Source organism: Lycium ferocissimum, chromosome 4 (genome assembly GCF_029784015.1).
Source record: "Lycium ferocissimum isolate CSIRO_LF1 chromosome 4, AGI_CSIRO_Lferr_CH_V1, whole genome shotgun sequence".
NCBI classification, from domain to species: domain Eukaryota; kingdom Viridiplantae; phylum Streptophyta; class Magnoliopsida; order Solanales; family Solanaceae; genus Lycium; species Lycium ferocissimum.
Genome location: NC_081345.1, coordinates 32,254,017 through 32,325,284, shown reverse-complemented (window position 1 = coordinate 32,325,284; position 71,268 = coordinate 32,254,017). Strand labels below are relative to the sequence as shown.

The following is a 71,268-nucleotide window of genomic DNA, read 5'->3' as shown; positions in this document are numbered from 1 at the left end:
GTTTGAATTTAATAATGGACTTATGTTAAAACTAGTTAATGGTACTTTTGGTTGGTCATTTAAATATTTCAGAACTTTGAAGGTTTATTTAGATCGTATTTGATGTGTTTTATTATTACTTAGGATGATTTTATGTGTTGTAGCTCTTTTAGAATTGATTTGGAGCATTTTAATGCTAGTTTTGAAAACTTGACTTTTTGTTATTGGTTTCGAGCGATTTTGTGATTATTACTTAGGTTTTGTGCAGGGTGTGGTTGCGAAAATGCATGATTTGCATGCCGAAAATTTTCCGAAAACCGACGGAAAATCGACTCGTCCGTCGGTTTTTCGGAAATTAATTTTGCAGATTTTCCGTAAAACCGACTCGTCCGTCGGTTTTCGGAATTAATGCTTATATTTTACAAAAAAAAACCGACTCGTCGTGTTTCGGTTTTATAATTAAAAATAAAAAAATTATATAAAAAAACCGACGCAAAGGCGTCGTTTTTTCATAAAATATATATTATTTATATATAAGATAAAAAAATCCGAATTTAATAAAACCGACCCCGTCCGTCGATTTTTTAATTTTTTTTTAAATTTTTAAAAATATTTGAATAAAACCCGACGGACAACGTAACCGATGCTCGTCCGTCGGTAAAAACCGACGTTGTCCGTCGTTTTTTCCGAAAGCGAGGCTATTAAACCGACGGACGTTAAAATGTCGGTTTCCGTCGGTTTGGTTAAAAAAACCGACGCTAGACGTCGGTTTTTGTCAACGATTTTTCCGTTTTTTTAGTAGTGAATGATCACAAAAAATCACTTTGTTTGTGTCTTTTTGTATGTTGTACTGAGGGATTTTGTTTGGGTTTTGTTTAAGAGCTGGAGAAATATAATAATTTGGACCCAACATTCCTCTAGCATAATCTAATGCCTCAGTAAAATCATTAAATCCTTTTAAAAGAGGTTTTCTTGTGTCTTTAATAGAGTCTAAAACTTCTATCCAAGTTTGAAAAACACCATTAGTTTTACCATGAACTACAACATAAAACTTAAATTTTTTGTCTAGATTTTTGTCTGTGAAATATTGACAAAGAGAATTTAAAGTAGATACAAAGTGTTTAGAATCCTTTTTATTATGTGAAATCCATTAATTATCTATTAAACATCTTTGTTGTCTGTCTATTACATATTCTGGTAATACTTTAAAAGTCCAATTTGATAACGGGAAAGTTACTAGATTGTTGACTCCGAATTGTATTCTTTCTAGAGTATTTCTTTCTAATGAAGATGTAGGTTTAAAATGAAGATTACCTAATACTATCTGTCTGTAAGTGTCTTGGGTTGAGGCTATGCCTTTCCCCTTGTCTGCTATCTGAGAACTGGATGGTCTCATTCTATTCAAATAGAGAATTAGTTAGTGGTAATCTTTAGTCTACTTAATTGGTCTGCTATATTATTATCTTTCCCTTTTATGTGTTCAAATTTTGATTATAAATTGAAAATTTTGATTATAAATTGAAATAGTATCTAAAAAATTTAGCCATCTCCTTCTACTACTATTTTTATCATTTATCTTTTGATAGAATTTAACTATAGCTTCGCAGTCTGTTCTAACTAATATTTCTGGTTTGTTCAAGATATATAGTCTAAAGCTATTTAATCCATCTATTACAGCTAAAATTTCTGCATCTATGCTACTCATATTCCCTTTTTCTCTGTACTTACCACTTTGATAGGCACATATCTTTTCTTCACTTTTATTACTATATTTATTTAGTCTTGTTTTTAATACTGCTCCCCATCCTTCAAAATTACCATCTGTTTCTATAATTAAATAGTCTGTTTCTAGTGGCATATTTAAGTCAGGAATATTTTTTATTTTTTCTTTAATTTTTTGTACTAATTTAATGTCTTCAGTATTAAAATGTTTTTGACCATTAGACCCCGTCTTTGAATACAATGGTCCTGCTATTTTTCCTAAGCCTTTTATAAAATTCCTAGCATAGTTTACTATTCCTAAGAATTTTTGTAATTCTTTAACATCGTCTAACTTATCTGGCATTTCCAAAGTTTTTTTAGCTATATGAGGTTGTAACTTTATTTTACCCTCTCCTAGTATTACTCCTAAAAAATTTATATAATTTTTACACAATTTCATCTTTTTCTTACTAATTATTATTCCATTTTCTACAAATAATCTAAATACTGTTTGTAGGTACCCTAAGTGTTCTTTAATATCTCTACTAAATACTAGTATATCGTCTACATATACTAACACAAACCTTTTATATTCTCCAAATATACTATCCATTTTTCTTTGAAAAATTGGTGGAGCTGTTTTTAGTCCAAATGGCATTACTAACCATTCGAAATGTCCTTCAGGACAGGTAATCTCAGTCCATTCTATACTTTCTTCATGCATTCGTACCTACCAGTATCATGATTTACAATCAAATTTACTAAATATTTTCTTTCCTTGTATTCTATTTATTAACTCTGTTTTATCTGGTAACTTATATCCATATGTTCTAGTATTATCATTAAGTCTTTTGTAATTTATTACCATTCTAGCCTTTCCTCTTACTATCTCACTATGATTCCTTACCATAAATGCTGCAGATCTATGTTTAGAAGTAGATCTCCGTATTACTCCTAAATCTAATAGTTCTTTTATTTGTACTTTAAAATCTTCTACATCTTGGTTATTTGCTTCAATTGAGGCTGTTTTAATTACATACTATGGGTTTATTATATCTAATTTACATACAATTTTGTTATTTTTCCAACGTTTTAAAGGCTTTTCTCCTATGATTTCTATTTCATCTAGTATCTTTATTATATTATCTAGATCTTTTTAATTTTTTATTACTCCTATTCTTTCTATTACTATTTTAAAATTATACAATTATGTTTCTATATCTATTAAAGTATAATCTTTTTCTAACAAATTTTCGTCTTATGGTATTTCTTCTCCCTCTAGAATTAAATTCTTTGTTTCTATTTGATTTTTACAACATGTGTTATTTTTTTGACAGTCTTTACAACAACTCTCTTCTTTTCTTTGCAGGTTCATTTGGTCTGTGGTAGGGATCTTCTTGTGTCGGATTCTAGTTTCAGTTTTAAGAGCTTGTACAGGCGTATGAGTAATATTTTTTAAGAAAATTACTCCATCTCTTGTAATCATGCAACTGTCATTATTATGTTAAGGTCTCTTACCCATATCTTATCCATTTTATATCTGGGTTTATAAAATTCTGAACATGTATTTATAAAGCCGATGTATGCCATATGAACATAATGTCTATATATGTTATGAGTTCCATCCATTTGCATGGCTGCAACTGGTTTTCTAAGATTTTTATTAAATTAGGTGGAACTATTCTTTTATTTATTATACACTTCGTGCATCCTGCATCCTGAATCTACTAATGCTAATGTCTCTATTTCATAATCATCTATTTTAATTCTTGCAATTATTTTTATTGTTCCTAATTTTTTATCTTCATTACATACTAGTGCTTCATGATCTTCTATACTCATTAGTTCTGCTTGAGAATCTTCCGGTGTCGTTCTTAATGGTCTTATTATTGGTTGTGTACTAGGTAAACTTATTTCTTCGTCTTCGCTATCTGCTTTTTGTTTTCCTTTTTCTAATTTACATAATCTAGTTTCTAATTCATTTATTCTTGCTTCTAATGTTATCATTCTTAGATTAATAGTAGGGTCCTCTATTTTCTTGTGGCTCTCTTCTTTATGTATTTTTGTTTTAAATTCTTTTTCTATGCACATTGTACATCCTTCTATATAACAATTTTTACATTTTGCTCGTTTATCTCTACTAGGATACCATTTACAAAAGAAACATGCATTACTATCTGGTTCCGTTACATATATATATATATATATATATATATATATATATTATATTAAAAGTGTGAAAGGCCTTAGAAATGTTGATTGAACTTTTTTCCTTCATTAAAAGACTCGCAATAGACAAAATAGTCATTTACTAATTTCTTACATATATATATATATATATATATATATATATATATATATATATATATATATATATATATATATTGGTCAAATAGAAGCAAATTTATTCAACCAAGTAGTCAATAAGTACAGCTAAGTACAGCTAGCTCTGTTTGACTCTTGAGCTAGTTCTCAGAAATTAAAGAAACCATTACACTAACCTACTGCTACTCTCCTGTATTACGAGAGTGACAGCTAACTTGGAAATCTATTTAATCTATCTAAAGTGTTCTGCCATTTGCTATGACTCTGTCCCACAATATGTATTTGCAGGGCAATCTCCTTGACTTTGTTCATAGCTTCCCTGTGCACATGTTGGAACCACCTGCTATTTATTTCCAGCCAGACATGGTAGATAGTAGCAGCAAAGAGAGACCCACCATGATCATAGTTTTAGGCTTAAAGGCTCTGATTTGTGATGACAACCAGTTCACTTCTTCACTCCAAGTACCAATTTGCCTTGTGATGCCCAGCCAAGAGAGTAGAGAATTCTACATACATCTTGAATAAGGACATTCAAAGAACAAATGAGCATGTGTTTCCTCTCGGTCTGATAGGCATAGTACACATTCCTTATCAGCTTGTATTCCCCATTTGCTGATCCTATCGACAGTTGCCAATCTATTGTGTAGGCTCAACTATGGAATAAAATGGTGTCTGGGCAACATACCTGTTTCCTGGACTAGGGATTTCCATTGCACTTTTGGGTATTGGGGTAGCATTGCTCTGTATATCTTCTTGATGCTAAACTTACCTGTTGTAGCAACTTTGTCCAGTTCCAGCTTCCAGCTCGCAGTACTGCTCCACCAGCATCTAGCTTCAAGTATTTTTCTAACGACCCAGCAAGCCTGCTTAGGTGTAGCTAGTGTTTCCATATCTCTGCCCTTTATATAAAAGGTGTGAATCCACTTTACCTACAATCTTTCCTTCTTCTTTGCTACTGCCCATAGAAGCTTGCATATTGCAGCTTTATTCCAAATGTAAAAATTGAGAAAGTTGAGCCCCCCAGTGGACTTAGGTTGGCACATAGTTTCCCAAGCTACTAGTGCTTTCCTAGAATATTCATTGCTACTTGTCCATAAAAAGTTTCTACACACACTAGTGACCATAGGTAGGATCTTTTTAGGTAGTAGGAACATTTGTGCCCAATAGGTTTGCATTTCAAAAAGGACACTCTTGATAAGCTGAACTCTTCCTCTATATGACAAAAATTTTAAGGTCCAGCATTTGACTCTAGCTATGATCTTTTCTACTAGTGGTAAGCATTGATTGATAGTAAGCTTCTTTGAGGACAGGAGGACTCCGAGGTACTTAAATGGGAGTGTACCTAGAGAGAAATGCATCTCATTTCGTAGTTGCTCCCTGAGTTCTGTAGATACCCCGGCAATATATAATGAGCTCTTGTTCATGTTGGCCTTCAGTCCAGAGACTTCTGAAAAATGAGTAAACCTTTGTAGCATTAGTTGCACCGAAGTGTTATCTGTTTTGCAACACATGAGCAAATCGTCAGCAAAGCAGATGTGGACCAGGTCCATTTTGGCACATCTTGGGTGATACTTAAAGCTAGGCACAAACTTTAATTGCTTCAAAGATCTATGCAGGCATTCCATGACAAGTACAAATAGGTAAGGGGACATAGGGTCCCCTTGTCTTAGCCCTCTCTTGGTTTGGAAACTGGGGGTGAGTCCTCCATTGAGCAGCAGAGAGTACCTTACAGTTGACACACATGCCATAATCATTTTCACCATCTTATTCGGCAGCCTATACTCTTGCAAGACCATTTGCAGGAAAGGCCATTCGACAGAGTCGTATGCCTTTCTGATATCCACCTTAACAAAGACATCTAGGAGAGACACTCTTCTGTGAATAGCATTTGAAGATTTCATGTGCAATGATGACATTATCCAAGATGTTCTTCCCTTCAATGAAAGCTGATTGGGATTTTCCCACGAGAGTGTCAACTATCAGTTTCAGTCTTGATGTGAGAACCTTAACAATGAGTTTATATAGTGTAGAACAACATACAATGGGCCAGAAGTCCTTCACATAAGTAGGATTAGGCACTTTTGGTACTAAGGTGACTGTAGTAGTGTTGATGACCTGCAGTAGTTTCCCATTATGGAAAAATTGTAGCACCTCTACTATGACGTCCTTACCAATGAGTGGCCAGAATTCTTTAAAAAATTCCACAGGGTACTCGTTAATTTCGGGTGATTTATCATTTGGCATTTCTTTCAGTGCCCCATAAACCTCCTCTGCTGTTACTGGAGTGATTAGTTGTTGTTGTTGAGTTAAAGTTAAGCACAGTCCATCTCTAGCAATATTGACATCAAGACAAGGAAGTTCTGAAGCTGCTTCTCCTTGCAATTTCTTAATGAATTCCACAAACTCCTTCTCAATCAGGTCTGGACTTGTGAGCTTCACCCCTTGTTTTGTGTAAATACTGGACACTCTATTCCGTGCTTGTCTTGCTTTTAAGTGGGCATGGAAGAATTTAGAGTTTGAGTCTCCTGCTGCTATTCATATTGCCTTGGATTTTTGCCTTGACACTCTTTCTTGTATAGCATCCCATCTCCTAAGCTGGGCAATAGTGTCCCTTTCCTTCTCTATCACCGCCGGATCGGAAAGGGTGTCCTCAAGAATCAACTCTTGTGTATCTCTGAGATTCTGATGTAGCGTGTTAAGTCTGTGTTCAATGCTAGAGTATTGCTTTGTCATATTCCTGGTGGCCAACTCTATTCTCTTCAGTTTTCTCCATATCACAAACATATGGCACCCTCTGATAGATTGCCTCCATACCTCCTGCACGACTAGTTTGTATTCTTCCTGCTCCAATAAAACATTGCTACAATAAGGCCTCTTGACTCTGCAAAAAGCAACCTCAGTATTCAATAAAATTGGGGAATGGTCAGAACATTCTGGATACTTGAAATCAGCTTCAAGCCCTCTATATATTTGAAACCAGTCTGGATTCCCAAACACCCAGTCGATATGGCTATATACCCTATCCTCAGCATCTCTCTTGTTACACCACAAATATTGGCAACCCCTTCTTGTGATAGGTCCTATACCCAAATCATCTGTTATATCCCGTATTTTGTACATTGGGACAATCCGGGTTAACTATGATAAGTTAGGGACAAGACCATTCCGGGATACGAAGTCGAGACTTTTGACCTTCGATTTTGTTTTAAGACATAAGTTGTTCATGAATTTGTTGGCATGGAACATTTAGAAAAATTTGGGGTTAAAAGTGAAATATTGAAAAGTTGGAAATTATTGAAAATTGCCCCATTTGGCCGTGTGGTTTGGAGATGGCCCCCACACATTTTGTGGCCAAATTTAATTGGTCCAACCCATGTGTGGGCCATGGACACTTGTATAATTCTTTGTAATGAGCATAAAAGATGACTACTAAGTCATCTTTCTTCATTCCACACTTAGAAAAAAAAATCAAGAACTTTGAAGAACAACACGAGGCCATTCGGCCATGCCCCCAAAAATTCAAGATCAAATTTAGCCATCACAAAATTATTTCATCCTAGCAAACCCACTAATTGAAGGGTCCTCATTAACGTGGGAGTGTTGTTTGGGTCAACAAACCGCTCGTTTTCATCCGTTGCTAACCCTAGCCAAGTTGGAAGTTGAGAAGAGAGGTAAGGTTTAATCTTGTTTTTATATGTTATGGAAGGTTTATGTATGTCGTAAGAGATGCAAAAATGGATGAAATTCATGAAATATGGCATGTTGGAGTTGAGGCCGTGAGCATGGTATATAGCCGTGTGCATGTGTGTTGTGTAAAAGTGATGAGTTAAATTTTATGTAGCATGTTTAATTGTTGTAGTGTGTTGAAATGGATGAGAATCACCAATATATGTGTGTGTGTAGTGGTGGCCGAATATGGGTCATGTTGTGTGACAAAGAATGAATTAATATTGCTTAGTGTTTTAGTTGTTGTCGTTATGAATTCTATGTTGGCGATAAGAGTTTTATGATTCAAGTTGATATTGTAAGTGTTGCGGGCTGATTTGGAGGATTGTGTGCATTTAATGTAATTTCTATATTTATGAGAATGACATTGTTAGAGTGTGGATTGTTGGTGCAAATCATGATTCGGAAGTTAGGAATGTGTTATGGATGTTGTTCTCGGGTTTGGGACAGTTTTCGGGTAAATTGGAGCATTTGTTGGATTGTTGGAAATATTGTGTGAATTGTTTAAAGAGTTCTTGAATATTGTTTGAATGGTTTCGGATTAGTAATCAAATATGTGAGCATTAGTGTTAGTTTGATTGTATGTTGGTTTGTATGTATGTAATTGTAATGAACAATTGGAATGTTGTTGGAATATGTGGAGAAGAATTATTAATGTTCGAATGCGCTCCGAATTGATTGTTGGTGTTGCTAGAATGATTGTTGGTGTTGTTATTTTTAAATTTGGCCGAGTTGAATTCTCGGGGTTGTGCATTTACAGGGAAAATGCTGCCCAAATTTCCGTAGAATTACGTGCTAGTTTGGAAATGAACTCCTAAATGCCTATAGTTAATGTTGGTATTTAATGATGTTATGTAGATCTTGGGGAGTCCGAGACATAGGCTTGATTTGGATTAGCTTTGAGAGCGATCGAGGTATGTAAAGCTCAACCCTTCCTTCTTTTTGGCATGCCTTAGTTATAAATAGGCTATGACACGAGCCTCGAGAAAATTCTATTCTCGCGATCCGAGCATGTCTATGATTCTTATTTGTTTCTTGGTATTCGTATGCTTGATGTGATGAAATATTGGCCCTTATGTCTTTGGAATATTTGATTTTCAAATGTTGTACAAAAGTTTTGTATTTTTAAAGAGCTCCGTAACTACGAATGTCCGTAACTTTCACAGAAAGGCTCGGATTGCCTCGATATGTTTGTTGGAGCTTTCATGGCATATGATGACTATGTTTTTCATAGGCGGGCCCGGCTTGGGTCGACACCCGTCCGTGGGCCCCGCGACTTTCCTTTATGTACTTCTGATGACTTTTGAAAGAATATGATATGACTATTATCCCGATTTCAAGTACGATCAGTTTACTTATCTTTTGAGTTTATGATAATGATTTTATGCATATGATTACTCACTACTCTGCTCGTGCAAATGGTTATTGCATCTTTCGCCGAGTCCCGGGCCGGTTATGTATCGTGCGCACTATATGATATTCTGGAGTATGATGTGTCCGGTTCGCCGAGCTCCTCTCGTCGGGCCGGGTACCGTGTATATTTGGTGTTATGATGTGTCCGGTTCGCCGAGTTCCTTGGGCGGGTACCGTGTATATGTGATATGTGATATGTCGGGTTTTCGAAGATATGAAATCTTCCTCGAGTATGATGTGTTATGGCGCCATTGACGGGTGGCGACCATATTTTTCGAGCCCCATGCATGATTTGTATTTTAAAAATAAACATTTCGGTATTTTGGAGATTGCACTATTTTCCGTACTCGTTTTCGATTATGACCCGCATTTGTTTTACGCATTCTCTCGCTTTGCATACTCGGTACATATTCCGTATCGACCCCTTTTCTTCGGGGTCGCGTTTCACGCCCGGGCAGTACGACGTACGCTTCGGGTGATCCGCCAGCCTAGGACACCTATTCTCGCTCGCTGAGTGCTCCCTTTATTCCGATCCCACATTTTGGTATATATTCGTCCGTTGCATATGTATTTGTTTGTTCAAGGGCACGGCGGGGCCCCGTCCCGTCATATGATTCTCGTTGTTATGTTTAGAGGTCCGTAGACGTATACGTGGGTTATTACTACTACGTACGCGCGTGTTCGTACGTTATATGTTCTGGGCGATCCCATTCGCCGTGGCAGCCTTGTCGGCTTGCATTTGTATATATTTTGGGCCGTTGCGCCATATGATAGCCTTGCCGGCTTCTGTGATATATATATGTTTGTGTTTGAGACGATTTGAGACAGTGTCTGATATTTGTGTATGTATAAACCATCCGTATGTGATTCTGCATGATAACTGTGTTTGGGTGCCCAGCTCGGACGCTAGTCACGGCCTACGGGGTTGGGATGTTACAGCCCGTATTTCGCACGTTCGGATGATTTGGAATAATTGCGAGAGATTAAAGGTAAGACTATTTCCAAAATTATTTTGGTGAACAAGTTGTTGGTGAATATTATTTATGAATATTACTAGTATGAAAATATGGAAAAAGGCCAAGGGTAAAAAAGAAAATTCGCAAAATGGTTCGTGGTAATATCGTGAAGCCTAGGGGCAAAATGGTAATTTCACAACGTTCAAGAAAATTCTTGAAACTTTCATATGCCGTGTGGCATAAGTATATGCCCACATTACTTTGGGGACTAAAGTGTACAAAATAAGACAATTGGTCTTCTTTGACCATGTTAGAAAAATCAAGAGAAAGAAAGAAAATTCTAGAAAGAAAAGAAAAATGGAAAAAAATGAGGGGGCATGTGCCCCTCACATGCTTATATATATATATATATATATATATATATATATATATATATATACGGGTGATGACTTATTCATCACTCTAATCGTTAAGCAAGGAAAAAAAAAAAAAAAAAAGGAGAAAAACAAGGGGGTTCGGCCATGAGGGGCAAATTTTAGCCCCATGAAATCTTGCTCCAAAAATTATTTTCTTCATGTATTCCTACCAATTCAAGGGTCCTCTACAACGTGGTGTAATTATTTCGGAAGATAGGGCGTTCGTTTCATCGTTTCCGCATCTTAGACATGTGAAGAAGTTGGAGAAGAAAGGTAAGTCTTAATCCCTTTTTATATGTTATGAAGGGTTTATTTACATTGTAGTATGTGGGGATGGATAAAATTCATGAAAATATGGAAGTTGGCATGGTGTGGCCGTGTGTATGCATGTATTGTGTAGGCAAGATTAATTAAGTTTTATGTAGTATTCTAGTTGTGGTTATTATGGATTCTATATTGGAAATGAAAGTTTGATGATTTTGGTTGAAGTTGTGAATGTGGGAGGTGGCCGAATATATATGTGCATGGTGTGAGGAGTATGAACCAAGTTCTATGTAGTAATCTAGTCGTGGTTAATATGTATTTTGTGATGCAAATGAGAGTATGATAATTCTAGTGAAGTTGTGATTGTTGGAAAGATGATGTGGAAGTAGTTGGCTTATGTAGTCTTCTTGCATGGACGAGAAATAGTGTGGTTAGTACATGAAATGTTAATATGAATTATGAATTTGAAAGAAGGAAAATGTGTTGGAATTGTCTTTGTAGAAATGAAGGTTGCTTATGTTAGAATGTGTTTGTAATTGAATATTGATGTTGTTGGCATTGTTGTGATAATGTGGCCGAGTTCCATTCTCGGATTTTTGTTGAAATTGGCCGAGTTGGATTCTCGGGGATGGTATATTTACAGGGGAAATGCTGCCAAAATTTTGGCAGGCAAAGTGATAATTTGGAAAAAAAGGGACTCTTAAGCATCCATGACTAATATTTGGTAATTGTGACCAAATGTAGATTTTGGAGAATTTGGGATTTGATCTTGGATTGGCGTATGAAGCGAAAAAGGTATGTAAGGCTTACCCTTTCTTTCTTTGGCATGTCCTAGATGTAATAAGCTTGAATACGTGCTTCGGGGACCACTCCAATTCTAGAAGTCCGAGGTTGAATTTAGTTACTATTCATTCAATAGAATTGAATTAACTAATTTACGCTTTATTGTAAAGAAATGTCCAAACGTCCGTAATTTTTTAAAAAACGAAAAAAGAATGCTTTGAAATTTTCGAGGATAGCCTAATGAGACATAATGACCATGTTTTCATATTCGTTACTCGACTTGACCCGAGGTGGGCCCACAACCCCCGAGACCTTTGTATATTGTTCTATTAGCCTTGTTTCTGTACGATAATTAATGGAAACTTTTGGCTAATATTCCGAGATTGTTATAAGTATTTGGTAACTCGTATATGGTATTTGGTTAAGCTATTCCGACATAAATGCTTCGGTATGAATGATCTGACTTGAATATTTGATATAAACATTCCGATGGAAATATTCTAATACAAGTGTTCTGATATAAGCATTTGAGAATAAATGTTCTGATATATATATGTTCAGACATAAGTATTCTGGTATAAGCATTCTGATATGATAATTCCGCTATCTGTATTTGGATATGAGTCGTCTGATCTGAGTATTCTAATACGAGTATGCTCTACAAGCCTTAATGTCCTTCATGTATGATCTCGGATCGCTTAAACGATCGAAGGGTTTCGTGTTTCAAACGCTCATAGCTTTTACGATACTAATTCGGAAAAAACCGAAACTCATTTCTAAGCCTCCGGAATGTCGGTAAGTGTACGTATTCGCCGAGTCCGGATCTATGTGCATATGGTTTCTCACGACTCGCTTCTCGCGCATAGCTCAATGTATCTTTCACCGAGTCCCGACAGGCATGTTATGTTCCGTCGTACTGCGGTATCGATTCTGATTCACCGAGTCCGGGCCGGACATGTTCTCGTGCCCATTTCATCGCATCAGCCACCGAGTCCCTCTTACTTGCGGGCCGGGTCGACACGTTATCCGTGTATGTTTATGATGATACGGGGATGGCGGCCAGGATGGCACTTGATGATTATTCACCGAGACCCGCAGTAGAGGGCCGGGACACGTTATGTATACATGGTACATGATTCTGACATGCATGATTTTACCTACCGAGTCTCTTAACAAAGGGCCGGGACACGTTATTTGCATATCTGACACATGATTATGCTATTTATGATCCTATTCACCGAGTCCCTTATCAGAGGGCCGGGACACGTTATACGCATGACATGGACCACGCTTTTTGACACGCATCGATGAGTCTATCCACCGAGTCCCCCGTAGAGTGGCCGGGACACGTCACATACATGTACGATGTATGACTCTCGGCATACGATACCCCCCGACGCCCACCGCGTCCCTTCGCAGTGGCCGGATCCGGTATCTCTGCGAACATCCCATGATTCCGATATGTATAATCCGGTCCGAAAAGTAAGCATCTGAATATTTTGTACGTTCTGTAATCTGTCTGATATATATAACATCATCTGAGTACTCTGTACGTCCGGAATTTCGTTCGACATATGACCTCGTTTGAACATTCTGTGCGTTCTGCACCCCGTCCGACGTGCGATATTATCGGTACGCTCTGTATTTTCTGCACCTCTTCGGACATGCGATCTGTGATTGCAAACTAAGCATTTTGGTGTACTGGTTGATCCATTTATTTTCTGTACACCCTAGCATATGAAACAAGATGTATGAATTCGCGTCAGAGGTAAAACGTCGCTATTCGAGTAACGTATGTGCACCGATAGTTACGTCGGCTTTCGGTTATAGTTTTGTTTCTCTGTATTGCATGCCTTACGTACTCGCACATTTCGCATCGACCACTCTCATTCGGGGTCGCATTTCATGCCGCAGTGTACTCCCGCATGAGCTGAAGATATTATAGAAGATGTTCCCGGCGGAGACGGCAAGCTCCATTTTCCGGAGTATTCGAGTCGAGTTTGTCCGTTATGATTTCCGATCGGGCTAGAGGCTGTGCGTACGCTCGTCGCGGTGTTGGTTGTCGGTCGTAGCGAGCCCATCAGCCCGATACGCTATATGTGTTGGTTCTGTTTGACTAGAGATTTTATGTAATTTGAAAGCAACGAGAGTAATTGTTTCTAGAAGTTGTGTTCTGTACTTTGTCTTTATTAGAAAAAAATTTATATGCATAATGAGAGTCTGTGGGTTCGCTCGGCTCCGTATGTGGGGTCGGGTGCCCATCACACCCTAATAAGGTTAGGGTGTGACAGTCATGACATCATCGATGCAATTACGAAATCTATAGTCTCAGAGAGGTGCATAGGGACCCCTTGAAGTTTATCTTCAGATGAAAGCAAAGTGTTGAAATCACCCATCAATAGCCAGGGTACTAATAAAGTAGAATGGACACCTCTCAACTGATCCCATAGTTCCCTTCTCTCCCCAACAGTGTTCAATCCATACACAAAAGAAATAGAACAATTAAAAGGAGAGTTTTTATCCTGGACTTGGCAATGCATGAGTTGGTTAGTGACCATTTGCACTGAAACATCCATTTGTGATGATCTCCATCCAACCCAGATCCTGCCATTAGGAGCAAAAGTATAGTTTGTTGCAAACTGCCAATCCAAACCAAATTTTTTCTGAATTTTTTCTGCTTTATTTATCTTTACTCTAGTCTCTAATACAACAATAATGGAGACTTTATTCTTTAGCAAAAATGCTTTCAATTCATTTTGTTTAAAGGGCTGGTTAAGCCCTCTGATGTTCCAGGAAACTATGATCATGCGACCTTTCAGTGGCTCGGATCATGTTGTCCTTTACCCGCTAACCCGTGTTCGCAGGGGATCCCTCGTCGCCTTTCTGTTGTCGATTTCCTCTGGAATTTCATTGTGTCAACACCACCTACTCCATCATGAACCACAAAAGCCTTCTTCCCTCTGTTCTCAGGCATTCTCTGTACCTCACCAGGTTGCGCTAGACGCCGCAGTTTCCCATGACATCTCTTTTGCAGCTTCTTTCCCAATCGGCCGAGCAACAAGCCGCACAAGGGAGGGTTCTCAGTCATCATAGCTTGATCCTCAGTCTCCTTAGGAATAACACTAGTAGTTGCTTCTATAATTGTACTGGATTGTTCAATCATATTTGTGGAGTTCTCCTTGCTAGTGCCCTCCTCTGCCTTAGCTTGCCATGCTGGTTGAATTTTCTTCCTTCTTCTCCTCTTAGCCTGTTTACCTGGCCTCTGTTCATCCTGTTGCTGGTCATTTTTACACCCACCAGTGTCATGCCCAAATTGGTTACAGTCTTGGCAGAAGCTTGGCTTCCATTCATAATCAATCTTCTGTTAGTGAATTTTACCATCAGGCTTTTCAATCAACAGTTCATCAGGCAGGGGTTGGGCAATGTCCATTTCGATAAGAATTCTAGCGTAAGATACCATTTCTTCTTTCGCAGTCAATTTATCAGCACAAATGGGTTTACCAAGGGAGCTAGCAATTCTCCCTAAGTTTTCCTCTGTCCAATACTGCAGTGGTAGGCCTGGGAACAGTACCCAAACTGGCAACACTCTCATAGACTCCTTTTGGAATTGAAAATCTGGTTCCCACTGTTTGAGTATCATAGGTCTGTTGACAAAGGTGTAAGGGCCACTTTGCAATACCAATTCCTTATCTTCTACTGAATCAAACTTAAAGATAAAGTATCCATCATCATAAAGGTAAACCTTAGGAGTCTCTACTGCCCTCCACACACCATAAACAAACTTCAACATTTACTTAAAGGTCGGCGTGCCACCAAGAACATAGCCTATTAGAGCTGTGCTCCGTTTTTCGCATTGATCCTTTACCAAAGGTAGGGTTTACTCGCACCAATTTCAACCCATCCTTCATAACAGGGTGGTAATATTGGAGTTTCATACCATTTTGTTGAAGTCTATTTCCTTTGACAATCTCTGCTAGTGTTGGGACATCCTACCGCGCCTCCGATGGGAAATCCAACTTCCGAGCAGCAGCCGAAGCAATCATTGCTTCATCTTGTTCAACTATAGAAGGGGTATTACCATCAGGTTCTGTGGCATTCTCCAACGAGGTATACTGGTCCTCAATCGCCGGTGTCTTGGTAGTATCCACCGAATTAAAAGGTTGGTCACTACTTCGGCAGTCGTTATCCATCTTCTTGGAGTTTGGTGGGTTTGAAGTGCTCGAACTTGGAATCCAACTGCCAAGCTGGATTAAGCCCAGTGGTTGAGGCAATCTAGATTTCGGTGTTACAACCCGAGATGCTGTCGTTGATTGTGGAAGATCTGCAGTGGATCGAGTTTGTTTCCGGCGAGCCATGGACTCGGGTGCACGTTAGTCAATGCTAACTAATCGTGCGCCGAGAGAATTTCCCTCCTAATAACTTTTTCACTGCCCCCTCTTACATATATTATTACTAAACACTAATAATATATAATAATTCCTTTCACTATAAAAACTCCAATATAAACCTTCCTTATTTTTAGCAAAAGAAAACTACCGTAATAATCAAAACCTCTATGGACTACCATATGAATTTGGTTCCTAATACAAACCTTCTTATTTTTAGCAAAAGACAAACTACATTAATAATAAAAACCCTTAGAAACCCTGCCTTATTTTTCCTTAATAATAAAAAAAATCCTGCCTTGTTTTTGCCAAAAGAATAATTTATACTATATTAAAAGCACGAAGTGCCTTAAAAATATTGATTGAACTTTTTGCACTTCATTAAAAGACTTTACAATAGACAAAATTATCATTTATTATTATACGAGTCCTTTTTGGATACCTAATTTAAATTTGATTCTAATTAAGCTATGATTCCGTGTCCATAAATAAATACCTTTGGCCTACGAATCTTGATTTGTCCTCTCTAAATTGTTTTTTGATATCGTTTGCTTCTTTCTCAACCTCAAGTCCTATATTAACAGTAAGTAGGAATATTCTCTCTCTGCAGTTAAATCCATGAGTATCATCACATTACACATGTAGTATACATGTATTATTGAGCTATTACTTCCTTTTTTCGATATTTGAAGTTGTTTATCCTCAAATAATGTGAGTTTATTTTATCTGAAGTTATTCGTTCTCTAACAACGTGAATGTATCTTACTTTGCAGTTTGTCATTAACTTTCCTCAAATAATGTGGGTTAGTTTCATCTAAAATATATTTTTATTCTGATAATATTGTACAAACTTTTACGATTTTTCTGTTCTTTTTTCTAATTCAAATGCGAGACCAGTTTTTATTGATTCGCAGTTGATAATTCTCTTGAATCTTCATCAAGCCGTTAAGGTATGTGCGTCGAACCTACTTTCAAAATTTATTTTATGTTTTCATATTTTAATCTTTCTAGAAAGAGTAGTATTTGTCCAGAATCATTATTGCAGAATTATTTTGTTAATAATGACAAGTTTGGAACTTTTTATATCAGTTACTTACGGCAAATCCTCTTGAATCCTCATCAAGCTGTTAAGGTATGTGAGTTCAACCTACTTCTAAAATTTATTTTTGTATTTTCATATTTTTATTAATCTTTCTGGAAGGAGTTGTGTTTGTCCAGTTTCATTATCGCATAATCTTTTTCATATTAATAGGTGAGATGAAATTGTTAAGTTTCAATTATTGAAAGAGATCGATTATGATCATTTTTTTTTATAATTAATTCTCTTAAATACTTGTCAAGCCATCAAGCTAAAGTACGTGAGTTTTTCTATTTTGACAGCATAAAATAATCAGAAGCTATGTTTCTCCCTTTGATGCGATTTGGTTATTCTCTACCACTTTTTTTTTTTTTTTTTTTTTTTTTTTGGAATTTCAATGGCTAAATCTTATCTTTGGCTAAAATTTTGTCAATAATTATTAAGTGGCGATGTATAAATGTCAATGTCAATACTAATTTTAACAAAATATTATAGGCTACTTGCTTATTAATTCATGCAAAAAGTCGGACCACTATAAAATATCTAAAATTAGCCAAAAAGTTCCGCGAACCAACTATCTATATGACATACTCTTTATTCATAAAATCTCAATCTTTTCAAATAGCTTCAGAAATAAAATCCGTGTAGAGAAAAGAAACGGATGCTTTGTTACATGAAATTCAATTTAGAAATCTAGAGCAGAAACAACAAACATGTAACTAATTAATATAATTATTTATCATTTATGGTTCGGATAATATCTAATCATCTTTAATTTAGATACTAGGTGACTACATACAAGTAGTTTATCATTTTAATGTATATTTGACAAAAATTGACGTGGATTATATGTGCAAGCTAGGACTCGCATAATATAAAAACACAAATGTTAAATCGCTAAATGTTGAACGACCAAAATATTTGTTAAATGTGACAACCGATCTTAAGAGGCCACAACTTGTAAAATATAATGAGTTTAACACTAGAAGTCTTAAGATTGAACCCATAGAATTTAATTTTTGAATCCGCCTCTGATCCAAACGGTATATGGTAATTTTACAAAGGGAGTTTATTCTTAATATACAATAACGAAACAATCTTCAAGTATCATTCTTTTTGCTAAATTTTATGTTATTTCGTTTAACCTCGAGAATTGCTAAAAATTCCGACACGTTTTGTGTGGTTTCCTTTAACTTTGAGTGGTTTCCTTTAAGTTCCTAAATATTAGGAGCTTTTTTATTAATTTAAATAAGGAAGGATTCAATAAGTTAAATTTTAATTGATTGATAATAATTAGATGACAATTATATGCTTTGAAAAATTTATTTTTCAAGGATAAAAAAGACGAACGACATTTCGCTAACATGTTTGGTGTAACAAATTAAAATGTCACAGTAGGAATAACAGCGTATGAAGAAGGATATGTTAATGCAAGGGTATCTAATTCTATTGTGAAATAATTTTAAGATAAAATTAAGTAATAACAATGCTTAAAAGTATTATGATTAATCTAAACAATCAAAGAATTTAGACCAAAAACATAAATATTTAAATATAAAAAATAAAGGTTCATTCCTTGAATGTTTAAAAGTAAAATAAATTTACGCAAAATTACGTGTTTAAAACAAAGAGAAGGAAAATCTGGATGTGTATTACGCACGGTTCAATAACAAAGTCAATGTAATAATATAATTTTATCATTTAAATGAATGTTATATATTTTAATGTCCATTGCTATTTATATAATTTTTTCTTTTTTCATAGAATTTTTAATTTATTGACACGTGCAACGCATGTACACTAAACTAGTGTGTGTGTATATATATATATATATATAAGCAGGACATAGGTCCGCTGACGTGGCACTCTCCTAGACCATAAACTTTATTTATCTTTATTCTCAATTTTTCGCTTTTATTTTGTATTTTAATTGAATTAATTAATTAGTAAAAAATAATTTTATATGTCTGTTCGGGAATAGTTGTGCACAGGTTTTCAAAGGTTGTGCCTTCTCCGTTTAATTTTACTTTTCTCTCTCCCGAATAGTTATGAATTAATCTCCATTAGTTCCTATTCACACGTTCCTTTCTCCTTCTCCATTTAATGTCATTATACTTGGCTACTTTCATATTCATTAATTTACATTGTCCATTACTTCAATTTCATATTTATCCATTTTAATTGTCTATTACTTCCAATATTGAAGATTTCATTTGGTCTATCACGCTGCCATTTCCCTTGGCATTTACTCATATCTCAATACAAAGTTTTTTGCTCTTTAGTTAACCTAATTATTAGTTTGTGTGTTGATTTTTAACAGTACTCTGGCTTTCCATCCATGGATATGGTTATGTGTTTTCTTTAAACATCCTCTGGTGTGTATATGGTGTCATTCAATTATTTTCTTTTTTTATATATAGTAATGAGAAGAGGAACTAATCAAGGAAGAGAAAATGATTTTTTATTATTTCATGATTTTGCAGAACTATGAGAATTTTGCAAAAAATATTAGATGAGTAAAAATGGAGATTTGACTGGTAGCGAGAGGAGAGTAGGTGTAGTAGAGAACCTTTTTCTAAAAGCTGAGATATGCGTTTTTTGCTGTAAAGGGATTGAATATTGTATTATTAGGCTCATGTCTATGATCATAAGTTATTTTTATTATTATCGTGTTATTTCATGAAAATGTTGTTTACTTTTTAGTTCATGCATTATATAGTCGTTACAGTAATCATTCTTATGGCAAGTCGTTAAGTGTAACTTTTCTGGTGGATATATACTTCTATAGCCTATATTGAGAAATTAATTATAATGTGACTACTGTGCATTTAATCGCTTCAATTGCCATGGTTAGATCAAGGTGCGTGCAATAGAGTGATAATGGTGGGTTTTATAAAGAAAATACCAAAGAAACTTTGTCAAAGTATTTTCCTATCATTTTTAGCGGACTCTTTTTTATTTCGATAAATATGTTTGGCTAATAATCTTAAAATCACTTGAAAAAAGTTTATTTTTTCGACGCAATAAAATCTCTATAAAGGTATTATTTTTAGACGACCCATTTTTTATTTTAAGCTTTGATCTGAACCTTATTATTTAGTAATAACACAAAACTTTTATTATTATGTGTAGAATTAGGAAAAAGAAAAGGTTTAACTTATTTGATATTACTATTTGCTAGATTTTTTTATCTGAAAAGGAAAAAAGATGTTAGTTATTACCGTCCAGTCTTGAGTTGCATACACAAAAGCAGATTTGCAATGTGGTGATTGACACATTATATATGGTTCCTTAATAGAATGACTCTAATTTGTTCCGTATTTTATATTTAGTATATTTTGATTTTTTTTCTTGGATATTAATCATGTTTATGAAAGATATGTGCATAAGGCGTGATGATGCTTATCCACGTAATTCGCAGAGTTGAATCATATATCTAAAGACATACACTACCATATATAGCATCTATCATTTCTTTTGAAGTTTTGGGGGTTTTCATCTCCCCCCCCCCCTCTTAAACCAACTCAAAAGTCATTTTTATTTGAACTACTAAAATGACAACTCAGAGATTGTACCACAACAGTACCTCGCACTTGGTTTAAGATTCACACAGTACAATCTAAACTCTTTATATTTAGATTGTATGCGTTGATCGCTATATTTCACCATACAAAGAGTTTCTATTTGATGCTTTAATAGATATTTGAATAATAAGGTAACGGTGTCACATGCATGGGATTCAATTACATGCGTAAGATTTACAAATTGATATTTCAACGTGTTTATATCGAGACAAAAGAGTAGTGACTCGAGAGTTAAAAGAAAGTTCAAGGAATGTGATACAATGTGGAATATACATTAGTTATAATTCTGAAAAAAAGACTTGACACTGTTTTATGACCTTAAGAAGTTTGTTGTGCATAATCTGAGTGAGATTGCTTGATATTTATGAATAATTTTAATTAGGAATAGTAGGTAAATGATTGTTACATGTTTGCTCCGTGAGGAATCCACCATCGTATGCCTACAAAAGTAATGCTTTAATCCCTTTTTTTTTTTTTTTTTAGTATTAATTTGCTCTCTTATCTTTTAACTAATACAAAAAGACCATTTCATCAATTTGTTGAAGGCGTATAGTTTATGCTGCGAAGTTAAATAGTCCATACTTTTAATGTATACAAATATGTGTCAAGGACAATTTTTTTAGAGAGCATATAGAACATAAAAATAATAAAAAAAAAACTAATAAAAGAATAATACAAGTACATCATTCATTAGAGGTACTTGAGTATGTGACCGTGATATTTTTTATTTTTGATATTTTTTATTTTTTATTTTAAGGCGGAATATTTTCAATATTTTTAATTTTTATGAGAATCTACATTTAATATTAATTTTAAGTTGGAAAATTCTCAAACATTTCCTATTTTTATAAAGAATCTGCCTTTTTTGTTTTAATATTTGAATATGGAAAAGGATTAGTCGCAAGTTCAAGCGGGAAAATTCGCTAATATATAATTAATTACGATGTGGCTTTGCTGATTGGAAGAAAGCCAATAAAATCAGGTGAATATTCCATGATCACTAAATAATTCTACAAAAAAACGAGTGTATTACTATTCCTAAAATCATTATTTCCCTGAAAATTGAAAGATATTCGAATAATCACCGTTTTCAAATTCAACTCAAATTCCATCCAAATGCACGTAAGACTTTGGCTGGTATCCTATTTGAACATCGCTATATAATTTATACTTAAAATTTAAAACTTTTTGTACATCTATTTGCTTCGGAACAATTTCATACATGCAGTTTATGAAATTTCATATGGCTGAAGTTCAGACAAAATTGATGTACTTCAGTCATATGTGCATGGTCTTCGACAAAAATGACTGAAATTTTAGATAAAAAATGACTGAATTCAGTTGCACATGGCTGAAGTTCAAGCAAAAATAATTAAACTTTAGCCTTATGTGCCTGAAATTCATCCATACACAACTTCAGAGTTTATTCTGAAGTTGGCCTCTGTCAAGCCTAATTTCAAACACCACGAAATTGCATGGTTTGTTCTTCATATCAACTGGTCTTTAATTTTTGTTATTCAAAATCGAACTTATTTCTAGCGGGGCATAAATTATTTAAGAGCACGGGACATAACTTATGAAATATTATAATGTGAAAATAAAAACTTAGCCCGCAAAAAAGTTATTTATTATGAGAGACATAATTAAAGACTAGCGAAAAATAGAGACAAAGGTGCAAATGACCCTAAACACTGCATAGAAGTTGTTCAAAAGTGGACAAAACATGCAATTTCTTAAGCGATATGACTTAAACGGTGGTCTTGAAATCGGATATGTGTGCACTTCGTCCCAAATGTACACTACAGCCCAGGCGAAAAGGGAAGTCCAGTCCAACCTAGCTCTGGCCTCGATAGAATATTGGCCCACAATACCATAGGCCCATATATACTCCTAGCACAAGAATCAAGAATGTCAAAGGAATATAAGATACTCGCCATTATATTTCCCGCCAATCCATATCCCCTATCTCCCCATTACAGTGTGTAGTCCTTTGTCCAAAAAAAAAAAAAAAGAAATGGATGAAAAGTTTGAGGAACAAGGCAAGCTTCCTGAGCTTAAACTTGGTAAAACCCCTAATCCATTAAATTTTCTATTATATTCTCAGAATTCTTTCTCTACCTCTTTAACTTTTTATATTTTTTTTTCTCATCATAATAGTAAATGGATATTGAGGATACATATTAGCGGCACAACTGATTTGGGATTTAGTTTTGTTCGATTAATTGATATTTGTTAATTGTGAATGGTTTCCTTTTAGATGCTAGGCAAGCTCAAGGGTTTCTCTCATTCTTCAAAACCCTACCCAAGGTAAGCTATTCATTAAAAAAACTTATTCTATTCAAATAGTATGCTCACCCACACTTATAGTGAAAAATATTAAGAGGGTTCGCTTAATTTTATTTTGTTGCAGGACCCTAGGGCAGTTCGTCTCTTCGATCGTCGGGTGAGCATTCTCTTCACATCTGTGCTTGTCCTCTTTTTTTTTTTACTCCCTCTGTCCATTTTACTTGTCCAGTATACTAAAAATACATGTTGTCTTTTACTTGTTCAGTTTTGAAAAATCAAGTGATAACTTACCATTTCATAGCTATTTTACCCTTATCATTAATTATCAGGTTGGAAACTTAAAGGAATTGTTGATGACTGCACAACTTTTAAAGTATGTTTGATTGATTTCAATTATTTAGATGATTTATAATAATTAGGGGTGATATAGTAAAAATGACATTTTAATTATTGCTCCATACGGGGTGTGCCAAGTCAAACATGGAGATGTAAAAATGGACGGAGGGAGTATTTTTTTTTTTTTTTGTAATAACTGTGGTATCCGCACCAACTTGCACGTCCAAGGTTTGGGTTATTTTGCGCACCAAGATTTAGGTAGATGATATGAAATGCCTAGCTCTTTTTTTGGCTCTGTGGGGATTCTAACCCTGGTCTCTCGTGGTCTTTGTTCCAACTTTATTGACCTCGGGAACGCAATCTTGGGGGCCTTTGCACTTGCCATTATTATTTGTCTTCGCAGCTACATTTATGGATAGTTATTTTCTTTTCTTTTAAGTGCTATTTGAGATTCTTGAATGAATGACTACATTCTTTTATGCTTGTCATACTACGTCTTTTGTTTCAGCTTGTAGTTCTGTCTGAAATAGGTAGGTCTCAGTTTTTTCTCTGAAGTCCATTAATTGATAGTTATTTCCTTTTTATTTTGTTTGTCATGCTGCCTTTAAGGTGGTGCAGCAGAGCCAGACGTTTTGTCTTTCCTGCACCTATATTTATTGTTGGCTGGTCGAATAGCCTGTTGAAACTTCTTTCTGTCTCTGTGTCTTATTTTTTGTCTGGTTATTGGGTGCTATTAGTTTGAAATCTGCTCCCTGAAGTCTGAAAGTTCATGTATTTGTGATCAATTGGTCCTTCATGGTTTGACCAGAAACCCTTTTTTGTTCTGGTACCAGCGTGCATTTCTTCTTTTGTATAGTATTAAATGTATCCTCTTTTCCTTTCGTTTTAGGACTATTATACTGCTCATGGAGATGATGCAACTTTCATTGCAAAGACATATTACCATACAACAACTGCTTTACGACAGTTGGGTAATGGAGTTGGTGCTCTTTCCAGTGTTAGTGTGAGTAGAAATATGTTTGAAACAATAGCTCGTGACATTCTTTTGGAGAGAATGGATCGTACTCTTGAACTGTATGAGGGCAGTGGTTCAAATTGGAGACTGGTCAAAAGTGGAACCCCAGGAAATTTTGGAAGTTTTGAGGATATTCTGTTTGCTAATAATGAAATGCAAGATTCTCCGGCGATTGTTGCTCTTGCGCCAAACTTCAATCAGAATGGATGTACAGTTGGGTTAGGCTATGTTGATATTACTAAGAGAGTCTTTGGTTTAGCAGAGTTTCTAGATGATAGCCACTTCACCAATTTGGAGTCTGCTTTGGTTGCTCTTGGTTGCAGAGAATGTCTTGTACCATCAGAGACTGGGAAATCCAGTGAATGCAGACCTCTATATGATGCAATATCGAGATGTGGCGTGATGGTAACTGAAAGAAAGAAAACTGAATTTAAAGGGAGGGATTTGGTACAGGATCTTGGTAGGCTCGTCAAGGGTTCAGTAGAACCGGTTCGTGATTTGATCTCTGGTTTTGAATGTGCAGCAGGTGCTTTGGGGTGCATACTTTCCTATGCAGAACTACTTGCGGATGAGAGCAATTATGGAAACTACACAGTCAAACAATACAACCTCAATAGCTACATGAGATTAGATTCTGCTGCTATGAGAGCACTGAATGTCATGGAGAGCAAATCAGATGCTAATAAAAATTTCAGCTTGTTCGGTCTCATGAATAGAACCTGTACTGCTGGAATGGGTAAAAGGTTATTGCACATGTGGCTGAAACAGCCTTTACTAGATGTAGATGAGATTAACTGTAGACTGGATTTAGTTCAAGCATTTGTGGAGGATGCCGCACTTCGCCAAGATTTGAGGCAGCATCTGAAAAGAATTTCAGATATTGAGCGGCTGACACGCAATCTTGAGAGGAAAAGAGCCAGTTTACTGCACGTTGTAAAACTCTATCAGGTTCTTTTTCTTTTCTCCTTTGCCCGTTCTCCCTCTCTTGTTAGCTTTGACTCCGTAGATTTCAATCAGCTATACATTACAACAACAACAACAAACCCAGTGAAACCCCACAAAGTGGGAAATCAGCTATACATTAAGAAGTACAAATGACTTTAATCCCCTCTTTTCTCAGCTAAATAATGCACGGGTCCTGGCTTAACTTTTTCTTTTCTTCATGTGCAGTCAGGCATCAGAATACCATTTATCAAAAGTGTTTTGGAACGTTATGATGGGCAATTTGCAACACTTATCAGGGAAAGGTATATTGATCCTCTTGAGAAATGGAGTGATGATAATCACCTGAATAAGTTCATTGCTCTTGTGGAAACTGCTGTTGACCTTGATCAACTTGAGAATGGAGAATACATGATTTCTTCTGCATATGACCCAAGTTTATCTGCTCTGAAGGATGAGCAAGAGACATTGGAGGGACAGATTCATAATTTGCACAAACAAACTGCCAATGATCTTGATCTACCTGTTGATAAGTCTCTTAAACTAGATAAAGGAACACAATTTGGACATGTCTTCAGAATTACCAAGAAAGAAGAACCAAAAGTCAGGAAGCAACTAAATTCTCACTACATTGTTCTTGAAACACGTAAGGATGGGGTAAAGTTCACCAATACAAAACTAAAAAAACTAGGAGATCGGTACCAGAAGGTCATAGAAGAGTATAAGAGCTGTCAGAAAGAACTGGTAGCTCGGGTAGTTCAAACAGTAGCGAGTTTCTCTGAGGTATGTATATTATTTGATATATTTTAGTTGAGCCTCCTCTTCTTTCCCAGCCCATTTGTTTGGGTTTACCAAGTGTTGGCTTTCCAGGTGTTTGAAGGTCTAGCTGGTTCACTTTCTGAGTTGGATGTGCTACTGAGTTTTGCGGATTTGGCTTCCAGTTGCCCAACTGCCTACGCAAGACCAAATATCAGCCCACCAGTAGGGACATTTTTTCTCCTGTGTAAGATGATACTGATGCCATGTTAAGTAAATGATATACAGCTAATTTGGTGATGTTGCCATATAGGATACGGGAGATATTATACTTGAAGGGTGTAGGCATCCTTGTGTGGAAGCTCAAGACTGGGTTAACTTCATCCCTAATGACTGTAGACTAGTATGTATACTATAGTGTTGAAATATTCTAGTCTCCAATATTTTATCTGGAGGGGCTTATAACCTACCTCTTTGGTCTTCCCAGATTAGGGGAGAGAGTTGGTTTCAGATTATCACGGGCCCTAACATGGGTGGAAAGTCGACGTACATTCGGCAGGTGTGAGTTCAGTATTTTGCTGAAAGTTATTTTACCTTATTTACAGTCTCACCAGGTATGTGAAGGACAAGCTGTCCATCAAATAAATGCAACTAAGAATTGCTTTTTGGCTATTCCTGCTTGTGAGGCTGATCCTATATATTCAGTTATTCACAGAATTCATAATCAGTTGCTTGAAGATCTGATTTTATTTGCATTCCAGTATTTTCCTGTAATCATGCATTATTCCTATATTAAAACTGTCTCTCTAAAAAAGAAAATCTGAATTGTTTTGCAAATTTGCACTAACAGGTTGGTGTGAATGTCCTGATGGCCCAAGTTGGCTCCTTTGTTCCGTGTGACAATGCTACCATTTCTATTCGTGATTGCATTTTTGCTCGTGTTGGCGCTGGAGATTGCCAGGTGAGACAACATGTCCTTGTTGAATATCTAGAATTTAAGTATCTAATTGCTCAATAAGGTGCCTGTCGATACATAACATGCTAGCCCTTCATATTTTTTGGGGTTCATCCAATTAGTTTGGCATTGAAGCATGATTGATTGATCCAGCCTATAAATAACTACATGCTGATGTCGTAAAAGTCCATCCCCTTTTACTTCTGTAAGTGTCTCATTTTCCAATACATAGTTAATCTACATGTCAAATTAGCTTGAATAAGTTTCATCTAACTGGGCTTATTCATCGTGTGCTAGAAATTAGTTTTCATCTAATCTGCCATTTGCCCCAAATAAATTGTTTGTTTATTTATTAGTTCTGTTGGTTTCCTTAATAATTAAAGGAACTAAGAGGCTTGTGTTTCTCCTTCCTCCTCATTGAATCAGCTGAGGGGAGTTTCTACTTTTATGCAAGAGATGCTTGAGACCGCATCTATCTTGAAAGGAGCTACTGATAGATCATTGATTATAATTGATGAGTTGGGCCGTGGGACATCGACTTATGATGGCTTTGGTAAGTTTCTGATTTGTGAATTTATATAAACATCTTTTTCTTAAAATTTCAATCCTCGGATTGCTCGACTTGGTTTGCTCTCTTGTATCGCATCATTACATAATATAGATGTGCAGGACCCGTCATGTAATCCATTTGAAGCTTCTGCTGATACTTGAGTTAATTTAATTGGTATGAGATTTTTTGTTTATGGGATTTTTTGTTCAAACATTCTTTTCCACACAGGAAAGAAAACACTTGCAGAGTAAAAACCGTTGTATGTGCCATCGCCTTATATGTTTTCTGGTAAATATTCTTGTCACGGAGTAATGGTTATTACTCATGATATTTTTCGATAAATATATAATTTGGTGATTGGATGAAGTTTAAAGCGCGTTATACTAAAATGTGATTTTGGGCTATCTAATGCATGTTAGCAAAGGCAATGCAGGCAAACATTTGAAATAGTAGGATTACATTGGAGAGACTACTTAAGGAAAATTTGACATTTACTGATTGCTGTTAACAGAGTATACATGAAAGTAACTGCCAATTGTCATAAGCTCTGCAAAGACTATGCTCTGCTCTTTATTGTCTTGCAAACATCTAAGATAAGTAGGAAACAAACTCCTACGGAGTCAAGTGCTCAGAGTTTCACCTTATTCTAGTATATATGTTTCTGTAAGGTGTGTTTTTTAAGGGCTCAAAGACTTGATAATGCAAAAAAAAAAAAAAAAAAAAAAAAAAAAATGAAAGCACGAGGTAGTGAGCAGAATGAAGACCTCACATGATCACCTTTATTTTTTGTCTTTGGGCTTCATGTCATTCTGTTTTTCTTCATATACAATTGATTTCGGTCTCTGGTTTTGCAAGCGAGTTTCACTCTGGAAGTGGGTTCATACCTTTGTTTCCCATGTGCCTCGGAATGAACCATTCCATGCTACCTTTCACATAAGTCTGCCTTTTTTATTAGATATAAGATTACCCTTCTATCATTGAAAATAAAATAGGATGATTTATTTCGGTTGGCATGCTTATTGTATTATGTCATGGTGTATGAATTAACTATTGTACTCTCTACTAGCAACTAGATCAATGAAATTAGTGATAAAGCATGATGATTATTTTGTTGCCTATTCTTCCATCACCTAGGCCTACACAGGCTTGTAAAAGCAAGATTTAACTCAGCGTCATGGCAAACTACTTGAGTGTAATGAAGGCAAAATGGGCTAGTCAAATGTTCAAGTGGCGAAAAAAGTGTTGACCCTAAGCCTTTCAATCATTTTACTATGGAGCAGTTAGTGCTCTTCCATTTTTTACACTGTAGGAGATTTAGGGTTTCAAATATTATACAATCAACTTGGAACCATACTAATCTAAACCCCTCCTAGTTTGCATCCTAAATATTTGCAGGCACTGGAAAGAATGATATGTCTTTTTTTCACCTTTGGGGTTCTCTTTTTGAGCGTGAACCTTGCTGAACTAGAGTTATTTCTTTGGCAACTTTGTTATGTCATCTGGTTGTTTTTCCACTGCTTCATAACCGTTTTCGTGTATTTTACTCACATTATCAGGTTTAGCTTGGGCTATTTGTGAGCACATTGTTGGAGAAATTAAAGCACCAACATTGTTTGCCACTCACTTTCATGAGCTGACTGCATTGGCCAGTGGGAATGCAAGCAATGGGCATAAGCAAATTGCTGGTGTAGCAAATTTTCATGTCAGTGCACACATTGACTCTTCTAGTCGCAAGCTAACTATGCTTTACAAGGTATGTTTATCTTCCTCTCTTTCTGGCTACTTCTGACTCGTTCTCGTTATCTGCCAGTAATTTTAAAGTGCTATGAGTAGTTTATTTCCTAATTTACTTGTAAAAACAGTTTCTTTCCTGTTAACTTGTAACAGCCAGGTTTGAGAAAGTTTGATCTTTATTTAGGATGATATTAATACTCCCTCCGGATAAAAAAAAAGTGTCCACTTATTAAATCAAGAAACAATTAACCTTATCTTTCCAGATTTGCCCCTATTAAGTGTGACGTGATCAAATCCCAATGCCTATTTAATTAGGGGTAGTTTAGTCAATTTACATATTTTTTCTTGGAGTGAGTAGTTTCTTAAGGGGTGTGCAAATGGCTAAGTGGACTCTTTTTTTTATCTGGAGGGAGTATATAATAAGAGAACTTTTATACCACTCACACAAGTGGAGTGGCAGCTTATATGGATATCAGAAAGATTGATCTTACATGCACTCATGTACTTGGACTGATACAACCAAGTACATTGCTATGATATGAACCTTTCTGTGCTTGGATACTTTCCAGATAAACAGAGCAAGAATGAAGAGAATACATATACTAGTTGACAGGATGCTTCAGCTTATAGAAATTCAGATTTAACTAGGATAGATATGGCAGTCAGGCAGTGTGGTTGACACTGATATCTGATGGTTTAGGGATGATTGTTTCTGTCAATACTGGCAGAATCAGGTGACTTTGTATTAGGGAGCAGTATAATGCTTTTATTTTGGCATCATCTACCTGTATGCTCGTAATTAGGTATCATGAATCAACACACACAAACTATATCAATAATATTAAGTGCAGATATTATTGATCAGAAAAATGATAAAAAGAACAGTTGTGACATTTTATTAACATGTGATCTGACAATGCTGCTTAAAAGCTCACTGAATTCAGCTTATGGTGATCAGTGCGCACTTCCCGTTAAGTGCTTAGTTAGTATATTTCAGTATCCTATATATGTCAGAATCTGTTTTATGAGTTTGGGCTTCACATGCAATCTGAAGTTTATTTTGGCGAGCGCACCAAACAATCAAAACATCACTTGAATAAGTTGATTTCACAAGTTTTAAAATTGTTGAACTTTGTAAACAGAGACTGAAAAACTAGTTTCTTCTGCTTTTTAGAACGTGAGCAGTTGCTCAGCATCTAACCATTGTACCTTTCCAGGTTCAACCAGGTGCTTGTGATCAAAGTTTTGGCATTCACGTTGCAGAGTTTGCCAATTTTCCACAAAGTGTTGTGGCCCTGGCCAGAGAAAAGGCATCTGAATTGGAGGATTTCTCTCCTAATGCCATGATTCCAAATGACTGTAAAGAGGTATTTTCCTTTGGTTACTTTCCTATGCTCATCATAAGTATCATTAAAAATTCTGCTTCCTTCCATTTTAAATTTAGGGTCATGTTTGGCAGTTGGCACCCCGTCTGGAGGCATTCTTAAATCTCGTTATTTTAAAATCATATGCAAGATTACTAAATGAGTCTAGCTATAGGCTGTAATGTAAAAGTGGACATTTTGTTATTTAAGTGTTGGGTAATCTTAATCATTCAAATATTATTTAATACTTATGAATGGTCAATGGTGTCATATGGTAAACTTTTTTGACACCTTGATCTGGTCCGTTGCTTATTGCTTTCTGGGTGTGTATTAGGGTGCACTTAGCAATTGCATGCTCTACTGCCTTCTTAGAAACCGATATAGTGGCGAAGTCACATGTAATTGAAGCAGCCATTGCTACTCTGTTTTCCCCTTGTCTTAACCCCGCTGCTTGTTGACTTCCCCGCCTATTCTTTGAGGGAGGGGACATGTAGAACTTTTTAGCTCAAATACCATCCTAGAGTACTACCCTCCAAACTTTTAGTTACCGTGGATATATAAATGATTTTGTTATTCTTCCAGGCAGCTTCAAAACGGAAGAGAGAATTTGACCCCAATGACGTGTCTAGAGGTACTGCCCGAGCTCGTCAATTCTTACAGGATTTCACTCAGCTGCCACTGGATAAGATGGATCTAAAGCAGGCCTTGCAACAGTTGAGCAAAATGAAGACCAACCTGGAGAAGGATGCAGTTGACAGCCAGTGGCTCCAGCAGTTCTTTAGTTCTTCAGATTAGAACTATCTTCTACTCTGTGAAGCTTGGGGTGGGAGAATGACACTGGTGGTTTTTTGTGGATATAACTTAGGCCAAATTTTGAAGTTTCATTCAAATCCTTACCCCGAACATGATCCTCTGTAATTATTTTTTGTATGCATCCTGTGCTTATATTAAAAGTTATGTTATGGTCATCTAGCGGACTGACACTGGTAGTAGTCTATTGAATTGTTCCTCTGCAACGACAAAACGACACAAAAGCTTCCTTTATGTACTACACTGTTAAAATAATGTGTGTATCGGTCTGTTGAATTAGCTTGGTTTAAAGAAATTATTATCAAATTATACCTTCAACAAATTTCATCCCTTTTTGGGTCCTTGTCCTTTATTTCCTAGAGGGTGGTGTCAATGTAATCTGCCAATGTTGTTAGCTTAACGTAATTCTTTTGGATTAGCCTCTTACCAAAGGGATGATGATGAAATTACGAGAAAATGAGAACTAAAAGCCAAATGCCTTGTGATTTCTTTTCCCCCATACTAGGTGCAAGTTAATTTGAGAAAATCCTACATCATAAGACACCTAGTACGACTTTAAGTTCTTTGAAACAGTTACCAGAGTCATATAAATGAGTTTTAATGTCGAAATGTCCGTAGTAGTAGCATGAATTATAGCAGCAGTTGGAGAAGTACTAGTCCTACAAACACGACAGCCCATTTGTATATTGAAATCCCATTCATATATTGCACTCTTTCTTCTCTCTAATACCTTTCTTATCCCTTTGCGGCTTTGCATGTATGCTAGCTTTTTTCTTTGCTCCTAAATCTACAAAAAAAATACATGTCAGCCCCAACTTCAGTAGTATGGAGCAAAGAGGAAGAAAGAGCCTTTGAGAATGCCATTGCCATTCACTCTATCGATGACTCCAAAGAGCAATGGGAAAATATTGCTTTCATGGTCCCAAGTAAAACCACTGAAGAGCTGAAGAGACATTACCAATTGTTAGTGGATGATGTAACCGCCATTGAATATGGGTATGTTCCAATTCCCAATTACACTGTAGGCCATGGCTATTCTAGAGTTTCTGGTTGGCAGTCGAATGGAAATGGGCTTGGAGGCACAGTCCAGTACCAAGAGAGACGAAAAGGGATACCATGGACTGAGGAAGAGCACAGGTAACCAGTAGAGTAGATTTAGGGGATTAAAAATCACTCAGCATTAATTTATACAACATTTGGTTGAGATTTACTTCTCACATAAAATCCAGCAGTATATTATACAATATTTGAGGTTATTATTTGTGTTTTCCTCAAAATATGCGGGGTAGTATCTGAAGTAAAAATATAGGTAATACATGAATAAAAATGTCAAAGTGGTAAGAAATATTTTAATTTATCCTTTGTATAGTTAATATATCAAACTATTTAAAGTAATCTCCACAGTATACAATCGTACACTAATCACGCATTATACGATCCTCGTATTTTTAATACCGGCATTATAATTTTTGGCCCAGCATAACTTGTCTCTAACCAAAAGACTCCTTAAGGTATATGCATAACCAATGAAGTATGTGTTTGTTATGAATGAGAGATATTTTTCAATTTTCTAATTTTTAGTTTTTATCGAGGTAACTAATTCATAAGTGTCTTCCGCACTGACGGTCTCTTCCCACTTCTCAACACACCGCTCACCCAGAGGCGGCTTCAGGATTTGAAGTTTGTGGGATTCTGAAGAACAGTATCTGTCATTCTTTGATTGTTCTCAATTCAAATTTCTTATATATTTAAAGTATTTCACATTATAAATACGAGCCGGATAAAAGTTGTTTCGCGAACCCACACTCAATGGTGTGGATCCCCCCTGCGCTCACCCCTCCTCGCACCTTGCCACTATATCTGAGTGCTAGTGCGTACAAGTTACTCATACTTAATTCCAAGCCAAAAAGTGAGTAACTTCAGTTGTTTTGGTGAACTAGCTGACTAGCTCTCATCAAACCACTTCTTGTTGGATTTTTCTTTTCCCCTCTAAATCGAGTCACGATTTTATTATTATTGGGTGCAAAAAGCAATTTGAAGGAGGGGATAACCCAGCTTTTCTTTGTACAAAAAAGAGAGAAACTGCTTAGCAGGTTTGCCAATTTAAGAATTGCATTTGCGTATCTCATCTAACAAAAAAGCAAAAAATTGTGACAAAAAAGAAGAGAGTTCAAGTTAGTCCAAAAACCAACAAGCTTGATTTTCTCTTCTTAACTTGGAAAAAGGGTAATTGCCATCTATCCATGCTGAGAAGGCCTTTAATATGTTTTGGCAGAGTCCTGTTGAGAAGAGTATCTATGTGCATTTCGTCAAAATTATGACTTAAGGAGGTCATTTTTGTAACTTGATTTGCCTCCCTAAAGCAGTGTCTGATGAAGATACCATGACTGTCCTTCAAATATCTAATTTCTTTAACAACATCTTCAATCCTCCATGGGGTAGACCATGTAGCATTGTTGAATTTACCTGCTGAAAGTGTAAGGGAAAGGAAAATTACTCTATTGACCTAACTTTTACACTGTAGGTTATTCTTGCTTGGTTTAAAAACGTACGGAAAAGGAGATTGGAGAAGCATTTCAAGGAACTTTGTGATATCGAGGACGCCATCCCAAGTGGCTAGCCATGCCCAAAAGTACTTTTAACCGTTTGAACTCCAACAATAGCGGTAGAAGAAGATCCAGCATCCATGACATTACTATTTAAATTAGTGGAGATCTATTGTGAAAATGTTTTTTGGACTTCACATAAAATTAAAAAGCATCTTGAAGTTAAAGGCTCATGGTTTTTACGTTAAAATTTAGCTTTTCTTTTTTAATCCAAACTCAGGCTTGACACGCCTACTACTTTTAGCTCATATGTTCTTAATCTAAAAGAATCGAGTCTTTGTATTGCTAGCCTCAAGAATGTTTGCGATCCAATCACATCTGTCACATGATGTGATTCACATCTAACTCTAGCAAAATAGACCAATATCAGATAAGACAGCTTATGATTAGTGAAGTGTTATTTAAATACTCCTAAGATATTTAAGAGAGAGAGAGAATATTTTGACAAATATTCTTATGACTGGCGCTATTAAATAATATCTCTTCAAGGAGTGTATGCAAAAACCTTGTAAGACAGATAATATAAGAACCTTATAAGACAGATAATATGTCAGAATCTTATAGCACAGATATACGTAATAAAAGTAATACTTCCTTAGTCTCATTCTAACTGTTGCTTTAGCTTAAAAAATTTGCCACAAAATAAGTGTCACTTTAAAAAAGCAAGACCAAAGTTGACAATTGTTTCCGATCCTTTAATGTTGCTCAATTCTAAAAAATAGCTAGTAAGTAGTGGTAATATAGTAACGTAAACCTTGAACTTATGGTTTTTCTTAATGGACATGAAAACAGCTAAAACGATAATTAAAATGGAACGGGTCCCTAACTGCTTGTCTATTCGATATAAACCCAACTATGCCTGCACTTCTCGAGAACACTCAAAGTTTTAGCTTTCTGCTTATCTACTGGAACGGTCAACTGAGCTCTTCTCATAATTAACCAAAATAAGTGCAATGTAGTTGCAGAAGGCACACATTTAGCATGCTGAAAGCCACAAGTACACATATATGCAATATGATATGTATGGCCAATTTGGGTCAAATACTATGCACTTGGTAAGCAAATTCCAAAGTCTTGATTATCAATTTGTCTGTATAGAAGCATATGGAGTAGTAAGTACTCGAGATGGTATCTTCAATTTAATGTCAGAAATTTTTTAAAATCCTCTTTTCTCCTTTCTTGTTTGCACAAAAATTTAAGCATATGGAAAGTAAACTCTGATACTTGGAACAGAACCTCTCTGAAAACAATTATAGAGAGGACATAAATTGGACTGGTAGTTGAATAAATGGATAAGCATTGAACACACACAAACAAACAAGAAAACAGAGAAAAAAGAAAGTCATTTTTCTACTGTTATTTAAGTATATGTTGCACCTGGAACCATTAGTATTTAAGTGCAGCTCAAATCTACTTTATTGCTCTAACTACCCACCAATACCATATATAGGCTGGTAATTAATTCGCAGACTAACCAAACAAATATATCTGTCTGAATTCTTACAAGTTTGATTGGTGGGTCAAATGTGTGTGTGTGTGTTTTAAAACTTTTTCTCCTTTTTATATTGAACTACATCCTACTATTAATGAGTAAATCAATAACTAAAGCTGGTCTGCTTGGACACCACTCACCTTAAAACAACGAGCAAATACAGGGGAGGAAAACAAAAGATCCTTTCTTGAACTCAAGAAATACCCTTTGTGAATGAAAAGATAGTGGACGAGAAAGAAGATAGGAAAAGCCAAAGGAGAAGAAAAGATTATGTGACAAAAAAATCTGGATTATATAATAACTCGATTAAATCTTACAACTACTAAGGAGTACATAGTAAAAGAAAATGTCTGATTGAAATAGAAATGTCCGCGACTTAAACACAAAATAAGGTCATTAATACACCTTGTTGAAAATTAGGTAGGAAATTAACAGATCATCTTGTTCTTGTGATGGATGTTTAAGAGCGTTGATTGAGCCAAGACCAAAAAAACATCCAAAAACATTGAAGAAAATACTCGTCATGTGAATTAATTCTACAACTTCTTATGTTTCACTTTGTCTGTAATAGTTTGAAGTTCGACTTACCACAAATTTTAATAAAGAAATGGTGATTTTTGAAATTTATGATCTTAAATATGTCATAACATTTGTGTGAATATTTTTTTTTTGAAATTTATGATCTTAAAACATGTCATACGTTTATGTGGCTATAAAAAAATTTATTAAAAAAATATATGAATGTATCATTCTTTTTATAATATATTAATAAAAAAATAATATCAAACAATGTAGAACGGAGGGAGTACTAAAACATATAGTAGTAACCAGAAAGAACTTAAGTTCTGCTCGATGATGGACATATTGGTACCAAAAAAAAAGAAAGCTTGCGTCAAAGCTAATAATGAAAATTTATTTTCTCATTCGGTTCCTTTATCCAAATAATAAAGAATGAACAAAGATGAAGACCAGAATGTTAATTCTTCCCTAATATTAGAGCTGATGATTACCGATAGAATTATTACTAGCTTTAAGAGAGTATTCATCATTTCTCCCTTACAAACAAATGTTAATAATATACTCTTATCTGCATTTAGTCTTAATTAATCTAATTAGTATTTTCACACCAATATGGATAAAAAAATTTACATAGATGAATAATTACTGGTAACTCCCTCCGTTTTCTTTTACTTGTACAATATATTAAAAATAAATTTCTATTTTATTTGTCCGTTTTAGCAGATTGAGAGAAATTAATTTTCTTTTCAATTTTACCCAAACATAAAGTAATCATTGACCAAACTAAAATACTAGTAGTCAATTTTAGATCTCGAAGGTAGTGTAATGCTAATTACACCTTCATCTCATTTTATATGAATGTGTTACTGCTTGGGAAGTGAAACAACTACAATTGAAACTTTTTTAAACATTTTGAATCATTAGCTATGTTGACTTGAACTCCTTCCGTTCACTTTTACTAGTCCTCTATTGATTTGACATTCATCTTAAGAAATTATTTATTGCGAGTTTATTTTACAAAAATTACCTATATTAACTATGCTTTAGAAACTTATGTTTGATTAGCAGTACGTTACGTAATTAATAATTAATGATAAAGGTAATATCAGAAGAAAATAATAAATCCATCTTGATTTGCTAAAATGAATAACTAAAAAGAAAAATCTATTTTTTGTACAGGGGTTAGTAAAAAGGAACAGTGGTAATAGTACTTTTTGTGCAGTTTATTTTTTTTTTAAAAAAAATTTAAAGAATCTATATCTAAATTTATGGTTAAAATTAAGTATTTTGACCATCGTACTCCAAAGCTCTCACATAAATATAAAATGAGATAAATACTTAGCCGCATCATATCTTTTACATAAAATCAATTTAAACTTATCATGATAAAATAATTTAATAAAGTAAAAAAAGGCATTAATTGACCAATAATTAAGTGATATAGCAGTGTAGGTATACCAACATTTATTAAAGTAGATAAAACATTTACCGATGAGTGCTATACTGCTATGTATGAAAGCTTTTTTCCCTCCATTAATGCATTGTTTGTTATTCAAACCTTATATTACAAGCTTGACGTTAGCTCCTTCCATTTCTCTTTGCTACCTCCTATTTATATCCCACTCCCACCTTCACTTCTTCCATTCATCATTTCTCTTTACACAATGGCAACCTCATCATTCTCCAATTTCTTCTTCTCCTTCTTTATTCTCATCATCATCTCTTTTTCTTTCCTTCCTTCTTCTCTCTCTCGTTCACTAATTCCTTCACTTGGACACTCACAAACCTTCAACGTTGCAAAATCCATTCAAAGCACCCTTCAAGTCCTCTCTCAAAACTCCAAATCTCTCCAACAACAAAAAACAACAAAACAACAACAAACCCTTTATCCTTCATCTCCTTCAACATTCTCTGTATTAATATACCCTCGTTCTTCACTTATAAAACCCCAACACAATAACTACACATCTCTCACTCTCTCAAGACTCGCTCGTGACTTTGCCCGAGTTTCCTCACTAACCAAACCGGGTCGAACCATGATCCGACCCCAAGAAATTCAAACCCCGATTACATCTGGAATAAGTCAAGGAAGTGGCGAATATTTCGCTAAGCTAGGTGTAGGGCAACCTGCTAAAGAATTCTACATGGCTATAGACACTGGAAGTGATATCAACTGGCTACAATGTGAACCTTGCTCCGAATGTTACCAACAAACCGACCCGATTTTCAACCCGTCCGAATCCTCAACATACAACCGGGTCACATGTGACTCATCCGAATGCTCAGCACTTGATGTCTCGGATTGTTCCACGTCCGACACGTGTCTGTATCAGGTCTCGTATGGAGATGGGTCGTTTACTGCTGGAGAATTAGCTACTGAAAGGGTGTCGTTTGGGAATTCTGGTTCGATTAATAATGTTGCTATAGGTTGTGGACATGATAATGAAGGGTTGTTTATTGGTTCAGCTGGATTGATGGGTCTTGGTGGTGGTTCGTTATCTCTTCCATCTCAAATTAATGCAACGTCGTTTTCGTACTGCCTTGTGGACAAGAATTCTGATTCTGCGTCCACGTTGGAGTTCAATTCTGCTGGACCTAGTGACGCGGTAATGAAAAGAAAAAGATTTTAAGGACCTCTTTTTCCACATATACCAAAAAAAAAATTCATTTTTTTTTTTTTTTGAAATTTTAGAGTTGGAGTTGTGTTTGGCCATAATTTTTTAAATTATAGTTTTTGGTGAAATGTAGTTGCAAAAAGGTGAAAAAATTTTGAAAAATAATTTTTTTGAGTTTTTGGTATTTCGAAATACAACTTCAAGTTGTATTTAATTTTCATTACTAAAACATTTGATTCGGAAAAAAGTGAAAAAAATTTCCGGAATAAAGTGAATAATTCTTATAGCCAAACGGGGGCCAAAACTAGATTATTTTGAAAAGTATTTTCTACCGAGTGATAAACACTTTGTGCTTGACCATTTAGTTTAAAAAATACATTCGAGCACCAATTATTATTTGACCAAATTTTTAAAAGTGTTAATAAGTGAATTTTCTCAAAAGTAGTTTTTCAAAAAAGTTATTTTGGGGAAAAAACTACTTTTAGCCTATTTGGCCAAGGCTTTAGGAGGCCAAAACTGCTTATTCTAAAAAATTTGATGTATTTAGTCAAGTTTTTGGGAGAAAATAAGTTTTTTTGGTGAGTAGCAAAAATTATTTTTCAGAAGCTAAAAAAATAGTTTTTCCCCAAGAATACTTTTTAAAGTTTGTCAAACACTAATTACTGCTCAAAAATGATTTTTAAAATAATCGGTACTGTTTCTCACCAAAAGTACTTCTGTAAAAAGATCTTTATAAAATAAACTGATTTAAGAAGTTTGGTCAAGCACTCTCAAAATAAGAAAATCTATTCTTATATAAATTTGACTATAACATATTCCTATATAAATTTGCTATAAATCCTAATTAGACAGGAATTAAAATATCAAATACTAACGAATTCTAATTTCCTACAACTTTGATTTTTTTTTTTTTTCAACAGGTACTTGCACCATTGCTACGTAACTCAAAGAGGAACACTTTTTTCTACGTGGGTCTGGAAGGAATCAGTGTTGGCGGCGAGATGTTACCAATTCCAGCAAACATTTTCCAGGTAGACGAAACTGGACACGGAGGAATCATCGTTGATTCAGGAACAACAGTAACTCGTTTACAAACCACCGTTTACAATTCTTTACGTGACACATTCGTAAAATACGCTCAGGATAAATTGCCGTCAACTGATGGATTTATGTTATTTGATACTTGCTTTGATTTATCGTCGATGAAAACAGCGAATGTTCCGACAGTAGCGTTTCATTTTTCAGGTGATAAAAAGTTGTCATTGCACGCGAAGAATACACTTGTTCCGATAGACTCGGAGGGGAAGTTCTGTTTAGCGTTTGCTCCTACGGATGGATCACTAGCGATTATTGGGAATTCACAACAGCAGGGGACAAGGGTTAGTTATGATTTGACTAATAACCTTGTTGGATTTAGTCCTGATAAATGTTAGTTTGTATTTTGAAGGATTATAGTGGAGATGAAATTTATAGTGGCATTAGCTGCATTAAATTAAAAAAGACTTTATATAGAAAAGAACAGATCCAATAAAATATTGGTATGCTATAATGAATTTATTTACTATAATGGTTATTTTTCGTTTATATAGAGTAGTAGGAGTAATTATTATCATCTGAATGGTGTGATGAACTTCAACGCTTAGGAAAATGTATATTACATGTAAGACTTCTATAACTTCTCCTAATGAATGTAAGAATTTAGGGTAAAATAGTCACTCCGACTAATGAATTTTTCTTAAGAGATGTGTAAAAAAAGAGAATTAAACGGATAATTTGAGATAGAGAGAGTATATGTATGGCTGATTGACAGTAATTGTTAGCCAAGATAGGCGAAGGGGTTAAGCTGGATGCAGGGAATGGTCCTTTGACTAATTAGCCTCATAAATCTTGGAATAGTTGAAGTCGTCGAAAATAGAAGCAAAAGGAAAAAAAGAGAACGCCGTTGCCGGGGATCGAACCCGGGTCACCCGCGTGACAGGCGGGAATACTTACCACTATACTACAACGACTTGCTACAACGACTTGCTTGCTCAGACTTCTATTGTTTTTCTACAAACTACTTAGTTTGACCGACAACAACGAAAATCCGTATAGTAGCTTCTAAATTCCAAGAACCACAATCACTGATTGATATTTTAATTTTGACATAATTTCTCTACTAAACTAGACAACTATTATTATTATTATTATTATTATTATTATTATTATTATCAAATAATACCTTAAACTCAACATCCGATCAAATGTCTTGTAGCATGAAATATGAGTGCTTCTTCCATGGAAATTTCTCTTGGAAAGAACTTTGGGAGAACCATACATTGGGAAGTATGCCAATCCAAAGGGCAAGCGAGCTAAGTTATCCTAATAGCACAAGAATACTTTCAAAGAGTGCCATACTAATGAATGATTAAGGGAATGGTAATAATCCAATCGCAAGTACGTGTCACTATCAATAATTCTTTGCTCGCAATCATTGCTCCTACTTTGAATTATAGAACGATTCAAAAGTATCGTACGTATGGCTTTGACTAAACAGCTAAGGCTAATATAATAATAGGATGGGAAGCAAACATCAAAAGAAAGCTTGATGGAAGGGACTTTGCGATAATGGAAGACTTACAGGATAGGGACATTATATAAAACAAAAAATTACCTAATTAAACCAATTGAAGCGATAAGCTCACCAAGTAAAAGCATTTTTCTTGATAAAACCGTACTTGCTTAAACAAAGGTGATAGACTAATAGAGCATAGAGCAAAGCCTTATACTAAATTACTACTGTTAACTTATTGAAGGCAGACCATGAGCCATAGATTTATTCGGATGGCTCAAGACTAGTTTTTCTTTTTCCTCTAATGTTAATACAATTGAATAAGCTCTGGACTGTGAAAGAGCTAAACGTATCCATTTTCTTTGATAATTCTTTTAGAGAGAAAAAGTTAAATTAGATTGATGTCATTATTTCATGATTAATATTTAGATAATATACCAGAAATCAGTTTTAAGGCTTAATATTCACATATTTCTCCAATGATAATAATTAGTTTTCTAAAACCTATTTATCAATAATAGTTTATTTATAAAATCGAGACCGAATTTATAGTCAAAGCTAAACAGAAGAAAATTCATGCTTTAACCACAAGCATTAGTAGTTCTTTATTTGTTAACATCCATTTTGTTCTCTAGTTCCTCTTCCCAACCCCCGGACATCACTTGTGGAATTATACTGAGTATGTTATTGTTGTAGTTCCTCTTCCCAACAAAGGATGATTGACAAATATTAATGAATTAATGAATTGCGAACCGTAAGTTTAGAACAAAGTAATTTTATATAAAAGTTCTACTACTTCAATACTTGACAAATGACTCATAGTAATAAGAATACTAATTTTGTGAGTTCAACCCAACAATCTACTAATTATTTCAATCAAATATCACGCTTAAAACTTTAAAAGAATAAGCTTATATTTGACTACTTTCAGGCAATTTGCACGATTGTTCTTATTTGGTGTGTGGGCGGGGGTGGGGGGGGGGGAGGGTGTCTTTAATTTTTGACCCTCAAATTAAACCCCTTGGTTTCGGGTTCGAATCCGCGCTCACTCAAAAATTAAAAAAAATTCGTAAAATAGAGTTTGGATTTGCAAGGCAGAGTTTGAGAGTTTCAAACTCTGCCTTAAGTAGAGTTTGCCTGATCAGGCAGAGTTGGAGTCGAGTAAAATTTGACTGCAAACTCCACTTAAGTCAAAATTTTGCCTTCAAGCATAAGGCAAAACTCTACCTGCATTAAGGCAATTTTTTTTTTTTTTTTTAACTCAATTGGTATTTTGCAAACTTTACCTTAAGGCCAAACTTTTACCCGAATAGGCTTAATTTTGCTACTAAACTCTGCCTTGTGATTTTTTTTGACTGAACCGGAATTCAAACCCCAAACCTCATGATATTAGGAAAAGGACAAAAACTAAAGACCAAAGAATTTGAAGGGCAAAAATTAAAGACCAGTGCCTTTGAAGGGCAATCGGCACGAAAAAATGACTACTTTCTGACAAATAATAGTCAAAATACCCCCCAACGTTTGACCAAAATGCCAACTACACACCGAACCTTTGCGGGGGTCCTATTACCCCCCTGGACAAATTTTTTCGCAGGGCAAATGGCCCTTTTTTGCCGATGTGGCAGAGAGCGTGAATACACCGCCCAAAGGCGCGTGACGGCCTTTAAAAATGTATCCGACCTCGTTTTGACGCCAACTAAGCCGCCACATATGATGCCAAGTAGATAAAATTTGAACTCCTCCATTTTTAGGCTACTTCATCTTCATCTTCACCCTATTTAATATCCATCCCCATTTTTTGTTGTCAAAATAATATCCATTATAAACGAAAATCTCAACTGAAGAAAATTCACATATGATTCCGAACAACTTGTTAAAGAACAACTTTCCACCATAAACGAAAATGAAGAAAAAAAAATGAAAAATCAAGAAAGAAAAAGGAAAAATGCTGGAAAAAAAATAAGGATGAAAAATCTAATCTTGTTAAAGAAAATACGATTGGAAGTTGCTTGTTTGGAGTTGCTACTTGTTTTAGTTGGAGTTATTTAAGCACTAATTCTTTGAGTTGATTTGGGGGGAGAAAATTAAACTCCATTACTAAGAATTTGGAGAAAGCTATGAAGAACACTAAATGGGTTTCTCTAAATTCTTGATTGTTTAACAATTTTTTGCACGGATTGCCACTTTTTTGGGGTGGTCTTTAAATTTTGCCCCTCATATTTGTGTTCTTTAAGTTTTGCCGCTTCGCTTGGATACACAGTCCGAGGTTCGAACCCCCGTTCGTGCATAAAATAAAAAAAATAATTTCGCAAGATAGGGTTTGGGAGAGTGTATGCTGGATCCAATACAATCCTTTAAAACCAAAGGATTATGCGGAGGGCGAGACTTTGCCTTGAGACATTTTTTTTTTTTTTTTTTTTAACTTTTCAAGGCACACTTTTAGTTAAGGCATACTTTTGGTTATGCCTTAATTAAAAGTATACCCCATAAGGCATAGTTCCTTTAAGGAAAAATTTTGCCCCATAAGGCAAAACTAAATTATGCCTCGAGGAAAAGTTATGCCCCCTCCGGCATAACTTTAGTTTTTCCTTAAGGAAGTTATCTTGCCGAGGGCGGACTTTGCCTTGAGAATTTTTTTTTTTTTTTTTTTTTTAACTTTTAAAGGCACACTTTTAGTTAAGGCATACTTTTGGTTATGCCTTAATTAAAAGTATGCCCCGTAAGTATAGTTCCTTAAGAAAAAATTTTACCCCATAAGGCAAAACTAAATTATCTTGTGAGGCGGCAAATTTTGCCTTGAGAATTTTTTTTTTTTTTTTTTTTTTTTTTTAAATTTTAAAGGCACACTTTTAGTTAAGGCATACTTTTGGTTATGCCTTAATTAAAAGTATGCCCCAAAAGGCATAGTTCTTAAGTAAAAATTTTTCTTATAAGGCAAAACTAAATTATGCCTTGAGGAAAAGTTATGCCCCCTCCGCATAACTTTAGTTTTCCTTGGAAGTTATGCTTTTAGGAGTGCGACTTTGCCTTGAGAATTTTTTTTTTTTTTTTTTTTTTTTTTTTTAACTTTTAAAGGCACACTTTTAGTTAAGGCATACTTTTGGTATGCCTTAATTAAAAGTATGCCCCATAAGGCATAGTTCCTTAAGAAAAATTTTGCCCCATAAGGCAAAACTAAATTATGCCTTGAGGAAAAGTTATGCCCTCTCGGCATAACTTTAGTTTTTCCTTAAGGAAGTTATCTAGGGGCAGTGCGATTTTGCCTTGAGAATTTTTTTTTTTTTTTTTTTTTTTTTTAACTTTTAAAGGCACACTTTTAGTTAAGGCATACTTTTGGTTATGCCTTAATTAAAAGTATGCCCCATAAGGCATAGTTCCTTAAGAAAAATTTTACCCCATAAGGCAAAACTAAATTATGCCTTGAGGAAAAGTTATGCCCCCTCCGGCATAACTTTAGTTTTTCCTTAAGGAAGGTATCTTGGGAGGGCGACTTTGCCTTGAGAATTTTTTTTTTTTTTTTTTTTTAACTTTTAAAGGCACACTTTTAGTTAAGGCATACTTTTGGTTATGCCTTAATTAAAAGTATGCCCCATAAACATAGTTCCTTGAGAAAATTTTTACCCCATAAGGCAAAACTAAATTATACCGAGGAAAAGTTATGCCCCCTCCGGCATAACTTTAGTTTTTCCTTAAGGAAGTTATGCGACAAGGCGTACTTTGCCTTGAGACATTTTTTTTTTTTTTTTTTAACTTTTAGTTAAGGCATACTTTTGGTTATGCTTAATTAAAAGTCTGCCACATAAGGCATAATTCCTTAAGGAAAAGTTTTGCCCCATAAGGCAAAACTAAATTATGCCCCCTCCATAACTTTAGTTTTTCCTTGCCGGTTATGCGGAGGGGCGCACTTTGCCTTGAGACTTTTTTTTTTTTTTTAAACTTTTCAAGTCACACTTTTAGTTAAGGCATACTTTTGGTTACGCCTAATTAAAAGTCCGCCCCATAAGGCATAGTTCCTTAAAAGTTTTGCTCCATAAGGCATAACTAAACTATGTCTTGAGGAAAAGTTATGCCCCCTCCCATAACTTTAGTTTTTTCCTTAAGGAAGTTATGCCGAGGGGGCACACTCCTCCACCCCCCGCTCGCGAAATTATTTCTTTATTTTATGCTCGAGCGGGGTTCGAACCCAAAACCTCGTATCCAAGCTAAGGGCAAAACTTAAAGACCACAAATATGAAGGGCAAAATTTAAAGACCGCAAATACGAGGGGCAAAATTTAAAGACCACCCCAAAAGAAGGGGCAATTTCGCGAATTGCCCATTGTTTAATCAAATTAATGGATGAACTTTGTTCTATTTGGTGTTGGAAGCTTCCTTTCACATTTGGGTTTGTTTGGATTAGATTTGAGCAAGTTGGTGTGATTTTTTTTTCAACTCCTAGTGAAGATGATGATGATGATGATGATGATGATGATGTTGATGAAGATGAAGGAGAATTGGGTATGGGTTTTCGTATCCTTAATAAAAATGGAGTATGGAAAATTGAGAGATTTTTTTTTTTTTTTCGAAGAAGATAGTATGATGGATGGAGGAAGGGAAATTAATAAAAAATGGGGCAAAATTAAACACGCACGTAATAAAGCGCGTGTGGACAACCGCCATTTAATATTTGGGGGTTAGCAGATTGGATCACCACATCGAAGAAAAAGGGCCATTTTACATCAAAAAAATTTGTCCAGTGTGGGCAATAGGACCCCCCGCAGGTTCGGTGTGTAGTTGGCATTTTGGTCAAATGTTGGGGGGTATTTTGACTATTATCTCAAACTTACTAAATATCTCAGATAAGTGTTCCCCTAGAATGGAATGCATAAATGCAAAAAACTTCAATGAAAAAATCGCTTTGCTTCATTTGAAGCATATATTATTTTTAAAGTTGACTTCTCTATAATGTACACATGGCTGAAATAAAGTTGAGCATTCACGATCATGGGTTGAAATAATAGTAAGGTATAAAAAAAACAGAAAAATGAAATGAGAAACAAAAAGAAAGGGATAAGCTTACTGAAATTCAAAGAAAATTTCTACTATATCTCAGACTTCCTTTCATGTTTACCCTTTCAAATGTATATTACGCATAAACTGGCATAAGCACCAGCGGAGCAAAGGGCAAAAAACAATACTCCAAAAACAAGGAAGTAACATTGTGGAAGATATAATTCTATCATGTTCTTCGCTCTATCAAACTTGAATGAAGCAATGAATGCATCTTTTTTCCAACTATTTACATCATATGGAGTGTTTGTTTGTTCCCTTACAATTAGCAAAAACTTGATACAACGAAGGAGGCTATAGTGCATGAGGAAGATTGAGATTCTTATCACCGACATGAGATTCTTCACCATGGCTGCAGAAAATCCACTCAAGCTAGTAAACAACTCTCTCATATATTGTGAATTAGATCACCGGTACAATATAAATTCACTTAAGATGGAGGGATGGGGAAAGGGGTTTTATGAGAAATTGTACCTGAGATAGCTCAAAGCTGACATCCTGTATAGACAAGTGAATACTAAAATGTGCAATCCAATGGTGTAAAAGAATACAAATGTCCGAGCATATCTGCAACATCAAGTACCGCTTCAGTTTGTTACATACAGGGGAGTCGATGGAAGACCATATAGCATTTCTAGTTCATATATACACACACACTTTAAAACCCAGGAAGGGAAAGAAGTTCAAGACGGCCAATCAACAGAGTAATTAATAGGCTCATGCAAATTTTGGTTTTAATGAGTGTAATTATCATTAAAAGTGCAGGGGTCCTCAGGTTTAGCAGATATATGATGTAAAATATATCTTTAAAGGGCAGCCCGGTGCACTAAAGCTCCCGCTATGCGCGGGGAAGGGCCGGACCACAAGGGTCTTTTGTAAATGCAAGGTAAGGCTGCGTACAAAAGACCCTTGTGGCCCGGCCCTTCCCCGGACCCCGCGCATAGCGGGAGCTTTAGTGCACCGGGCTGCCCTTTAAAGATATATTTTACATCATATATCTGCTAAACCTGAGGACCCCTGCACTTTTAATGATAAATTTTTTATAGGTACGAGACTTCAAATGTTTGATCCTGCTGCGCTGGATAAAACCAGCACCTACAATGACAAGAAATTTCCACATCTACTGTTCGCAGCATACTGAAAATAGCTACTGTTATTAAAGAACGTGAAATGCATGGGCTAACAAACATATGGTCACAACTCATGAATCTATGCTGAGAAATAATAAACCTCAAGAAACACAAGATCTAAACAGATCCCAAACCATCCTTCTAGCTAATGCAGTTGAGATATGGTTTGATCATCTCTATCAAAGAAAATGCAACATGACTGTCTTCATCTCCAGGCTTAGCACTACAATTCTATATTGCTCATTGGTTAATCAGATAAAGAAACGCAATTTCTAAGGTGTTATAAGGTCCAAATTAAGAAAGATGATTGCTAGTACATCTTTCTGATATCATAGCTTCAAGCAGTAAATTCTCTTCTTCTTTTTCCTCGTAATAGCTGTTAAGTAACAGTAGCTAAGTTTTCTCCATACGATGTATGGACCCATGTGAAAAAGGACTGAAGAAGGCCTTGCAGGTAAGTCGGGAAATTCCTCTAATCCTCACTCAAAACAAGCTACTCATAGAACAAGTAGATGATCAGCATGATTGCCAAAAGGAAATAAAGATGACCAGACAAAGCATTGCATCAGTGAATTAGTCTTAAGTTATCATGGAATAAAAATAACATAATTCTGACCTGAATAAGTAATTAATGTCAAGCTGAAATGAAACCATGATAAACGAAGCTTACTTGTTACCAAGAAGAAAACGGCCACTACTGAGAGTAATCTTGTCCCTCAAGCCTAATTCTTTGTATCTTTGATCTCTTTCCTATTACAGGAAAAAAAAAAAGTTTTGGTCAAATGAGGATCCACGACATCTAATAATATCAGTAGACAACGGCAGGCGTGTGTACAGATTCAGCAATCAAAACAAAAGTAGCACAGAAGACAATAGAGGAAAGATATTGATCCTGATTAAAAATGAAAATATAGGGAAAACTAAAAGAGATGGAAACATATTGAATTAATTTAGATAGAAGTTAAATGTCTATTATTTTTTTGTGTTAAAGTTAGTAAAAAGAACATGCATAGCTTTTCCTCTTAGCACATTTAATGACTTGGAAAATGGAAATTTTGAAGGCCAGAATAGCCTGGCAGAGCCAAGGAGAAGCATATGTAGCAATTTACAGAACTATCTAATCCCACTGTTGAAGTAACTGAGTAAGAAGAAATTCAATTAAGGGTGTGACAGAAGAGCTGGAACCTTCTTTGAGAATGCCGCAAATGGATTTATATCATCCTCATACATCTTCTTGTATTTGGATTCCACATCAGAGCTGAAACCACTTTCTAAATCTTCTACATACTGAGAAACAGAGGGTGGCATTAGAGAAAAATAAAAAGAGCAGACATTTAATCAACAATAGAGCCTGATAGGCCCACCTTTTTTGATCCTCTAGAAATCACTCTCTCAGAATTATAATCCTGAACATAACGAATCTTTCCATAAAGCTTGACATTATCTGCTTTTGTTTTATCAAGTTCTGAGGTCAGTGTCCCTATCTTCTCCTTCAGCTGTCTAATTTCCTAGTCAGATCAACAAATCAAGAATCACGGACTCTTGTCAGTAAAAAAAAAACATGCAAAAGTAGATCTTACTGAAGTTAGGTAGAAAGATAGAGAAATCATTTCAAAAGTGCAAAGGAAAAACCTCTTCAGTCTCCCGCAAACGGGCACGGAAACGGTCTCTTTGGTTGCAGATCACCTTAAGCATCGAGCTTTGATCTTGGTCTGAGGAAACATGCCTCTGCTCTGCGTTCTATTTCAAAGGATGTCTCTCATTAGAAGACTTGGATTAAAAAAAACTCACAGGATATACAAATATGTTTTTGGAACTTCAAATATACCAACTGGAAGCACTGATATACTTATCTATTATCTGTATCTATTAATCTTTTTCTATTAGCTGGAAGCACTGATCTACTTATATATTATACAAAGATGTTTCTCATTAGAAGACTCGGAAAATCTGTATCTACTTTCTATCATCTGGACTTCATTTTCTTTTCTTTTTTTTTTTTTTTTTTTTTTTGTGGGTAGTCCCGCAGGGGGGGGGGGGGGGGTGTAGATATATTTCTCAATGTCCCCTGCCATTTTATAGCAATGTCTGGGGATGGTTTAATTTGCAGTTAACTTCTTAATGTAAGAATCCACTGTCAATGTATTGGAAGAGAGGCTAGGTGTTCAAACACTAGCAGACATGATGAACTAGAATTAGGCCAAGTTATGGCATCCCACGTTCTCAGGTAAACTGCAAAGATATGCCCACACCCGCATATTAATTATTTGTATGAGCGACTGATATTGAGCTCAATCCCACTTAAGCGAATTCTGTTTTATTCCTTTTTTTTTTTTTAAGAGGATCTTCTATTAGTTTGCTTTGTCATTCTCTCATGTCATAATTCTATAAATAAATTCATGTGATTCAGCTGGAGTATTCTGTTGTAATGTCAATCCCTTAAAGGGTTTTATTACCATCTGCTTCAGCAACTTACCATGTTTTGTCAGGATCCACTCAACTACCATTGATTCTGTATAAGACCGAAGGTCTGCCAACTACTTATATGTGACTCTCTTCCTTGAATGATGGTAAAGAAGTGACTTCGTTCAATCACAGAAGTTAAACTTGGGACAATAAGACCAACAATCTTGATCCAAAACTCAGCATTTTCTGAAATTATTGTTCCCTCTTTTAATTGCTCCATTGGCAGGCCACAGTAATATTTCCCTAGCTGAAAGATAGTATGGAGAAGCACCATCTGCTAAACTGTCATTTTCTACCGCTCATGATATTTGAAAGATTGGAATCTTCAGCAACGAAGGATAAAGATGTTATGAAAAGAAAGATTCGCAATATGCAGGAGCAAGGGCTCACTTCCAACGATCTAAGTCAACAACCTTTTTATAAGGAGGCAGAAACATAAGGAAGCAAGAAAGGAAGAACACTCACCTCAGAAGGCTCTGTTCCACCAGACTCTGATAGATCCCAATCATCAAATCGAGTACCTTTTCTTTCTTTAGCACTGTATCCCTGTGTTAGAAGAAAGAAAACTAGTCTGAAAAAAGTTGAAGCGACATTAATTTATAGTAACGCACTGCATTGTAAAATCCACCTATTCAAGAAAAGCAAACAGATATTACTTGGACAAGCTCAAATCTACAGCGATCTTGTTTCGGGGACTTCATTTTCAATTACAACAACAACAACAACAAGCCCAGTATAATCCCACCATGTGGGGTTCATTTTCAATTACCATCAGAGAAATATAACTATTTCATGCACTAGCTAATACTTAAAAAAACATATAACAATTACATGCAGACAGATGTTCCAGCAAACAAGAGAGAGATTTTGAACATAACTTAAGAATATACTCCCTCCGTCCCATATTAGTTGGCCATATTACTAAATATATCCGTCCCAAAATACTTTCCATTTACAAAACCACAATAGAATTAATCAAAATTTTCCTCTTTTGACCTTGGCATTAATTGTTTTTTAAAGTAACCAATATTGATTAGAGTGCAATTTATTGGAGAGAGATAGGGGTAATGTAGTAAAAATACACTTATTTATGATTTCTTAAAGAGCGTGTAAAAGGGAAAGTGGACAAGTAATATGGGAAGGAGGGAGTATTTTTTTTTATAAGGGAACATACCTTAAGAATATCATCCTCTAGCTTCTGTATTAACCTTTGTTGTTCATTAACCTTTGCGGTCAGCTCTACAATCTTTGCTTCGGCTGATTCCAGCAAAGAAGTCCTCTCAGAAAGTTGGACCTGAAAGACATGAAATAGTATACAAATTGTAGCAGTGATGGAATTATTCGAGAATATTCTGTAATAATTCTTTAATGATGAATTTAATTTATCATACTCTGTTTATCAACAACCAGCCGAGTACCTTCAGATTTTTTCCATGAATTTAAATGACAACAGACATACACAATTAATAATTGCTAATTACCTTCAATTGTGTTAGTTCATGCTCCACTTTCCGATTCTTGTCAAGAAGTAACGACTCAAGTTTGCTCATCTCTTGTCCACTGGTAGCAACTTCCCAATCTTCAGCCTCAATTGTATTATAACCCACAGCCTACTTAAAGCCAAAAAAGAACTAAATGAGCACACAACAAAAACATTCTTGACATACACTGTGTATCATAGAGGGACGTGATGAAGAAGGGAGGGAAGAAGCAAAAGGAGTAGAGGATTGGCATAATATAGGAAAGGAAAGGAATGGGGAAGGAGTCGAGATCTTAGAACTTTCAAAATCAGTTTTGAAGCTTTCCTTTGCTGTTCTCAAGAAGTTAAACAATGGCAGATTAACAAATAACTGTAGAATCAGCACTGAATCTACGAATAAGCTCACAGGGAGGGAGAACTACCTGTAAGATCTTTACTTTTTTCCTCAAATCATCTATCAGCTTTGTTGTAGGCCGTGTTTGAAGTTCCTTCTTTAGTTCTTCAAGAGCAACTTCCTGAGGTATGTAAATAAGCAAAAAAAATTAGGGGAAAGAAAAGAAGAAAGACCTTAAAGGGATCCCAACAAATAACATGACTAGATTGTCCATTGCAAGAAAATGGAGTTAAGCGAAATGTCAAAAAAATTTGAACCCCCCACCCCACCCCACCCCCAAGTACAAAATTTTCAGCATAAATGCTCTTAGAGGTTCTGAGTTCAATTTAAGGCCTAAATACACAGGGAAGTTACTAGTACTTGACTAAAGAAATGTTGATAAAATATTTCAGAGCATTCTCGATTATTAACGAATATATCTTTTTGGTAAGTATAAACATACTGATAAAAACCGAAGGAATAAGACAAGAGTAAGAAGTATTATTCTTTTCTTACTGCAGATATCCTTTTCGCCAAAAAAAAAAAATTAGCAGGCAAGAAGAAAGTGGCCCTACAGATATTAGTTAAAGAAACATAGGTATACGTTTTGATAGGTAATAAAATCAATTTAGGATGGAATTCTCACACATAAGAAAGAAGCAGAAGCATGTTATACCAGTATCCACACAATAAAAACCTCTCACCCCTTTTTGATGAAGCACGATAAAAACCTCTCACCCCTTCCATTTAACAGATTATTATTTTATTTTATTTTTATAACCATGGTTTCAGGGTCAGCTTGCGCGCATCTCGACTAATTCTAGGGGCCACCTGCTACCTCCCACCAAAGACAGGTACGGGGTAACTCTATCCATCAAGGCTTGGACAGATGGGAAGAAACCACCTAGTGTTTTGCCTCCGCGGTGATATGAACCTGAGACCTCATGGTTCCCAACACAAGTCATTGACCACTAGGCCACATCCTTGGGTGCTTTTTAACAGATCATTATGATGACAAAGATGTATCTATATGGTTAAAGAGAGTATGAGAACGTTGTTGTAAATCTTGATGCTATCAGTTAACGAATATCAAGAGAATATACCTTTTCATTTAGCAGAGAATTCAACTTCTTTATCTCATTGATGTGTTCTTCTCGCTCATTTGATAAGGTGTTCTCCAACTTATGAAGTTCCACATTTAGTTCAGAGATTATCTTCTCTTTGGCATACAGAGAATTCTCAAGAGCACTATCGGCATCCAAATTATCACTGAAAGCAAACCATTTAGAATTAGGTAAGATATCTAAACCCATGCACAAATCATATCCGACAGATTTCAAAAGGGAAAAAGAATAACAGAGATACAAGATGGACAACATGGAAGTACGCCATTGCCATCATACTCCATACAACTATGAAAAAGTATTCCAATAGGACTTGACTTTTCAGCATGATGAAGCATTTATCTACTCTTCATCACAAGCTCATTTGCTATACACAGAATCTCACACTCTCTTTGCCTTTGCTTGGCATGATCATCAGATTGAACTGCATAACTGTACTCTATTTTTCTATTTAATAAGAGCATAACTGTACTCAGTTATGTGAGTTTCTTTTTCTTTTTCAAATTTCATGTATAGAGAACTTCTAAGGAAACTATATGGCAAGCCAATAACATCTTTTTTTCTAGCCTCCACTTAATGCTGCAGATGTCCAACTTGACTTCTAGAGATCATTGGTTGAGCCCAAGGAAGATATGGAATACATACTTAAGAGGTCAATGGGAATAAGATCAACTTATTAAACTAGAGTAGATACCTGTTCTTGTGATCATTATCTTCGTTAGCAGTCTGTAATTGTGAGCGCAACAACCCCTGCATAACCAAAGCTAAAGATTATTAATACATTAACTAAGCTTTTTAATCCACAATCATTTTCCCATATAATTCCCAAAGTTCAAGATCCTTTTTTTGGTTGGAGCTGGTTTAGCCTAGAGCAAAACCGTTTCCAAAAGTATCTACAGTTAAAACGTTATCTGTGGACGATAAAAGTGAGTCATTGGGGAAATACTGAAGGTAAGGGCTATTTTTTTATTATTATTATTTTTTTAAAAAGGAAGGTAAGGGCTAATTTAATCCTCTTACCTTTTCTCTTTCAAGACTAAGAAGGCGACCTTGAGCTCGTTCAACTTCATCCATTAAGAGATTGACTTCTGATTGCTTTGCGGCTCTCTCTTCCTCTAAATTACAAATAAAAAGGGTTGTTAAAGCTATTGATGAGAAATATTTCCATGAACAGAAGTCTAGAAGACCATATGAATTAAAAAGTCAAAACAGAGATCAAGTACTAAGATCAATATGTTTATGAGAAGGTTTAAAAAAGGCAAAGAGAAAAGTTTTGAGCAATTTTTATTTAAAACTGCAGACTTACATACAGAAAGTATAATACATAACAAACAACAGCATATAATCCAGATAAGTATATCACCTGATTGCGCACGAACTTCAAACAACTGGCTTTGTGCAAGTTCATGCAACTTTTGCATGGTAGAAACACTATCTTGAGCTTGGCGTAATTGATCCTGCAGTAATTGCTCCCTGCATCAAAAAGAAGCACCGCAAATCATGATATGCCAATTCCAGCAGGACAAATACTACACCACAAACATATTCTAGAATAATGAGGGATGCAACTTTGTTCCAAATGTAACTTATAAGGGGAGGAATCAGAGAGAAAAAATCATCTTTTGTGCATTGTAAAGTGACTGAGATGTTATGGAATTTGTTTCTTGATGTCATAGGCTTAAAATGGGTCATGCCTAAGACATCTGGAGACTTACTAGCTTGTTGGAACTTCAATGAAGAAGCTGTCAATCAGGATAGGAACTCAGTATGTTTTGCCATTCAAAGGCATTTTTCCATTAGCTGGAGTAGGAAGGGGGCTGACGTCGAGAAGTTATTATATATATAAGATAATTAAGGCATTAGGAATCTGCGTAGCTTGTTACATGGGTCGTGAGTGGGAGCTTAGTTGAAGGAGTTGATACATTTTTGGTGCAAAGGGGATTTTGTAGATGACACAAAATCTCCGTTAGGCATTATAGAATCTTTGTAAGTAGAACAAAGATTTATTTTTGGGGGTTTGGTTGGCTTTTGTAAGCTGTAAAGATTTTTCATAGCACAGCCTTCGTGCTAACAATTTATATAAAATTGTTACCTTTCTCAAAAATATTCTAGAATAAACTTTAGTTTAACCTATTTGACCCTTTCTAAATCAATAGAACATAAAATACCTTTCTTTTAAAACCTCAAGTGTTTTCTGGTTCTCTTCTGCCAAACTGCGTTGCTTGATTTCTACAACTTCCTTCACTTTTTCCTCCATCTGAACCGCAAAAGAAGTAACATTAGAGAAGAAACCAAATGAACCTGGCAACTATTTGTTTAAACTTTCAGTGTATCTTAAAATCACTTTTCTCCATAAGTCAGTGGTTGGACAAGCTCATATGAGAGTTTAAAAGCCTCACTACCCTTTCCCAGAATTTAGACGGGTGGAAAATACCATTGTACCAAATTAATTTAATTTATCATAATTAACTGATTTAACAGAATAAAGATATACATTACCTAATCATGATTAAATAATAATTATATATATGTTTAAACATATTCCATGCAACACCTGGTGCGAATTATTTTTATCTAGATGGATTCCTTAACTCCGCTTGCTACGATGGATAAACGGACCTTTTTCGAAATTTTGTTAATCCCACGAGGTCTGGATGGCCGTTTGTGACTTGGTGGGATGTTCGGTTTGGTTCCCAAGGCACTTGGGAGCGATAATTTTAAGAAAAAGGAAGCATGGACAGGATGAGGAATTAGATCATTGGTTCAAAATTAAAAACCACTGCTCAAAGGGGTGAGGCACAAGCGAAACTGATTCCTGAGCTACCCCAGCTTGACACAGCTAAGTTTTTGTGCAGATCAGTAAGCATTGGCAAAACCTAGAAGACTCCGTAAAATGAGTTGCATGCCTCTTTCTATGCCTTTACATCATCAGTAACTCTCTCTTTCTAGCTTTGTTAAACCCCATCTCGGTTCCAACTCAAGCTGGTTACACAGCTATTTCATCTATCCCTAGCCGTCACCTGCCACAACCACCACTAAAACATCTTCGAGAAAGGCTCCTAAGTCAATTAAGGGAAAAAAGATCTTGAGACCATTAGAGGTCTCTAGCTTCTGATATCAGTGACAGTTCAGAACTATTCGTTTTTAGAATTTTGAATCAGAAAAGAAGGATTTTCTGTAGTCAGAGCTGGTAAATATTTTATTTCCTTGTGAACATTTCTGGTTTTTAAAATTGTAATCCTGCAGCAATACCAAGCTTGAACTTCCCATTATGATACCAAATCCAGTATAAGCCAGGGCTGGTATAAGTTCTGCTCAGCCTGGTCCCACACATCCACTGCAGCCCAACCTTTAATGCGACTTTTACTGATTAATGAAACAGAGAGAAGCTAACAAAATCACATATCACATTTAAACACAGAAATAGTGATATGGTAAAGCAGAAGATTCAACAAAATTACGGTCAGTGTTCTCTTGGATCATTCTTTAAAGGGAATACACTGGACGTGCACACACACTGATATATAGATGGAATTAAAATATATACTGGCCTGTTGCTCTAACTGCCGGCACCGCTCTTCAAGTCTTCTGATTGTCGCTTGTTGATTTTTCAGATGAGTTGCTTCCATGCGAAATTCTTCAAGTTCAACCTTCATTTTTCGGTTCTCAGACTCTAATTCTGATAGTTTTGAATCCTTGTCCTGCACAGTGGCAAGAACAATCAACAACAACATACCCAGTAGTGGCAAGAACAATCAGATACAAGAAAATGAACCTAAAAGGAAAAGGAAAAAGATATGCTAGACATGCTTTTGAGTTGAAATCCAATTCCAGAGCTCTAGTGGAACCTCACCTACTTTGAACAAAACGTCCTGAAAATTCTCTATATTGAAATAGTTTCTCATCATCTAGACCCTCAACCCTCTCATATCTGATAATGTTTTACTGCAAGTTTCATATGAGTCATGAAGATCTTATCCAATATACAACACGTGACCAAACTCCTTTTAATTTTGCTTTCCCTGGATACTAGGCAAAAGTAATTCAGAAATGTGATCTTCACGTTCAAGACCTTAACCGCCCGTCCACTGCATATCCATGTATGTTTATTGATGGACATTTCCTCCGATTCCATTAGGTCAGCAATAAGACATTCAAAGAATATCAGGTACAGGGCATTCAAAAACACCAAGTTTCTTTTCCTTTCTTTATTCTCATCCAATTCCATTTTACCTGGCTTATTACAGTTGTGCAATATCTGGCTGGATAAGTCGTGATTTCAATATGACATGAAGAGTTTAGGTGGGACAACCGATCATGCATGATATATCAAATGAGATGATATGAAAGGCCAAAGTTGAACTTACAGCAATTGAAGCAATGACCGGATAAGGATCTGGTGCCTCGTATAGTTTTTGATAAATGTTAAGGAAAGCATTTTCCCCATACTTAGCTCTCTTGGTAAGATTGTCAACCTCCTCTTGGTACCCCTTGAGCAAAGAGTTGAACATGCTCAACTTGTCTTCATTTGAAGCTTTTTTAAAATCTGCCAAGAGGTGATAGATATAGCTTAAATAAATGGTTTAGAAGTTAAAGTAATTGTAAATTACGACTAATGTTAAACAACAGCAGAAGGAAAGGTGCATCTAGCACCTCGAGTGCTCTCTGCAAGTTTTCGTCGGTTCTTCTGACTGTTCTCCTGATTTTCAGCTATCCTGAGACCTTGTTCGTCCAGTGTACTCCGTTCTTTCTCCAAATCAAAGTCTGGATAAAAATAAGCAGATACACTTTAAATGTGTAGAAAAAGTTAGACAAGACAAAAGATATCATGGGATGAATAAATTTATCCACAAACCAAGCTTTTTAAACAAGTAAAGTTCTAGGCTAGCAACACAATTGTAAAGGTCTAACTCAACAAGAATTCATGAAAAATGTATCAAAAAATAAAAATTCACAACAAAGCACATAAAGCAGATTGAGCTGTGTTCTCCATCTACCCACAGTTTTACTTTATCTCATCCAAAACGAAAAAATCTAGATAATTAGTCAATTGAACAGCAATAAATCAGTGCGGGATTCTATTAGAGGCAGGTGTTCCTCATGATCAACCAGTCCAACAGTAATCAAGAACACATATAAGCAAAGCCAACCAGTAAAATGAAGACATTGTGAACACAGTCACGTAGTTTCCTTGCATTCTAAAGCTTCTACATCTGAAAAGGAGCCAACCAGTTCACTGCTACTAAGTGTCTAAGAACACTGGGTGAATTTTCAATTTGTTAGAATTTTCTTTAATATGCTATTCCAAAAGAAAAATGCCTACACCTACATCTTTTTTTGAAACTGGTAACTGCATCTATATTTCATCTGAGCAAAACAGTACATGGGTTGTACTGAAACCATATTTACATAAGAACTCCATTACTCTACTGTCCTGTTCCTCTATTGAATCTAAAACATCAATGATGGAAACAGTCTCATTTAAGTACACCTACATCTTGTATACCAATTCCTGACCTATGTTGCTCGGACTCTTCAAAAATGTCGACGGGTGCATGTCAGATACTCCAAGTGTAGTGCATTTTTGAAGAATCTGATCACTGATTATGGATATATAATTGGCTTATTCAAGTAGTCTGCTAAAAGGTTTATAATCATATTGGCAATAAAACCTATTTCAGGCTCGCGTCTTTCTGTTATATTACGGTAATTACAAAATTATTCAAGTTTTTCCCTAGAATTAGGGACAACAAAGACCTAATTCCCTAGAAAAACAAAGCAAGTACGTATTTCGTGGTCTTCTTTTGTGTCTTGCATCTCAAACTATATGTCAATTTATAGAAATTAAAACGACAGAAACTAGAGGTCCTGGTTGTAATCATTAATCAAAAGATCTCCAAATGGTTCTCATATTGGTTCTTTCAAATGCTAAATTGAAATATAGCAAAGAATTAATCTCAAACCCCTAAATAAAGCATGTTACTACTTCTTTGTGATCAGAAATGAAGTACCTCCCATGGTTTTCATATCGACTTTTCAAATGCTAAAGTGAAAAATTATAAAGAAAATCATCTCCACACTGCTAGATTGCATGTGTTAATCACTCAACCTTACTATTCTTTTTCCTCTAACATTTGATTGCATATTGCAGGGGAAAATGAGAAATCGGTACCTAAAAATCTGATTGCTATATGACAATAATCAAACGAATACTAGAAATGAAACATGAGCTCTCACTTCACTTCTATACATAGTGAAGTGATGATTTTCCAATAAATATTACTTTGATGATAATAATGATATTTACAAAACTAGTCAAGTTTTTCGTGGAATTAGGGGCGACAAAAGACTAGAATATAGAAAAACATAGCAAGTACGTATTTGATGGTCTTCTTTTGTGTCTTGCATCTCAAATTTTCAAATGCTAAAGTGAAAAATCAATAATCTCGGCACTGGTCGATTGCATGTTTAAATTATTCAATCTCACTATCCGATAACCTCTTGAGTGAAAATAACTTAAGATTCAACATTACGACTAAATGCGAGAAGATATACATTTCATTGCAAGGTGCAGTAGAAAATGAACTCAGCACTTTCCTTGGAGACAGAGTGAAGTGATGATTTTCCAATTTAATAGTATTACTTTGATGATAATCAGTAATCAGCAGCAAAAAAACCGACTACCGGAGATATGCAATTTGTAGAAAAAGTAAGATTAGGACTTGATAATTGCAGTACCTTTCCAGAAGGTGGCGACAGCAGCAAGAGGAGTAGTAGAAGAAGAAGACGTTGTGTTCGTCTTGTCTCTCTCTCGTGGGGAATCCATTATTGCTGATCCGCCACTAATTCACCTTTTGCTCTAACAAATACTTCAATCTTTCTCTCAATGTGAAGAAAATGGAAGTTGTAGTGGTTTATGATAGATCACGGATCTCGAGCTTTCATTAGTCCATGGTTCCTTCACAATTAATTTTGTTGCAGCGTTTAACGGGAGGGAGACAGGAGGGTCCGGGTCACCCACATTTTTTTCATTCGGGTCTTTCATCAGCCTCTGTTTGTTACATAAAAAAAATATTTTGGGAATTAAAACATTGAAAAGTCACTATTTGAAAAAAAAAAAAAAAAAACCTTTTGTAAATATTTTTAAAATGTCTATGTAATAATAATAACAAATTGAATAGCGTTTTGGTATTTTTTTTTAAGTGTGAAAATTTGATAATAATGTCCAAGCCTTGGTTGGAACAAGTGATACAAAATTAGACGAAGGAAATTGTCAAATGAACGAAAGTAAAAATAATTACCAGAAAATGATTTTAGTTAAATGAAGGAAATTGTTTATGTTTTCTTTAGATAAAAAATGTTTTACCGCAAAATGATTATATTATAGTGTGATAAGTGATGGGGATTGATACATGATAAATATGGTAAAAAAAAAATTATCAGAATGGTGTTTACACCAAATCATACATATTTACTGTGGTTGATTTATCTAATAAGCTAAGAATATATTATTAACTATGATTAAGTAAAAAAATATATGTGCAAACATATAATATGCATTTATGGTTTAGTATAATCTTTTATCTAATAAATATATTTATTCACATTCGAAAGTTCTACCAAATTAAATAATTTATTTTAATAGTTAAAAAGTTAAAAATAAAATACTTATCATTTTACCACATCATTTGGTATGCTTGATCACATATATAATGGGATATCTCATGGCATTATTTTATTTCACTTTTATATGGGATAATATTTTATCTCAACATCTATATGAGATAATAATCCTATCATCTTAATACAATAGCGAAACAAAAAATTCAGAAACTAATTAATATGCATAACCATATACTTCGTATAGAATAAAATTAATCTCAAATTCTATCCGAAATTATTATCCTTACAAAATGTACCAAATGACCCCAAGTAAATAAAAACGTGATGTGTGTAAAAATACGAGAAAATAGCCAAATGAGCCCCTAACGTTTGGCCGAAATCCCAACTGAACGCTCAACCTTTACGGGGGTCCTATTACCCTCCTGGACTAATTTAAAATAGAATATATTGCTCCCTAAATGCTGAGGTGGCAAAGAAAGTGTATCTCACTCTCTCAAAATAAATTATTAAATTTTTATTTTTATAAGTATATTTTATTTAATATTAACTTTTTGAATTTTTTAAATCTTTCCCTTTCTTTTTTATTTTCTTTTTCACTAAAACATTCTCCTCCTCCAAATTTTCATAGCCGCCGCCGCCGACCCTCCACCGTGGAGCTCCGGCAAAACCATCCAAACTCACCGCCGTTGCCCTTTTCTCCTCCTCTTCTCTCTCTCCCTCCTTTTCTTCATCACCACCGCGAACTCATAGCTCCGGCAAGCATCAACCCAAACTGCTCTGGCGAGGAGCCTCTCTCATATTATTTTTTCCCCGACCAACAAAGGACCCCAACTCCGGCGAAGTACAACACCCCCCACCACCACAACGGCACCATCAGCCCCCATCTTCACGAACCCTCAACAATTCCTTCTACCAAAATGTTCAGTAAAAAAGAATCCAAATTTTATAAATGAGTATGGAAAGAGTTTTCAAGACTCAAGCTTTTTCCCTTGATTGGGGATTTTTCTTTCCAGATTTCCCAAATCAAATTTTAAAAAAAAAATCGAAAAAATTGAAAATCCAAAAAAAAATAAAAAATTCACTGTTTGAATTTTGAAATAAAAAATCTCCACTCTTGTTATTATTTGTAAACTTGGAGAACTCCTGGAAGTCAAATTGGTGGAAAGCCATTAAATCACCATGGGAAGCCATTGAGGTTAAATCACCATGGAAGCCTAAGAAAGCTTGGCTTGAAAATTGAAAAATTTCTTGAACCCAAATAGAGTTGTATGAACACAGGTTGAATTCTGAAAAAAGATTGTATGATTGAAGATGAAATTGAATGTGTGTGTGCGCGTTAATGGAGGAAAGGTTCTCACCCATGGCTTTGGGGGTGTCGGAGAAGAAAGAGATTTTTAATTGAGGAAGATGAAGGCAAGAAAAAGAAAAAGAAATTAAAAAATAGAATAATAGATCCAAAAAAAAATTAATTGAAATTTCCAGGTGTCAAGCGCGTGCGCTTCACCAGCGAACACATATCTGGATGTGGCTTTTTAAGGGGGTAAATATTTTATTTTAAATTAGTCCAGGGGGTAATAGAATTCCCGCAAAGATTGAGTGTTCAGTTAGAATTTTGGCTAAACGTTAGGGGCTCATTTGGCTATTTTCTCTAAAAATACATATCATTGTGCCATTAAGTTTTTTACCGTGGTGCGTAGACCTGAGAGCTTGATCCTATTCGAAGTCAAGTCATGTTCCCAGAAAGCGCTTGGTATCTTCCAATCTCTCAAACTGTTTCATTTCACCTGTCATCATCCATTATTCTATTCATTTTCATTGACTTTGCCTTCCATATACATCAAGCATTAGAGTGGAGCAGGTAGAAGAAAAGACTCTCCTCTTTTCTTCACCTTCAGCCAATTCAGAACAATACAGTAAGTAATGGAGGAAACAAAAGACTCTCCTCCAGTACAAGGTGTAGTAATAATCACACTACCACCTCCTGACAATCCTTCTTTAGGCAAAACCATAACTGCATTTACACTTTATGATTCACCACCACCACAACAACAACAACAACAAGAACCACAACAACAACAACAACAACAAGAACCACCACAACAAGAACCATCACAACAAAGCCAACCACATAATCAAGATCCAAACACTGATATTCTTCATGTTTCTTTAGAAAAATCCTTCTTTTTTCCACCAAGAATGATTCTTGGATTTCTGGGTATCTCTTTAATTGCTTTATCTTTCTGGTCTTCACTTACACAAGAGACCCTTTTTGAATTACGTGATGTGGAGGATCATGATCATAACAGTTCCAACAGTTCGTTTATTCTTCCTTTGTATCCTAAGCAGGGTATTGCCTGGAATTCAAGAACGGATGTTGAGTTCAAACTTGGGAGGTTTGTGGATTTCAAACCTGATATTGTTATGGATCAAGAAAAGATTGCTAAGTCTGTTTCTGCTGCAACTAAGTTGGACTCTTCTGCTCATTTTCCTGTCAAGGGTAATATTCATTCGGATGGGTACGTTTGGTTGAAGTATTTTCCAACTGAAATTGCTTTTGTTTAAGCAAGACTTTTAATTTAATTTCATGATAACTTTTTAAACCATCAACTATTCCTCAATCTCAAACCAATTGGGGTTTGTTATGTGAATTTTCCGTACTCATTCCATTCCATTCTATTCAGGTCCTTTACATATTTAGAGGATTATCGCACAATTTGACTATTATTAGCTGGAATACGAAGTTGATTTTTAACTTCATTTCCTGTATAGGTTGTACTACACATATATGCTTGTTGGAGATCCTCCTAAGCCTTATTTTCTTGATATTGACACGGGAAGTGACTTGATGTGGATCCAATGTGATGCTCCATGCACTAGTTGTGCTAAGGTGATGCCTAGACCTTGCATGTGTTACTAACTGCTTCTTCTAGTTCCTACTACTATCACTAGTATAACCATAACGTGCTTGCTATGAATACTACTTGATAGGGAGATTTGTTTAAAAAGATTGATAAAGATGTTTTTAGTTAATAATGACATGTAGTTCCTTATACTATGGAATTAGTCAGACACATTGCAAAGTCTTATTGCTTTAATGATGATCACATCCTTCTTTTCCCAAATAACCAGATTAAGTTTGGTACAAGTTTTAAGATATTCTAATTCAAGTGAGAAATGGTCAAAATGTTTTTATATATTTATACTTCCTTTTGATGTCATATTTACTGGTTCAGAAAAAATCTCATCGTGAAGGATGCTGTGTGATAAAATGCATATGAGTGTGTTGTTCCGTTTGGTATTGAACTTGGAGTCCCCATCCTATGCTCCCTCCTCCCTCTCCAATCACACTTTCTCCACCACTTCAGTTGCCCAAGCTTAGTTAGAAAGTCTGTTCTTTATTTTTAGGCTTGTGATCCCTATACTTCTCTCTAACGAAAGAAGCTTTCTCAGGGAGCCCACCCATTGTACAAGCCCAGAAATGTCAATATGATACCTCCCAAAAATCCCTATTGTGTTGAGGTTCAAGAGAATCTGAGATCCAAGTATTGTGATAACTGTCATCAATGTGATTACGAGATAGAATACGCTGACCACAGCTCTTCTTTTGGGGTTCTTGCAAAAGATGAAATTCAATTGGTGCTTGCAAATGGGACAGCAACCAAGTCAAATGTTGTCTTCGGGTAAAAAGTTATTCCAAACGCTTTACTTTGTAGCGTTAGTCCTTACTACTTCTTTATAAGGTTGTAAGTTTTGGCTTGTGTTTGTCAGCTGTGCATATGATCAGCAAGGCACGCTTCTCAACACTTTAGCGAGCACTGATGGGATCCTTGGACTTAGCAGAGCTTCAATCAGTTTGCCTTCTCAGCTAGCGAGTCATGGGTTCATCAACAATTTTGTTGGACATTGTCTTGGTACTGATACAAATGGGGGCTACTTGTTCTTAGGCAATGACTTCGTCCCAGATTGGCGGATGTCATGGGTCCCTATGCTGAATTACCCTTTTCCGTGAGTATAGCATTCTGGGGGCTGCCTTAGTTTCCTTTTTAGTACTTTTATATTTACTCTTCCTTTGGCTTTGCTTATTGTCGGGGCCTGGTTCTGTTTTTTGGTATTTGAGTTGCCTTATCTGTTCCATTTCGTGCTTTCTTTGGATCATAATAAGACTGAAAATTTATATGGATGGTTCTTCTTCACATAAGTTTTAAAGGTTGCATACTGCTTTCTCATCGTCCTGTGCTACTTAAGAAGAGATGCTTACAAATGCCCAAACTATAAAAGTTAAAACAAAAAATTTCGTTATTCTCGTACCATTTTTAGTTGTCTGAGATTTGCTCATTGATTTTTTTCAGTTTTGGTTCTGATACTTCTGCTCCTGTATGCGTCCTGACTAATGCTATATTCTCAGGTCCTTATTAACCCTCATGCTTTCATGTTCAGAAATCTCTATCAAGCACAATTGATGAAAATGAACTATGGAGGGAAAGAACTTCGATTAGGCAGCACGAGAGATCGACAAGGTACAGTCGTGTTTGACAGTGGCAGTACTTATACATATTTTACAGATCAAGCATACAAAGCTTTAATTTCCATGGTAAGTCGGACTGAGTAATCCATTCCTTCAGAAGATCGTGAATTACTTTGATGATCATTCACTAACTATTTGCACCTTTTTTCACGATGATTGCAGCTTGAAGAGATTTCCAGTGAAGATCTTATCAAGGATGTATCAGACACGACATTACCCATTTGCTGGCGGGCTAAATTTCCAGTAAGGTAGAACAATAGTACAAGGGAATTAATTGATTGGTTGCAGGAGTTAAACACAAAAAATTCTGAAGTTTTGTAGTACTATTTCTCAGCGTTTTCCTCTGGTGTGTATGTGCTAGCTGTTACTGCTTTCGAGAAACTTAACTTCGAGGGCTAGCATAGTGATACAGGAAATAATATCAATTAAGAGATCCTCAAATCAGCATCAAACTTGTTGCATAACATAGTTTTTTGATACCAGCTCTAAGTGGAAATGATTTCTGCTTGAAGCCAGAGTTACATTTACAAGCCAGCCTCAATCTGCCTACTCTGCTTTATTCTCTGAAATGTTGACCGAATTCCCTTTTCTCCATTCTTGTTTCTCTTTTCTGATGACTCATTGCTGGTATAATTATTCTTTTTCATTATTTGCATGCAGATCTATTACAGAGGTTAGACAATTCTTCAAACCTTTAAACCTTCAATTTGGAAGCAAGTGGCGTATCGTGTCCACTAAGCTCTCCATTCCTGCAGAAGGGTATTTGACTATAAGTGTGCGTAATCTCTTACTTTTCTTGGTCATTGATACTTTGCCATTCCCTCCCCCCTCCTCTTTTGCGTCCTCTCTCAACCAACAATGGAAAACTATTTTACTGCAGGAAAAGGGTAATGTGTGCTTAGGTATACTTGACGGAAGCAACATTCATGATGGTTCTGCTATAATACTTGGAGGTACTATTTCCTAAAATGACAGAGTGTTGTTATAGACTTATTTAAGCTGAACATAGATGTTCACCAGTAACTCGTTATTAGGGCTCGATGCTTTTGCTAGATTTGAGATATATTATCCTTTCTAGATATGATCTGTTCAAGTGTTTAGGGGACTATTATGGATTCGAGCCATTTAAGTGTCATGATGGAAGCTTTTCCATCATTCCTTTTAGCTTATAGGTTCTTTTTTGTAGTAGCACAAACAACGAATCAGATAAAATTCCATAAGCTTTGAACATAGCAAATTCATGTATTCTGGTTTGAGTTTTCACTATGGTTATCATTTGATTCTTCTAAAGTAAACAGTTGTGTTACTTCTATCATCCCTTGCAGATATTTCACTACGTGGTCAGTTGTTCGTGTATGACAATGTTAACCAGAAGATTGGGTGGATAAGATCCAATTGTGAACGGCCACAGAAACTTGCGAGTCTTCCATTTTTTTGACAGAGAACACCACTAGAACTCCATTTCCACAGTGATCACACTGTTAATTCTTCCTGTTTAATATGTTTGGTGAGTGGAAATTATGCTAAAAAGGTTCTAATCCTTTTTAGCCAGAGAGGAAAGGTTGTATAGATTTGTTTTGCTTTCTGATATATATAGGTATGGTCCTGGTGTGCATATCCAATTTTTTGTGCCACACTTTGAAGCTTTACTTCTTTTATCTATTTGATGCAATGATAATCAGATCGTGGATATTCCTAGAAAAAAGAACTCGAATACTAAACAAAATGTTTGAGCAATCAATTATTCAGGTTATCCCTCTGATCCTATGGTCCAGAAAAGGTTATCCCACTGATCCTGGTCATGTAAATCAACGAGTCCTATTACTCTGATCAACCACGTTAACACTGCTCTTGTTGATAAACACTTTTTTTTGCTTGCTGGGGGGCGTAGGTAATATGCTCAAAATTTCAATCATCTTTGTGACAAGACAGTCAAAATTTGCGAGATTGTACGAATTATTTCTGACTAGGTGTTTGAACCAACAGGAATAATCAGCAAGAATACTCTGTCCTTGTTAAGAAGATACAAGAGATAAACTGAGACAAGTACCTGAAGTTATACAATATTGCTTTCTCCAAACAATAAAAAAGGGGTAGATCGGAAGCATTATAAGAGCACAATATTGTCAATGTGGTTTAACTTAGCCTTTTGAATTGTAGAATCTGGTTTTTCCCGCCCTTCTTGAAATTTCACTTTGAATAACACCAATGAGAATGTATACAAAGCAAAACACGATAGAAAATAAATATTTTTAGGCTATTGTTACTTTTACTTTGCTTTTTTCGAGTTTCACCCAGTCGTGTATGGATAGATAGAAAAAATATTGATCTTGGTACAGGCAAGGCGAGAAAGACATTGGACAAGTGTTTAATTATGAAAACGTTAGCTAGCTTGAAATATTCATTTTTTTATTTTTTATGACAAGGGAACCTGCAGCCGCTACCCTTATAGTGTAAACCCCGCTCCTCGTGCGACGATTTCGACCCAAAGGCAGAGAGTTTTGAACCTGAGACCTCCATTATGGAAGCCTCATGCTCAACCAACTGAGCCACCTTACGGGTCTTAGAATGAAGTATTCTTAAAGCCATTGAGTAAATTTCTGATGGATGGAGAACTCAATATTTCACATCTGACTGTTCATAGTAGAAATTCTCAATCAAAGCGCGCAACAGGTAGAAGCTCTAATTCTTAGAACGGACCTTGCAATGACAGTGAAGCACATAGTTAAAAGACATTTGCTAAAGAAGGTCAATTATTAATGTAGCGCTTCTTCATGAAGACCAATTTTTGCAACTAAGATTTACAAGGGGAAGTAACTGCATTGATCACGAGCAGCTGCATCTGGGTTATGACGGTATATGAAACATAAGTGCAACAAATGCAGACTTGACGCCCATTGGTATCTTTTGCTAATTTTGCCGAAGTGTATACTCAAACACTAGAAGATTTTCCAAGCCTCCAGCTATTAAAACGAATTATACTTTAAATTTCTAATAAATAAACTAGAAAGAATAATCATAAATAGCACAAATTTCCCAAAGAAGAGTAGCAGATCTAAGTCCTTGATGAGTGGCACCCACTATTTCCACATCTATTGGTTCTAATTCAGAAGTAATTTCCTTGAGAAGCCACCAACACACAATAAAACCTGTGCTCAACTTCTATTGTATTGCTGTCATACTTTAGTGTAACTTTTCTTAGACGATGTCCAAATATGCTTGACAAGAACGATTGAATCTAAACACAACAAAAGCTCTTGTACATCTTCGTTCACACTTGACAATAGACAAGGAGAAAACTACTTTGAACTATTCAATTGCCTTTAACCTAGATAGCATCACTTGGTTGCTTGTAGGGCTTGGTTAGCGAAAAACCTAACATCAACATCTGGGTCCTCGCTGAGTTCAACCAAACACGGTCGAATTGTGTTCTCCACAACCTGTACATAAACATTCATGGTTAATATTGCCAGACTCATATGTTAGAAGTTCAAACTCTATCCTCTTTTCTTCAATTTTTCAGAACTTTGATCTCCTCTAGTCCTTACTCCTGCCCCCATAGAAAGCCATTCCAGTGTTTAGAAGGTAATTAACTATTCAACGTACAAAAGCAAGATTACAATACCAGATTAGAATTTGACAGAAAAGAAAATGGTGAAACTATACTAGCAAGCCATCACTCAGAATTTTACTCTTCACACTTCCAGCAATATAAACTCTTCTCACAGAATTCATGCAATGATAAAAGAAATGTCCCTATCAAGCATTTGAAGTCGAATCTTCACTTTTAACTTCCATGAAAATGTTAGTTATTGTACATTATTACTAAGGCTCAGTAGAGAGTCTATCAATCAACTATGCCTCAATCCCAAAAATGGTGGGATAGGCTATAAATCCTTATTTCCATTCTGCTCTATTCGAGTCCATTTCGTTCATTTAATGCTATACCTGGATGCTGATGTAACTCGTGCCTAGCAGAGTGAGACCAAATGAATTCATTAATACAAACAACCATCATAATTTGCCTATTTTTACGCTTACCTTCAACCTACCACAACTCTATCCTACTTTGCCAGGACTTGGGACTAGTTATGCAAAGTTCAAATAAGCTAATTAACATAGGTGGAGTTCGCATTAGCCAGCCTAGTTTACTACAATAAAGCAAATGCATGAACTACACAAACACACATATGTCAGCCTTCAAACAAACGAGAAGTAAATTGACACTTACAGATTTTTCAACTATTGGAATAACAGACTGCAACACCTTAGCAACATTGAACTTGATATTCGGTACCCTGGAATATGCAAGTATTAGACCTGTAAACATAACATTTACCCAACAAAATGGTAAAGCATAAATATACCGAAGATTAACCTGTCTTTTGATGCAGTAATTATAACCGGCAGAAGTTTGGAGCAAGTAATTTCTGAGCCCATTACAGGGGCAAGAAGAGAAATTGCATGAAGGATGGTCATTCGGTAAAGATAATGTGGGTCATTAATCATATCCAACACCTGAAAAATGAATCAGTCAAGTTATTTAAAGAGGAAAACCTAAGACCTCCCACTCCCAACAAAAAGAAATGCAAAAGATTCTACTATTGAATTCAGATAGTGTCCACCAGTGTGGTCAACGGCACGCTTAAGCCCTGAAGTGAGGCTCAAAACATGCTGAGTGCTTCGCCTCGCTTTACGCGCGCTTCAATGTCATCATCACATACTTTTCCTTGCCAATGAGCCTCTCTTGAAGAGGTGACACTAGTTAATTGATATTTCACTTTATTGTAATGGTTTTACAATTTCTTTGTCCATATATTTGTTATTCATGCTTATTATTATTAGTCTTGGACTAAACATATAGTATATATTTGTATTTTTGCACCATTGCGCCATTTTTCATTAAAGCCCACGCTTTATTCGTGCTTTGCGCTTAAAGCCCCAGCTGACCTAAGAGCTTTTTTGGGCTTTTCGCTTTTGATAACACTGGTGTCCACTAAAATTTATTGATTCTGGAACATCTTACGGCCATGTATTGATTCTGGACAAGATATTTCACATGTCACAACTCATCAAAGAACAGACCAAGAAATGATCTCTTCATAATCAGACATAAAGCATGTGTGGACAGCGAGAATAACAGCAGTGAATACTTTTTCCTTAAGTAAAAACTGCTAAATTATTGCATCACCAACCATCAACCAGCTTATTGAAGGCAACAGGAATACCTGTGGAATTATATGCTCCATTGCCCATGTTGGACCAAATTCCTCAGCAAGGCGCTTAACATTGTTTGCTGCTGCATCTCTAATAGAGTAAACCTGCAAGTCAAAAAATAAATAAGAACAACATAAAAGAGGAATACAAGAACATTACAAAGAGTTGCACAACGTGATGCAATTGGTTTCCATTTGAGTATGTCCTGAAAAGAAGTCAGGACGGATGCACAAGTAATATTCAAGATACTAAGTGAACATGACAAGAAGAAACATTAGATATGATCTCAAAAGGGGAAAGTGAAACCAACGAATCAGGACAGCAGAACTGTTCCATCAGATTAAGCCAGTGACCTAAAATACGGACCATTCCTGAGTAAGCAAGTTCCATGTATCTTGACTGAACAAAATTCAATCCTCCATGGGGACACCAAGAAATGGTATGACTTCAAATCATGTGGCATTCCATCCAATAATGGCTTTCCATCCATGTGTGAGAAGGCCTAACATGGACATATCATCAGAACACATGTAATATGGCTCCTCCCAACTTTACGCCATTATGTGTCGCTCATTCTCAGGATATTTCTATTATGTGACCAGTCCCCAGTGACATGCTGACTTGCTTTCTTCCAGAACAAATGCTGCTTCCCAGAAAACACAAGTCTCGTCATGCTATCTCAATTGGATCTCAACTGCTACAAGTCCCTAGATACTTCTTCTGGAAAGAGACTTCGTAGGTAAATATTGAAATAAAAAACACTATTTTAATCAAAGTTAGCACCGACCAGGTGGCATCATGTACAAGTTCTTAAACTCACTTAAACAATAACAAAGAGCATCTCGTGTTCCACAAAAGAAGTGTTTGGAAGTAACAAATAAGACTATCTCCATCACCCCTCATCGAAAGGTCTTCTTTTTCCCCATCCATACTCCAAAACAGGCACTTAGATATCACAGACCATAGTAACTTTTTATGCCTTTATACCACAGAACAGGCATTTGCTTACATTCACTTTATCCAGACATAAACTAGAATATTCAGTATTCACAATTCATTCTCTCTAAAGCATCAGCAGAACAGAAAGCTTTATACAAACCTTATCTTTTAGCCACTGCATGCACAGAGCACCAAGCTTGTC

The 71,268-nt window shown here is 35.6% G+C and overlaps 5 protein-coding genes, 1 non-coding gene and 1 pseudogene across 8 annotated transcripts in view; 4 read left to right on the top strand and 3 right to left on the bottom strand.

Moving 5' to 3' along the window:
- Window positions 1-22,559: 22,559 nt before the first annotated feature.
- Window positions 22,560-31,527, top strand: LOC132052339 (DNA mismatch repair protein MSH2). Its single transcript, XM_059443830.1, has 13 exons — window positions 22,560-22,673; window positions 22,868-22,917; window positions 23,021-23,053; window positions 24,122-25,195; window positions 25,418-25,972; window positions 26,060-26,170; window positions 26,259-26,348; window positions 26,433-26,504; window positions 26,796-26,906; window positions 27,327-27,453; window positions 29,007-29,203; window positions 30,402-30,551; window positions 31,131-31,527. Exons 1-13 carry the CDS (start codon window positions 22,625-22,627, stop codon window positions 31,341-31,343), a joined length of 2,832 nt encoding a protein of 943 aa, XP_059299813.1. The 5' UTR covers window positions 22,560-22,624; the 3' UTR covers window positions 31,344-31,527.
- Window positions 31,528-32,160: 633 nt separating this feature from the next.
- Window positions 32,161-34,276, top strand: LOC132052338 (transcription factor SRM1-like; annotated as a pseudogene).
- A 3,327-nt stretch (window positions 34,277-37,603) lies between these two features.
- Window positions 37,604-40,220, top strand: LOC132052337 (protein ASPARTIC PROTEASE IN GUARD CELL 1-like). The gene is made up of 2 exons (XM_059443829.1): window positions 37,604-38,581; window positions 39,511-40,220. The coding sequence occupies exons 1-2, from the start codon at window positions 37,640-37,642 to the stop codon at window positions 40,021-40,023; spliced, it is 1,455 nt and encodes a 484-aa protein (XP_059299812.1). The 5' UTR covers window positions 37,604-37,639; the 3' UTR covers window positions 40,024-40,220.
- A 307-nt stretch (window positions 40,221-40,527) lies between these two features.
- On the bottom strand, window positions 40,528-40,599 carry TRNAD-GUC (transfer RNA aspartic acid (anticodon GUC)). Its single transcript has one exon. It is a non-coding gene; the product is annotated as a tRNA-Asp (tRNA).
- Window positions 40,600-46,199: 5,600 nt separating this feature from the next.
- Window positions 46,200-59,681, bottom strand: LOC132052336 (protein CASP). The gene is made up of 19 exons (XM_059443828.1): window positions 59,501-59,681; window positions 57,416-57,526; window positions 57,130-57,308; window positions 56,314-56,463; window positions 54,931-55,019; window positions 54,126-54,235; window positions 53,783-53,877; window positions 53,457-53,512; window positions 52,742-52,907; window positions 51,688-51,780; window positions 51,267-51,395; window positions 50,960-51,079; window positions 50,251-50,331; window positions 48,952-49,059; window positions 48,684-48,827; window positions 48,505-48,606; window positions 47,990-48,069; window positions 46,664-46,756; window positions 46,200-46,541 (listed from the first exon to the last, which is right to left on the bottom strand). The coding sequence occupies exons 1-19, from the start codon at window positions 59,586-59,588 to the stop codon at window positions 46,484-46,486; spliced, it is 2,052 nt and encodes a 683-aa protein (XP_059299811.1). The 5' UTR covers window positions 59,589-59,681; the 3' UTR covers window positions 46,200-46,483.
- Window positions 59,682-62,105: 2,424 nt separating this feature from the next.
- LOC132052335 (aspartyl protease APCB1) lies at window positions 62,106-66,591 on the top strand. Its single transcript, XM_059443827.1, has 9 exons — window positions 62,106-62,901; window positions 63,155-63,272; window positions 63,836-64,065; window positions 64,154-64,390; window positions 64,823-64,976; window positions 65,073-65,158; window positions 65,571-65,685; window positions 65,791-65,863; window positions 66,236-66,591. The coding sequence occupies exons 1-9, from the start codon at window positions 62,306-62,308 to the stop codon at window positions 66,346-66,348; spliced, it is 1,722 nt and encodes a 573-aa protein (XP_059299810.1). The 5' UTR covers window positions 62,106-62,305; the 3' UTR covers window positions 66,349-66,591.
- A 1,334-nt stretch (window positions 66,592-67,925) lies between these two features.
- LOC132052334 (serine/threonine-protein phosphatase 2A 65 kDa regulatory subunit A beta isoform-like) overlaps window positions 67,926-71,268 on the bottom strand; it is a 9,245-nt gene continuing 5,902 nt past the window's right edge. For all 3 annotated transcript variants that reach the window (XM_059443823.1, XM_059443825.1, XM_059443826.1), the window contains exons 9-13: window positions 71,227-71,268; window positions 70,139-70,231; window positions 69,289-69,428; window positions 69,142-69,208; window positions 67,926-68,350 (exon numbers count right to left, since the gene is read on the bottom strand). The exon at window positions 71,227-71,268 is cut by the window's right edge and continues 141 nt beyond it. In XM_059443823.1, the coding sequence (XP_059299806.1) occupies window positions 68,249-68,350; window positions 69,142-69,208; window positions 69,289-69,428; window positions 70,139-70,231; window positions 71,227-71,268 (444 nt within the window). In that variant the 3' untranslated portion in view covers window positions 67,926-68,248. The remainder of the gene's footprint in view (window positions 68,351-69,141; window positions 69,209-69,288; window positions 69,429-70,138; window positions 70,232-71,226) is intronic.

What these genes read in the sequence shown, in the direction of transcription:
- LOC132052339 (XM_059443830.1), top strand. Translation starts at nt 22,625, where the DNA reads ATGGATGAAAAGTTTGAGGAACAAGGCAAGCTTCCTGAGCTTAAACTT. An exon ending in TTCGTCTCTTCGATCGTCGG is followed by an intron (nt 23,054 to 24,121) that starts GTGAGCATTCTC and finishes CTTTCGTTTTAG; the next exon opens with GACTATTATACTGCTCATGG. An exon ending in AGTCGACGTACATTCGGCAG is followed by an intron (nt 26,505 to 26,795) that starts GTGTGAGTTCAG and finishes TTGCACTAACAG; the next exon opens with GTTGGTGTGAATGTCCTGAT.
- LOC132052335 (XM_059443827.1), top strand. Translation starts at nt 62,306, where the DNA reads ATGGAGGAAACAAAAGACTCTCCTCCAGTACAAGGTGTAGTAATAATC. An exon ending in ATGCTGAATTACCCTTTTCC is followed by an intron (nt 64,391 to 64,822) that starts GTGAGTATAGCA and finishes TTTCATGTTCAG; the next exon opens with AAATCTCTATCAAGCACAAT. An exon ending in ACAAAGCTTTAATTTCCATG is followed by an intron (nt 64,977 to 65,072) that starts GTAAGTCGGACT and finishes CGATGATTGCAG; the next exon opens with CTTGAAGAGATTTCCAGTGA.
- LOC132052337 (XM_059443829.1), top strand. Translation starts at nt 37,640, where the DNA reads ATGGCAACCTCATCATTCTCCAATTTCTTCTTCTCCTTCTTTATTCTC. An exon ending in CTGCTGGACCTAGTGACGCG is followed by an intron (nt 38,582 to 39,510) that starts GTAATGAAAAGA and finishes TTTTTTCAACAG; the next exon opens with GTACTTGCACCATTGCTACG.
- LOC132052336 (XM_059443828.1), bottom strand. Translation starts at nt 59,588, where the DNA reads ATGGATTCCCCACGAGAGAGAGACAAGACGAACACAACGTCTTCTTCT. An exon ending in CGGTCATTGCTTCAATTGCT is followed by an intron (nt 56,464 to 57,129) that starts GTAAGTTCAACT and finishes GCCACTGTGCAG; the next exon opens with GACAAGGATTCAAAACTATC. An exon ending in TTAGTCTTGAAAGAGAAAAG is followed by an intron (nt 53,513 to 53,782) that starts GTAAGAGGATTA and finishes TTGGTTATGCAG; the next exon opens with GGGTTGTTGCGCTCACAATT.